The 72,089-nt window shown below is 39.4% G+C and overlaps 1 protein-coding gene and 1 long non-coding RNA gene across 2 annotated transcripts; one reads left to right on the forward strand and one right to left on the reverse strand.

The window, feature by feature from the left end:
• Positions 1-4,615: 4,615 nt before the first annotated feature.
• LOC103556103 (uncharacterized) lies at positions 4,616-21,345 on the reverse strand. The gene is made up of 3 exons (XR_011529637.1): positions 21,058-21,345; positions 14,230-14,374; positions 4,616-5,378 (listed from the first exon to the last, which is right to left on the reverse strand). It is a non-coding gene; the product is annotated as an uncharacterized lncRNA (long non-coding RNA).
• Positions 21,346-21,515: 170 nt separating this feature from the next.
• On the forward strand, positions 21,516-26,493 carry ID4 (inhibitor of DNA binding 4). Its single transcript, XM_008528045.2, has 3 exons — positions 21,516-22,462; positions 22,847-22,905; positions 23,482-26,493. Exons 1-2 carry the CDS (start codon positions 22,022-22,024, stop codon positions 22,889-22,891), a joined length of 486 nt encoding a protein of 161 aa, XP_008526267.2. The 5' UTR covers positions 21,516-22,021; the 3' UTR covers positions 22,892-22,905; positions 23,482-26,493.
• The last annotated feature ends 45,596 nt before the right edge of the window (positions 26,494-72,089 follow it).

A 72,089-nucleotide genomic window follows, 5' to 3' on the forward strand; every position in this document is an offset into this window, starting at 1 on the left:
ATAATCATGGGCCGTTATTCTCAGCCTATGATCAAGTCTTTTTGTCCTTTTTTTCCCTCAAGCAAAAACAAACTACTGCTCAAAACCCAAAGATCATTTAAAAAAAAAAAAAAGAAAGTCTGAGAAACTGTCCCAGTCAAGGGGAATCTTAAGGAGACACAGCAATTAAACGTAATGTGGTGGTATTCTAGATGGGCTCCTGGAACAGAAAAAGGACATTTGATGAAAACTAAAGAAATCTGAATAAATTGTAGACTTTAGCTAATAACAACATATCCGGATTGGTTCATTAATTATAATTATATATACCATAGCAAGGTAAGATATTAATAGGGGAAGCTGGATATGGAATCTCGCTGTACCGTCTTTTCAATGAATCTGTAAATCTAAAACTGATCTAAAAACTAAAGTTTATTAAAAAGAGGAAGGAGGAGGAGGAAGATGAAGAGGAGGTGAAGGAGAAGAAGAAAAACACAAATAAGCTCACCTGCAAGAATGTCTCCTCCAAAACCCTCAGGACGCGGGAAGTACGCTGGGTACCAGGACCCAGGAATGCCTCAAGTACAGGGGCCGATCACTGTTCATGCTGTTGATGTCCCCAGTGCCTGGTTTTTATAAATGGTCAATGAATAGGTGTTGAATTAAAATTTCTTTCCGATAAGGAAGTAGCAAGAGGTGGTAAAAAGAATGTGTTTCTTCTCATGATAAATAAAACTGCAAAATATATTTTGTTTAAGTTGATAAAAAATTTTGTAGAGCGATCTGCTTCAACTGAGTTTGCCCTGACATTTAGAAATAATATTGTAATAAAAACTATCATCTTAGTGCAGAAAATAATAAAACTCCATTCTTTAAGAATATTGCCATTTTTATGATGTTAACCTGAAGGAAAACCATCTTTATAATAATGAAATGTTAAAATTGAGGCAGAAAATCCATAAAGAGAGATCAGGTACAAAATGTCTAAATAGCTTTAAGTAAAGAACAAAGGTTCAATTTCTTTTTCATATAAAAGGAAGCAAACATATTAAAATTCTCCTAAGTACTAATATTTGAAGTACATAGACTGAAAATAGAAAGTGCTCATATAATGTATTTTTGATATAAAAATTGTTCTCTGCTATGTTTTTCAGCTTTGTGAAAGTCTCTTGGCAAATGATACTTAAATAGCATTTCATCCATGAGGGGTTTTTCAAAATAAAGTGGAATATAGACATTGCATTTTTAAATTTTCCATATCTCATAATATTTGTCTTTCAATATGGTAAGACACAGCAGAAATTTACACTTCAAAGAGAAACGTGTGGAAGAAAGGAGAAATGGCCAAAAAATAAAGGTTTCAGATAATGAATTCAAAAGCTTCTCGTCTGCCAGATTCTATACATTGACTGAAGCAGTTGGGGGTCGTGCTGATGAGTCAGAGCTCTGCTAAGCTGTCTTGCTTATCACAAGAGAGGCTCTCAGCCACACACATGCAAAGCTGCAACCCCTCTCCTTGGCAAGGAAGTAAAAACGCCTAATAAATTTTTAGTTTGAACAGACAACTCATACTGATACTTTCTTCTGTACATATTGTAAGAAAAGTAAAAAGGTCATTTTGGGGTACTTTCAGAATAGATTTAAGTCAATGATGTTTTAAAATGTCTTCACTTTCAGGTATATATTAAAATATATTCCAGGTAATATATTAAAATATATTAATTCCAGATGATGGTAATTAATTACATGAAATAGACTGTGTTTCTCTCTCAAAGTAAGAGGAATGAAGAAAAGGAGATAATGAAGAAATGCGTGGATGGGAAGCAACAGGTGGAAAGGACTCCAGGTGGTCTAGAGAGGAAAGAAGACTGGGTAGAGACCCTCTCTCTGCCAACAACTGCATGAGTGAACTCTCATGCCTACTCTATGGGTCTGTTGTGCTTGAGAATTTTATATGCATTTCCTAATTTTAACAACTTCAAAAAATTAATCATTATCCATATTTTAGAAATGAGGACTCTGACATTCAGAGAGTTTAGTTACCGGTCCAAGGTCACCCCCCCCCCCCCCCACCAGTGAGAAGTAGACCCAGGTGTGAAACCTAGATTTATTTGATTCCACAGACTCTGGAATCTACTATATTATCTCTCAGCATATCCCTCTCAAAACTTTTCAGGTATGGTTTTGGACTGGAGATTTTAATAGGTTAATTCATATTTGTAAGAGCTATTGAGGGGCCAAGTCATTGTTGAAGCCAATTGAACCTCATCAATTCTCTCAATTTTCTTTGTTATCTATAATCTTTGCTATCCTATGTGGTCCATAAAGAAAGATTTCCTTACTTCTGCCAAATGCTTTCTGCTGTACTACAAACCAAGGCAATCTTTAATTTATTGCACTGGTACCATTATGCTGCATCTGCCCTCAGAATGTTCAGAGCAGTGCTCAAAATCTGAGACCCTGTATTCATTTTTTGTGACTCAGATAGTGTTTTAATTCTGTACGTTTCTTTTGGTTCATTATTATTGTTTCTAGTACTCTGTAGACATTTTTCATCTAGTCTTTTAATTTCTTAAAATACCAGTGGTGGCTGTTTTAAAGTTTGTGTCTGAAAATTCCATTATCTGGATTGTCTGTGGGTCTGTTTCTCTTGTTTATTTTCCTTTTGGATTTTGGTCACATCCTGTCTCCTTGTTTGCCTGGTTATTATTGATCACCAAACATTGTATATGAAAATTGTCAAGAGACTCTGTATGATGCTATATTCCTCCAGAAGGACTGTACATATACTTTTGGCAGGCAGCTAATTTAGGGGCACTAGTAACCCCTGAAAACCTTAATCCAATCAGCAAATGGAGATCAGCTGAAGTTGGGTTTCAGTTCCTGTGAGAATTGGTCTATTTCCAGTTCACTGTTATTCCTGGGTATAGCCCTTCTGAGTCCAGACTGCCTGGCTGAGATATTTACCAAGATCCCTACTCTTTGACAAACACTGACCTCCAATTTTTGGTCCCCCACCTCCATGAGTCTGTCCAAAGCTCTCTCAGTTTTCATCCTCTCAGCCACAGCTTTCAGAATCAGCAATCACCTTTAGGAGTAAAGTGGACTTAAACAGCAGGTTCACCTCTGTGGACTTTCATCCTCTCCCAGATCTTGAACTCACAATTCTTCACTGCCTTGCTGACTCTGCAATGACTTTACGTTTTTTATTTTTTTAATATTTAATCCAGCTTCTCTAGCTGTTCTCAGTGGGAGAGTTGGTCCAAAACAAACTAGGCTGTCATTGTTGAAAGAGGATTCACCCATACAGTAGCAATTATTTTTTAAATTTATTGTCAATATAAAAATACAGTTTCCATAAAAAAAAATGAGATATTTGGCTTCTCATAAAAAATTGGAAATTACAGCAAACTTATCTCAAGTTCCTGCATGCCAGGAATCTATTGAAACAGAGTAGGGCTGTCATTTTGAGATGGTCAAGCACCATTCTAGTTTAGGAGTATTTCCAACATCCTAGTTCAACACAGCAGTCACCTTTGTTCATTTCCGCTATTTGCCTGTCCTCTCCCTATAGGCATTTGCTTTTGTGACCACTGGTTCAAGTGACTATTTATAAATTAGGCAACAGGGATCCAAATAGGCTAAATCGAGTTCTTTTCCCAGAAAATTAGCACCCAGCAGCAACAGAGATTTTGTTTACCCCCATTGCTATCTCTGAGAACTAAAGAAATTTCTGTTCACATAATATAGTTGAGGTAAATCATACCACATCATTTTTATAATATATTCTACAACAAGCTGGCATCTATAAACATTTCTCTTTTTTATTTGCTAACTTGCAAATTTTGATTATCTAATCATGACCAAGCAATTCTAATCTCTATCAACTGCTTAAAGACTTACAATTTCTTCTTTAATTGAGTCTCATTTCCTTGTTTCCTCAGTTGAGCTAATTAAATGATTGTGCATGGAATTTTGCAAAAATAATTTGAGTAATAGTGAATTTCAGTTTGGGGGGAAAGGTCAACTTTCTCATGCATTCTATCCACAATTGGCAAATATTCATTCTGTCTCTGACTCATAAAATATTTGAGTGACATCCTGTGCCAGGCACTGTCCTAAATGCTGAAGATGCCAAGATGAATAAAACACAGGCCCTGACCTAGAGAAGCTCACTGTAGTAGGGAGACAGACACGAAAAACAGTCCTTACAACACTGTGATTAATATTATAATTGAGTTATGAACAAAGAGCTATGGGAGTGAGTGACAAGGTATGTCTCAGGAGTAGGAAAAAACAAAAGGCTTCTCAGAGGAAGTAGCATTTCAACCCACTCTTCAAAGGATGATTGAGATCTTGGTCAAGTAAAGAAGAGGAAGGAGGTCTTTGTGGTTTCTTGCATAAGCCATACTACCCCAAAAGCGTCCTCTGGTTTGCCTGCATCAAATTCTTTCCTCCAGCAATCAGTTCTCTACACTGATCTTTCCAAAGCAAAATCTGATCATTGGTTTCCCATCCTTTTCATGATTACTTCAGCTCCCTCAGCTGGCATCTAAAGCCTTTGTCATTCTGAGCTCCCAGCCACACATCCAGTTCCAGTTCCTGCTTTGTCTCCCAGGCAGGGGATACGCTACAGCTACACTGGGACACTCAAAGGGCCATGCTACCTCATGCTTCCTTATCTTTTACATGAGTTTCCTCTGCCTCATGCATGTCTTCTATCCTTTCCGCAGCACTCTAGGAATGCCTCTGTTAGCACCAATCTATTGCACAGTAACGGCTGATAATTTTGTTTGGGTTCATTCAAAAACTGTTGTGTCCATATAGCTCAGCACAGTGCATAGCACATAAGCAGTTCTCAGTACCTGTTTTGGGTGAATGAATGAATTAAAGAAATGTTGTGATAATTATGGTGGCCATTATCCAAGGGTTAAGGGATAAACTGGAAGGAGATGAGATACATAAGGTAGTACCTATGTATGAAGATAACTATATCTCAGAATATTCTACACACACTTTCATTCAGATGCTGCTGCTAAGTCTCTCAGAGATATTGTCCTTCACTTCAGTCCAGAAGTGTATCATAGTTAACAGGTTTTTCAATATTTTGACTTAAAAGAAATTTTGTTAGATCCTGATAATAAAAGAAAACACCAGATGACCTGGCAGTAGCATCAGAAATTTATATATACATTTCTTGAAGTAAAACATAATGATGGCTACATCTTTAAAGCCAAGGTTTTTCCAAGGCTTCCTTCTGTGCTATTTCTATTTGCTCTTCCTGATTCCAAATCTCAGTTGTTATCCGTTAGGTCTGAGGTCTTTATAGCTCTAACTCTGGTCCTAATTTTCCTCAAAAGTTGGAGTTCCAGAAGCAATTTGGTATCCTGGATTGAATCCTGGAAAAGAAAGAGAACATTAATGTAAAAACTGGTGAAATCCAAATTAAGTCTGTAGCTTAGTTAATAGTAATATAATAAGGTTAAGTTCTTAATCATCACAAGTGTACCATAGTTATATAAGATGTTAACATCTGGGGACACTAAGTAAAGGATATACAGGAACTCTCTGTTCTGTCTTTGCAACTTTTCTGTAAACCAAAATTATTCCCCCCAAAAGTTTACTTTTAAAAACGTTGGAGTGTTATAAGAATTATGTTCAGGAGCTGGCCCAGTGGCTAGTGATTAGGTTCACGCACTCTGCTTCAGTGGCCCAGGATTCACAGGTTCAGATCCCAGGCACGGACGTACACACCACTCATCAAACTATGCTGTGAAGGCGTCCCACATAGAAAAGAGAGGAAGATTGGCACAGACGTTAGCTCAGGGACAATCTTCCTCAGCAAAAATAGGAGGATTGGCAACAGATATTAGCTCAGAGCTAATCTTCCTCACCAAAAAGAGAAAAAGGAAAGAAAAAGAATTAGGTTCAGTGCATATATATCACCTACAGAGAAATCAAATTCACACAAAGATTGCCCCATGATGTTTGACCACAACCTGATGTGTCTCAGGCACCCCAAAAGGCAGGGTATTGATGGCTTCCTTTATAAACATCCTCCTGGGCGGCTCTTCGCCTTCCAGAATGACTGGATTGTATATTTGTATTTGTATTCTAGGGAAAATTCACTTGTATCTTGTTTTTTATGCTTCTTTTCTTCACCCAGAACTGATATTCCCAAGATCCCTCATTAAACCAGAAAAGTCACTGGGAAGTAATCCGTATTTCTTTAATAATAACGCTAAAAAAAGAACAGCAAAAAATATAAACATTTACAGTACGAATACCTTTTTTAAAAAAAATTCTTTGTACCAGTAACTCACATTTGTTGTGGAAAATTTAGGAAGACAAAAAATTATTTTATTTTTATTGTTATAAATTAATATTTAATTGTGATAAATAAGAGGAAAGGAAACATTCAGCATACTGTCATTACATGGCATTTAAGGTGACTGTGGAAACAGAATGAAATGCTAAATTACGTTATGATAAGCAGATGTTTCTAGGTAATGTCAGGTAAACAATACACAACTTAACATAGCAGAAAGTATGTTTTACCGGGTTACTCCCAGGTATCGGTTGGCACCTATACAATCTGCATAATTGAGGACTAAAATTTTTAAATATCCATTGACTTAAAATATCAGATAATAGGAAAACTAGCTGCATAGTCTACACAGTAGAGAATCTGTTTAATAATAAAGTTGTTAGGTGACTCACTCTTCTCCAAGACCACAAGCTAGTGAAGGGTCACTTCTCCCCAAAGCCACCAAGAAGAGCATTCTCTCTGAGAACATGAAAAAAATATCACGTGCATAAATGTGATTCTGAAATCCACAGGCAAAAGGATCAAACAGAGGAGGGGCTAGTGGATATGACTGAAGTGGGAAGAATTTTGTTTGATGCCTGCAAAGCAAATGGGCAAGTGAGGAGATTAGACTCATAACCAGAGTTTTCAGGGAGCTGTGAGAGCTGCTTCCTGCCCACAGTCGAGGAAATACAAAAATACAGGTGACCTCAGAGACCACCTGGCAAACACCTAATCTAAGGTAGTCAGAGCTGAAAGGAGGGTAGCAGATAAGAGGCATTCTAAATGACAGATCTCAAGGTGTTCTGGCTGAAGAGAGTGCTCAGAATGCTGTGGGTATGCCACAAAGCACTGTGTGAATGTGAGCCTAGAATGTGATCCTTAATTGATAGACCTTCTGTTAGAGCTCATTCATTCATGTGTCCTATTTACAAGGAAATCCAGGAATACAGTCAAATGGTGAATAAGAAAAAGAGGGAAAATTTTTTTTTCACTCAGAGATTTTTGAAAAAATTCTTCTGTAATGCATTCTTCCAGTTGGAAAGTAGGTCATTTGGACAGCTACATCAACTCCATCAGGTCACTGAAAATACAGAAAAACAAAATTCCTTCTTGGAAGAAATTACTATACAGCGCCCTAGCAGACTGAATTTAGAAGCAGGTGATACTATTTTTTTACCCAAATTGATATGTTCATCTTCTGTGTATATTTTGAATATGTCAAATTAAAAAGTCTCCCTTCTTTCTTATTCTTGCTGTTCCAGTGGACAAAGGATAAACTGGAAGATGAAGTAGATATCTCCCGTTTCTAATAGGTTTTCCCTTGTATGTTAGGTTTCTTCCAGCCCGTACCATATGAATAGCATTTGACTTGACTAAGGCACTCTCTGCTCCTTGAAACAATTTCTTCCCTTGACTTCCTTTCTCACTGGTCACTCTTTTCACACTCTTTGGCTGATTCTTCCTCATCTCCCCAACCTCTGAACACTAAAGTGATTCTTGATCCTTGGACCCCTTCTCTATCTACACTCTCTCCCTAGAAGACATTATCCAGTCGTGTAGTTTTACATACCATCATTGCAGAGATGATCACTCCCAAATTTATATCTCCAGCCCAAACATCTCTGCTGGACTCTAGATTTAGATGCCCGATTACCTACTCAACATTGTGATTTGATGTTCAGCAGGCATCTCAACTAAATTGTCTTCCCTCAACCATGCTCCTCACACAGGATTCTCCATCAATAAATGTCAACTCTGTCCTTTCAGTTGTTAAGCCCCAAAACTAAGGGAATTTTTTGACTCCTCTTTCCCCTACAACCAACATTCGTTCCATAGGCAAAACCCACAGGCCATAGTTTCAAAATATAACCAATTACTTCTGACCACCTCTGCTGAATCAGCCTGGTCAAAGCCTAGATTATTAATAGGCAGGCTCCTACCTATTTCTGTTCATTGTGTGTTATCGAACAGACTCAACACAGCAGCCAGAGGCTCTCCCTCTATGTGTCTCAATATTCTGTTGACCATTGTTTAAAAACTGGCTTGAGGGCATTGCTATTATTCTTGGGGAAGGTAAATCATAAAATAGCTTGAAACCTAAAATCCTTTTGAAAACAAGACTTCAAATGAACTAATTAATTAATTAGAAGCATAGACTACAGGAGCTGAGCAGACCTTATAGATCAAGCAGTTCTGGCATCTCCTTGCATTGACTGACATGGAAGCTGAAGCAGAAACAATTACTCGGGCCTCACCCAGTCAGTGGTAGGGCTAGGACTGTGGCCAGATTAGGTCACAGGTCTCATCACTTCTCTGGAGCAGGGCTCCATGGGTTTTTCAGAATTTTGCAGATTATAAAATCACACTTTCCCCCAGATCAGCTTATTTTTTTCTTTGCTGTACATATTTAATGTATGCAACTCGGTGAGTTTGGTGATAAGTGTACATCCATGAAACCATCACCACAATCGACATAAACATATTCGTCACCTCCAAAAGTTTCCTCCCACCCTTGTATTTTTTATTATTATTATTTGTGTGTGTTATAAGAACACTTAACATAAGATCTACCCTCTTAGCACATTTTTAAGTATACAATACAGTATTGTTAATTATAGGCACCACGCTGTACGGTATCTGTAGATCTCTAGAATTTATTCATCATGCAAAACTGAAACTTTGTACCCTTTGACTTTATCTTCAGATAACTTATTAATTGCAAAAGTTACATAGTTCAGATTCATAGGATATGTCATATGTAACTTCAGTTTTAAAATAAAGTACTAGAGTTAATAATATGTTTTTCATAACTTAAATTCTGTTGAATTTAGAGATCTTTTAGGGAGTGAGCTCATGTTGTTTTCGCCAAACTCTGTGAAGAGTTTTCATTGTCAGTAAAAGAGCTCCACCCTCCCTTTTGCTGGCTATGATGAACAGCAATGCCAAAGCTGCTGCAGTGGTTACACTGTATATTGGGAGTTCTCCTCCAAAGGGAAACTTGGCTGAGTAAACTCTACTCCTCCTTTCACTCCTAAGAGTCTATATTTGGAGAACCAGTTTACCCTGCTCATCTAGGTTTTTTTGTATTCATTTTTTGACAATTTCTCCCTCTAACCATCTCTAGCTTGATCCTAAACTTGAAAATATAGCATGCACATGAATGCTAGTACTGAAATGATAGGTGATTAGACTTCTGAAAGTGGGTATATATGTATACTTATAGACATAGATATTGATATAGTTATAGATTATTAATCTCTTTGCCTCTGATTGATTTCTTTTGCTCTCTTAAAAATTTTAATCTACGTTTACTCTACTGATTGCAACTGTTAAACTAATCTCACTCAGTCCTTCATTTTGAGATGATACCTCTCAGGATTGTGAGAAGTAAGTGATATATGTATATGTGAAGCCATGTCATAGTGCCTAATGCATTGTCACAGTTCAATAAATGGCAGCTACTCTGTGCTGTCACATCAGCAGCAGCAGCATCCATCTCACTTTGTTTCCTCCCCAATTCATTCCCATTCATAGAGTATCAAATCCTGAAATTTCTGCACAAATAACTTTCAGAAAATTCTGTCTTAAATTATCTAGCTTTACCTATAGGTTTGATGAAATGCAAATGTATAGTGTTTGTTTTTTAAATATATTATTATACTTATTGTTGATTAGACCAGTATTTTTCAAAATGTGGTCCTTGAATCACTGCATTTGAATCACCTGAAGCAGAATAACCAGAGGTGGTTCCCAGATATCTGTATTTTAAGCAAGTACACAGGAGGTTGTTTTGCACACCAACATTTGGGAACCAGCATTAGCCTACTTTCAATTTCATCTTGTAGTCTACCTACAATTTCATCAATGCCATCACTTTTGCCATTGATTTTTATGATGGTGAAAGACAGATTTTAGTCGTTTGTTAGGTTGTGAGATCTTACTACAAACTTACAGTAACTCATATTTAGAGTATAATTCTCTAGAACCTATTGATCAAAGTAAAATATATATTATTATTATAAAGGTGTAAGTCTCCAGAGGGAATAGAAGGACCTAGTACAAATTAGTAGATAATGAATGAATGATAATGCAATGAATTCAAGCCTCCTCAGGATTTAAGTACCTTAGGTATTTAATATTATAGGGGAATTATAGAGAATTATACAGGGGAATTATATAGGAATTATAGGGGAACTGACCATTTATTTCCCCGCTTTAACAAGAAGATTGAGTTCGACAATGCTCTGTTGTACATGAGGTGAGTTGTTGCAAATCCTTTCTAGAACTATATATAGACTCTACTTCCTAGGGGGAAAAAAGGAAATAAAAATGGGCAAGATAACCAGAATTCATCTGTGCAATAGGGCTATCGACTAATGAGACTAGTTTTCTTGAATGACTTATGAAAATCAGAATTGATAATATAGAGCTATACTTTGAATTTCAAAAACACGGCCACTACATGAATATAAAAATCTTCCAAGTTGTAGATGAGACTCTTGTGCTAGATGGTAATGTGCAAGGCATGCACAAAGCAGAAGATATGCTTTAAAATAAGTGCTGAATCTCTTGCAAGATGAAATATTCATATTATTGACATAGACTAAGTACCTTCATCACCAAGGTGCCTGTTTATCTCTTTGCTGCCTGTGCTAAAGTGGTATTAGACATTAAGAAGTGAAGACCAGTGAAGCATTTTACTAAAATTATAATTGCAAAGCTAATTGGAGATTGCAAATTAAGAGGGAATAGCTTTCACAGTGGGGTAAGAATGCCATGAAATCATAGAAATTTACATTTGGAAGGGACCTAGATAATTTCCAGTCAAACCTCCCACTCATATCATTATATCCTGCTTTAAATATGTGAATACAGGGGAAATTCTATCTGTTTATCTAGTAAATATATTATGTTCTAGCAAATGTCATTAAAATACTTCTTTGATTCATAATACCATCTCTCATATTTTTTGTCTCCTTATATTTACTTTTCTAAATGTCAGATCTGGATTCTTGCCCCCACCCCTCATATTTTCTTCTGAAAAGTTTATTCAGAGGTATTTATTTGTTCTGTTAGTGCCCAGATACTTCCCAATCACTAATCCAAATTCTTCTTCTGGCTATAAAAATAGCCTTTATTCATGAGTATTACAATCATTGGTAGAATTATAAAAATTAAATGGCCAACTGGAGAAACCATATTGTTCTAGACGTGTGATTTTTATTCATGACAAGGGAACAAGAACTCACAGGGAGACCTTCAGCCAATTTCCCTCCTCTGCCATACACCATCCCACTAGCAAGTTGATGGACTATGGAGAAACGGTCTTTGGAACTGGCTACTGGACTTGCTCCACCGTTTACTCACCCCTAAAGTCTGGAGTTGTCTGCAAATTCAGTGACAACAACTGCAGAGATAGAACTGTGGCCACTACTTCTCCCCATTTTTTGAAAACAATTCTAAGTTTGATCAAGACATAGGACAGATAACACTTTTATTTTTATGGCTACCATATCAGAAAGAAGGTAGAGGGCCCCTTATAACACCTTCCATAAAGATCTTAGAACCACCATTTTAATAAAATGACAACCATTCTTCATCAGTTCAGCAGGACAGACACGAAGATACCTCAGGAGCCCGATGGCTCAGCAAACATGCAATGACAGGATGAAGGAAGAGAGCTCTGCCATTGCTTTTTCAGGTTGTTTCAGAAATAAATAATGGACTTTTGACCACATAGATTATAAGACTGCTTTCTCATCAACAACAAGTTAAAACATTAATCATATTCCAATAGAGAAAATAAAGAATTTTTGTATTAAGGACATTTCTGTTCCAACAAAAATTTTGCTAAAATAAACAAGTGGCCTTTTTATAATAGCCATTCGTAAACTCAAATCATTGAATAGGACACTTACACCTACTTAAGTTACATGTTTGCTTGTTCAAAAAAATGAATGAACACCTGAATATCCAAAAGGAAACGATAAAAGTTGCCTTTCTGTTTAATTACTCCTTGTTTACATTTTACTAATAGGACAAGCAGTTTAACTTTTGCTTTTGGATTACAGTATGGTGGTCACTACAGATTTCCAAAGAAAACCAGTTTGACCTATGGTAGTAAAAAGATTTGGGTCACTATGGGTGAATATAATGACTAGCTGGTGTGCAGAGGGGACATAAATCTCATAGTCAAAATTGTCTGTAACTGCATTTATATTCTCGTTGTAGGAGATGATTGAGTTAGAAAATAAAGAGCCGAAAGCAAGGAATGGGAAGTTCAGCCTAGAGATGAACCCTGTGAGAGAGAGCCAACAGGGGCACTGACACGAATCGACTCATCATGTATGTTAACAGTTCCTGTTCTCGCTCATGCAGGCCACATGCTCTGCTTTCTACCTCCATGACCTCTCCTTTCCTTCCCACCACTTCCCTCACTTGAGAAATTTTTGGCAAATTCATTATTTAAAGTTTTAGTAGCGTTCTTAAAGCTTTTTGCTAAGTAGGCTAGAACCTCTCCGGGATGTCAGCTGACCTGGAGGATCCACCAGGCCAGCCATTCTCTGAATATGTGCAAAATCTGCAGGTCACTTCTGAACAGCTCTTCATTAGGATGTGCCAACCCACCTGAGCAGCTGTTTGACCACTTACTATATGAATAATTCTCTTTACTGACCTCTAAAAAGTGGTAAAAGATAAGGAAGAACTGGCCTTACTTCTAAGAGGCTTTTGACTTAGTTGAAGATCTAAAACTCATAATTCTGACATAGCTTGAAGAGAATTGCACAGTAGCATGCCAACAAATGCAAACTGCCATGACATATTAAGATGAAATAAGTGCATCAGATGCAAAAAATTAGAAACAATAAAAATATTTACAATAGTTTGCTAAATAAATTATGGTACATCCATGTCATAGAATACTATGCAACTGTAAAAATTACCACAAAGACAAGTAACTACTGATATGGAAATATACCCATGCCCTATGAAATGAAAATTAGATTTCTAAGAAATGTGCATTGCACATTAAAAACTTTGTTCAAGAAATAATATCTATAGTCATGGGGAAATATGTATAATAAAATATTAACAATGGTTATTTCTACATGTGGGTTTGTACATGACCTTTATTTTCATCTTTATTTTTTTCTGTATTTTCTAATTTCTTTGCCATTTTTATATATTTTTATTATAAAATGGAAAATCAGTAAAGTTACTTTTAAATAATGATAGAGAAGGAATTAATGATAGAGGGCTTTCTGGATGACGAAGCCATGTTGCACTAAGTCCTATAATGATTTTTGAAAGAGTTGATGGCTGTGGATCGCAAGAAAGGAGAGTGACAATGGTTTAGATGGGAAGACTTTTACTAGTTGAATGAAAGGAAATGAAAGTTGAGTGTTTGAACTGAAGCAGAGAAAACAATGAGGGAGACCTTTGCAGTTTGACTCCTCCAAGCTTCAACACATGCTATTCCCACCACCTGGAAAGCCTTCTTCCACCGATGAAGTCAACTTTCAAGATGCAGCTCGAGTAACTTTTCCTCCTTGAAGTTTCCTGTGACTCAGGCTTTGGTTTTTGCCCCCACTGTGCCCCATACATGTCTGTACTATTGCACAGAACCCATTGTATTGCATTAATTATTTTTTAATTTGTTTAAACCATTTCCTAGACAGTAAGTTCCACGAGGGTAAGGGACTTATTTTTCTTGAACACAATCTTGTCATATAATAGACGTACAATCCATGTTTGTGTACAGTTGACTCGAATCAACTTGAATTGAAACTATTTTGGAGAAGGATCAGTTAACAGGGAGCTTTAAAATTAAGGCAGAAGAGTTAAATTTTATATAATTCATAATATAGAGGTTTTAAGCATGTACCTCTTTAGTATATTAGGATGCTTTTCCTATAAATTGGATAAAAAGAAAGCATTACCATTCCTCCAACCATGTGCACCAGAGATCAGAGTCGGCAGTTCTGGGAAGACTGTTGATGGACAATGCTGGGAGGTGCCAAACAGTTTCCATTTAATAATCTGCCAAAGGGCAAGATCATTTTATGTACTACAGGTTGTAGATTTCTGAAAAAGACAGAACAATGGGTTGATGACCAATGTTAGAGAATTTTCAACAAGTTACTTTGATATCACATAACTCCAACCTTATGCCCATGACAATATATGTAGCATTTTTACAATGTCACAGCAATTGTCTTATTTTTCCTGATAATATGTTACTCATTTTTAGAACATAATGCAAAGAAAATGAATCATACATTAATATTGACCTCATGAACAAGACGTTTTTAAAAATGGTAAACATGGTTCCATCAGACCAAGTATTATCTATGCTTTATCAAATTTTTAGATTATTCTGTCAAAGTTATATTTCAAGAAAAAATATTTCATTAAGGTTTTTAATCATTAAAGATTATAACTATCATTTAATTCAATTCAAGTGAACATAATTCTACCTCTAATCCCTCCTAAAAAGATGTTTTTGTTTAAACTGGACTATTTTCATATCAACTAATGTTGATAAAGTTCAAAGTTAACTCAGTCTTTTGTCCTTTAATTCTGCATCTTTAACTCCTTTGGTGCTTTCTTGCACATTTTGCTAATAGAAAAATGTATTCGTTTAATTATTTCACATACATGTGAGTTTTCCTGCTGTTCCTCTACTTTCCGCACAGTCATTTTCCACTGCAGGTATATAGTTTGCTGACATACTGAGCCATCCAACAACCAATGACAACTGTGTGAGATCTAAAAAAAGTTCTCAAAAATTTCTTTTCAGGGGAAAAAAAAAATGCAACTGTTTCTTGAACATTGTATCTGTTCTTAGGAACCATGACCTAGATATCAACAAAATGGAAACTTTTTTCTCTTAGCTAAGGCAGATTTACTGTGATAGATTCATATTCAGCATTCAGTTCCAAGATGTGAAGCAAATTACTGTTTATTTAGTATCTTTCCTCTAATTGGTTAAAATACATGTAACTGTACTTTTTTCTATATTTTGGGATTATTTTGTATTCACTCTATAAGAAAGGGCAATGTAACGAAAACCCCTGTATCAGTGTAAGTCTGCCAATAGTTTGTGCTATGAGTAGAACAGTTTTCCTTCACTTGTGGTACTACCTGCTCAAACAAAGAAAGCAGCAGACGATACATATCAATATTTTATTGGGATGAATTTTTAAATAATAAATAAATAACTCTTGTTTTGAATTTCTTTACTAAAGGATAATGATGAGCTAAAGCAAGAGTTTGGTCTCTTTGGCATCTTCATAACCATTTTACGTATTATACACCCCTTTCAATAGTGGCATAGACATCAGTGGACACTGAGTATCTATTATGCCCAAGTGTACTGCCCCATATTGTTTACTTATTGCCTTTCTCCTGCGGCTTTCAAAGCGGCTAATCCTCACTCCAACCCTGTAAATCCCTCCTTTTGCCAGATGGAGAAGCTGAGGCTACAGATTAAGCCATAGGATTTTAGAGGCAAAAATATGGTGCCTATTGGGAATTTCTGCTCCCTGCTTTGGAAGTGAATGCATTTAATCCTGTTAGATTGTTTATTTTCTTGAGGAGGAAAGGGTAGAGAGGAAAAAATGGTAGGCCATTCTGAATATAGGGTGATGAGGCTTCTTATCTTCTCCACCCAGTGTATGTTTGCCCTAAGCTGCTAATTTGTGGTAATTGAGGCAGCAGAGGCTACATTTGGGGTGAAGCACAGAGATGAAGAGTCCAGAACATAGCTTTAGTGTTTGCACAAGAGGAAAGTATTTCAAAAAGTCAGGTTGAGTCCTCCCCAGAGCCTCAAATCCACGTCACATGAGTACAATACAAAACAGGGAGGAGTGGAGGTGTTTGAGCACTGTCCATTTCCAGCAAGTGATTGAACATGTTAATGGATAACCGTGACAGCTGAGACATTAAATCAGTACATGCGTCCCACATCTGCTTTGGAGAGTATCCCACCAGCATTCAGTTAATGCTATGATAACTGACTGAGAGCAACATGACACAGAGTTTAAAAAAGAGAGAGAGAGAGAGACTATAAAATGGCTATTTATGGAAATTAAAGAACAAACCCTGGTAGATTCATGAAAGGAACTCTTCTGAGATCTAAATGTTAATTTTAAAAATTAATACTTTTTAACAGCTTTATGGAGATATAATTGGCATACAATAAACCACATACTATATATATATGTATACATAACATATATATTTCACAACTTGTTAAGTTTTGACATATTATATCCCTGTGAAAACATTACCACCATCAAGATAATGAACATATCCATCCTTCTCATGTCCCTTCATTTCTTCATGCCCCTTCATGGCCCTTGGACATATAATTTTATTTCTCTTACATAGATGCCTAGCAGTAGAATGGATGGGTCACAGGGTATGTGTATGTTTAACTTTTTGAGAAATTGCCAGACAGTTTTCCAAAGCGGTTTTTCTCATTGTACATCCCCACCAGCAGTGTAGAGAGTTCCAGTTGTTCCACATTCTCACCAAAATTTAGTATGGTCAGTATTTTTAATTTTAGCAGTTCTGACAGGTGTGTAGTGCTATCTCATTGTAGTTTTGAAGCATGTCCCAAAGGACTAGTGATATGGAGCATCTTTTCATGTACTCATTTGTCATTTGTATACCTTACTTAGTGAATAGTCTGGTTAAGTCTTTTGTCCACTTTTTAATTGGGTTGTTTGTTTTCTTATTGTTGAGTTGTGAGAGTTCTTTATATATTCTGGTATATGTTCTTTATATATTTTGGATACAGGTCCTTTTTTGAGAAATTCACAAAAGGATACTAACACTTATATGGAAAGGCCACATACCCAAAACAGCCAAACAACTTTGAAAAAAGGACAAAGCTGGAGGAACAATCAACACTACCCAATTTCAAGCGTTATTACAAAGCCACAGTAATCAAGACAGGGCGATCATGGTGTAAAAGCAGACAAACTGACCAAAGGAACATAATTCAGAGGCCAGAAGTAGACCTATACATATACACAACCAATTGTTGACAAAGGTGCAAAGACAATCCAATGGAAAAAGGATAGTCTTTTCAACAAAGAGTGCTGGAACAATTGGATATACATATATGAAAATATTAACTTCAATCCATATCTTCAACCAAACACAAAAATAACCTCAAAATGGATCATAGACCTAAACATAAAACATAAAACCAGCACTGGCTTCAAAATTTGTGGGCCTAGTGCAAAATGAAAATGCAGGCCTCCTTGTTCAAAAATTACTCAGAATTTCAAGAGGTAACAGCACAGCATTAAACCAAGCATGGGGCCCTCCTAAGCATGGGAGTCTTGTGACTGCATAAGTTGCATGCCAGTGAAAGCAGGCCTGCTTGAAAATTATAACATTTCTCAGAGACAACCTTTGTTACTGTGGGTTATACAAAGATTTCTTAGGTAGATACAATACCAAAAGCAAAATCCATAAAAGAAACAAATTGATAAATAGAACATCATCAAAATTAAAAACTTCTGCTCTCAAAAGATTGTTAAGTGAATGAAAAGACAAACCACCAACTGGGAGATAATAATTGCCAAAAATAACAATAAATTTTAACATTGTTTGCACACATTATGTGCCAGACACTGCTTAAGAACTTTATGTAAGTTCACATATCTATTACAAACACCTAATAAAGTATTTACAATCTTTATCGTTTTGTAAAAGGATTTCACTTCATATATGAAAAGCACAGGAATTTAAGAATCTAGCTTAATGATATAAAACTAGTAAACCAAGGAGCCAAAATTGGAGCCCAGGACGTCTGACTTTTGAGCCCATGCTCTTTACGTTTCCTAAGACAAAAATGAATGATACCTCTGTCTTCTCATTTTCTGTCCTTAATTTGAGAAGTGCTTTTAAAAAAATCACCTACTTTCTATTTCAACAGACTACTTTTAAAAACTCCTCAAGTAGGCATTTTTGACGGCCACATCTGCCAAGCTACGTTCGATATATAAAGTCCCCTTTCTATAAGTCTTTTCCAAGACCAGGCAAACCAAGAGGTTATCAGTGTTTCCGGGACTGATGTGTACAATGCAAGGGTAGCACAAGTAAGTTTGTAATGCTTAGTTTCAGATAAAGCAGCCTTGAGCTTGAATTGCCACATTGCCCAATTTACTTTTTCAGAGCGAGGGACATTCCTGCTGCAGAGTACATAGTGGTTTCCTATGCTCGGAAAGAATGCATGTGCCTCCTTCAGTGACCACTTACATCTAGAGAGGGACCAAGGCATGGGAACACTTATGTTTATCTGTGCCTAAGCCCACCCACTGTTTCACTGCAGGCCATGGAGAAAGAAGTATCAAGTCCTAAAAAGGCATTTGGGCTGAATAGTACAATATGCTTGGATACCCTTGCTTCATGTAAACACAGGGTGATTGTGAATTCTAAGAGCCTGGGTGTTGCAGTTCAGCAAGGGTCTGATTAGCATCTAGAAAGCATCCCAAGAAAGGGTTGCAGATCTCTTTGTCTGGAGGAGGGGTGTACACATGACTCTGGTCACCAGGGCTTCCTAGCAATTCTCCTATGAATGTTTCATCCAGGTTCCCACGGAGGTACATTTTGGGAGTCTCTAGAACTTTCACAACAAAGGGGTTTTGGCTAGCCCGCCTTATTTTTACTAGCGTGGGTGAAGCAGTTTGATGTAAAAGGAATAGTCATGGGAAACTAAATTTCCTTTTCTACATGGTAGAAATAACGTAGCTTGTAAGGTTTCTCCCAAAGCTGGTAACTGACAGTAAACTCTGTTTTGAACTATCAGTGCTGGGAGTCTTCCGGGATTTCAGCTTTGCCATCATGTAAGTGACTATGTCTAAGAATCAAAAACACACATTGCGTAGCTCCTAGTACTCCCTGGTTTCGTGGGCCTGAAAGCACAGAATCAGATTCCTTATTTCCATTGTATAACGGTTTACATAGCACTTTGATTTTTTAATGTCTTCATGCCTGCCAACCTTCAAAAACAGAAAAACAATAACTGTTTCTGCCTATTCCGCTGGCAGCATTGGGGAATCACATTTTTCCTGGGTATTCTTGATCATGTGGCCAGGGTACATTCCTTCAAGCTTACCCCCCACAGTAACTCAGCCTTTCTGACTTTAAGCCAGTCACACGGAGCAAGTCCAGCAAAACTTGAAACTTTGGCATTTGCCATATATTTAAAACTTAAATTTTAATCAAGTTAAGATATGCAAAGTTTTGAAATGTGAGTGTGCCCTGGGCATATTAGCATAGTTAAATTTTGCCAAACAGAGAAAAATCTTAAGTTTTAAATTTTGGAGCAGCTTTTAAACTCTAGGAAAGAGAAAAATCAATCGAACAAAACATCTGTACATATATCCATTTATTATTATCATTTGTGCTGACATGACTGACTCCAATATGAGTTTATGGCCACTAGTGTTCCCTCACCCAACTTTCTATCTAAAATGACACTGTTCTTTTTGTGTGTACTTATATTAATTTAAGAATATAGAAAACTATGCCTGAATTTAGAAGAAAGCCTTCTTTTGGGTTTTATAATTCTGCTTTCCTTGGTAAGTGTTCATGCAGACCCACTACGTATGCACATAAGAAAGTGAGAATGTCGCTTGTTTCCAAACAATTATTAGAGGCAGTAATGTATAAGGATTATGGGAGAGGAGGGTTGTTGCATCTACCTGTGAAACCAGCATTAAATAGTTACTCCTCATTTCATTAGGAAAAAGGAATGTGCTCTGGGGAATTAGTAGGACAATAGTCATAAAGTACCCATGTGGCTAAACAAAATTCCTGTCTGATGCAGGTATTTCAGTTCTGGGAAGGGAGGGAGGGTTTCCTCACAGAGGGCAGACAGGAAGAGATGAGATCCCTGTTTATTTCTTTCAATGATCTACAAAAAGGAAGGCACCAATCCGTATCACATACATAAACGAAGAAAATTCTTGAGTTAATGCATCTCCTGGCTTGTCTAAAGGTGGGAGGTTTGCAGGGTGAAGGCACACAAAATTTAAGTCCCCGTTGAGAGTTTTTATGCTCATTTCTATCTGAAAGGCTCAATTTTTTCTTGAAGAGTACACATAAGGCCCAACCAAAGTTCACCGTGCAATTCTGTTTTGAACTGTGGAAGGACAGCCTTTCCATCAGAAATGTAACACAGAAACGTCCTTAATTCACACTCTTTTCTGCAGGGTGGGGCCCAAGCAGAACTCCAGAGACTGGAAGTGTGGATTTTAATACTTTGTTTCAAAAGGAGGAGACTCGGGACCTTCTCAGCATCTTATTTAAAGCGGGGTACGCTGAGTAACACGTGAAGCGGTGCATTAATGGCCTACATTGTTACAGGTATGAATTTTACATAAAACGGATTAATATTATATGTCATGGTGTAGAATTTTAAATACTCCGTGCCCATGCATTTTTAATATTTACGTGCTCTAATTGAACGCTCAAGGCAACTGCATTTCTTGAGCCCACTTTTGCATCTAGATGAGTAAAAGAAAAATCCTACGATGTTTTGTTTTATTTATATGTCCCTTCACCAAAGATCTGTATTCGGCATTCTTTTTCTCTCTCTCTTTTTTTTTTTTTTTGCTAAGCTTTAACGTTTTTACAAAAGAAAACGGAAAGGCTACACATTCCATTCCATCATTATGGTTTCGGCAATTGTGAAAAGGCGAATAATGAAACGGAAGGGGAAAAAATACAGAACAGAACGAACATGCCTTCTTGAACAGCGTCCTTCTTAAGGCACTGGAATCCCAGGGATGGAGTGATGGGTGGCGGAGGGTCCCTGGGCGCCGCGCTATTGGGAGTGGCAGGAGATCCTCGAGCAGGGCCCAGAGCTCCCTTAGCAGCCTAAGCCGGGGGAGAGTGAATTCCAGCCGCACATTCCCGCAGTTCTTCGCAGGAACTTCTCCCTCTCTTTTCTCCTCCCTAGGGCACTCACCAGCCTGGCCCGACTCCCACCCAGTTCCCTTTCCGACCCACGGCGTTGACGGAATGGAGTGCCCTTCCCATTGGCCCGAGCGTCATTCCCTGAGGTGGCACCGTCCGCCTGATTGGCTGGCCACTCCCGACCCCCCGCCCACCCCTCCACTCGGGTTGCCCGGCTCCCCGCCCCCCAGCACCGCCCGGAGCCCCCGCCCTCGCCACCTCCCTCGGCGCACCCGCCCGCGCGCCCAGCCCGGCTCAGCTCTGCTAGCGCGGCGACCTGGCCAACGCGCTGGCCCCGCCCTCGGGGCGCGCGGCTTATAAATGCAGCTGCGCGGCGGGCTGGGCGAGAGCGTAGAGGAGGCGCGGTTGTGAGTCGCTATCGGGAGTGGGGAAACCTCGGGCTAGGGGAGCGCGGCGGCGGCGGCGGCGGCGGCGGCGGCCGGGCCATAGTCGGAGCTCCGAAGGGAGTGACTAGGGAACCCGGTGGGCTGCTTTCTTTCCGGTGCTTTTGATTTTTCTGGCCTTTTGGTCCCGGCCGAGTGTCGCCCACTGAGCAGAGATCCCCCCGCAAAACCCGGAGCGACCCTCCCGTCAATTGTTGGGCGCGGGATCGCCAGTGCCCCGAGCGCGGACCGAGCGCGCCGGCCGCGAAGGCAAAGAGAGCGGAGCCGGCCGCGGGCGGGGGCCCGGAGCTTGCCTGCCTCCCTCGCTCGCCCCAGCAGGTCCGCTCGCGCAGGGCGTAGGGCGCGCGCGATGAAGGCGGTGAGCCCGGTGCGCCCCTCGGGCCGCAAGGCGCCGTCGGGCTGCGGCGGCGGGGAGCTGGCGCTGCGCTGCCTGGCCGAGCACGGCCACAGCCTGGGCGGCTCGGCGGCTGCGGCGGCCGCGGCGGCGGCAGCGCGCTGCAAGGCGGCCGAGGCGGCGGCCGATGAGCCGGCGCTGTGCCTGCAGTGCGATATGAACGACTGCTACAGCCGCCTGCGGAGGCTAGTGCCCACCATCCCGCCCAACAAGAAAGTCAGCAAAGTGGAGATCCTGCAGCACGTTATCGACTACATCCTGGACCTGCAGCTGGCGCTGGAGACGCACCCGGCTCTGCTGAGGCAGCCGCCACCACCGGCACCGCCGCACCACCCGGCCGGGACCTGTCCCTCCGCGCCGCCGCGAACCCCGCTCACAGCGCTCAACACCGACCCGGTGAGAGGCCGGGTGCCGGGCCGGGGTGGATGCTGCCGGAGCCCGGGAGGGCGGTGGCGGGAGGGTGGGACGCGGGCGCTCCCTTTCTTTGGGGCAGGGACGGCCGAGAATGACAGTACCCCCCTCCTTCTCCTCTGGGCGCCCGGGGCCGTCAGCAGCTGGCTCCGCGCCGCGAGTACCGGTCCGGGTGAACGCGTGGGGCGGGACTGGGGCTGTGCGCATCCTGGGCTGTCAAGTCCAGGCTGTGACCGGGTTTGGGGTGAGGGTCCCCCAGAGCGGCAGGCTGGGGTGGGGGCTTCGGTTTCCGAGAACGAATCCAGGACAGCGACGATTGCGATGTTTGCGCCTGCTAACCTTTCCCCTGGTGTTCCGTTGCTGTTCCAGGCCGGCGCTGTGAACAAGCAGGGCGACAGCATTCTGTGCCGCTGAGCCGCGCTGTCCAGGTGAGCGCGCGTTTCCCTTCTCGAGCGGCTGGTCACCAGGGACGCTGTCCCCGGAGCCTTCCGATGCCAAACACTGCAGTGTTGTTTACCCCCCAGAATTTCTGAGGGCAAACTCCTAAGGAGGCGGACCCCTCCTGTCTCTCTCCCTGCCACCCAGTTAGCAAGTGAACCCGTACTTCGCTTTAGGAACTCGGGGTTCACTCTAAATGGAGAGGGATCTGCTTACGTCCCCGCCGCCCCCGTGCCTCCCCCAGTGACCGGCAGGCTCTTCCTGCTCCCCTCCCCGCCGAGGGAGGGCACCCTCGTGGGCGTGGAAACTGCCCGATGTCCCGCGCGCAGTCTGACACCCACGGAGGAGGACGCAGACAGCGCCTGGGAGTGGGTCCCCTCTCCAAGCTTCCCCGGGGCCCGTAGCTGCCTGTTCGGCGCCTGGCCGGGCCGCGGGCTGCGGGTGTTGTCTGACCTGGTGGTTTGTTTTGGGTTGTTGATCAAGCATGTCTTGAGTTTGGTCGGTGGCGCCAGTTAGTCTGCAGCGGGAAGGTTCACACACCCCCTCTATTCATTCCTCTTCCACAGGTGTGCGGCCGCCTGAGCCCGAGCCAGGAGCGCTAGAGAGGGAGGGGGAAGAGCAGAAGTTAGAGAGAGAGCCACCGGAGGAAAGGAAAAAACATCAGCAAATCCTAGAAACGTTTCATTCGTCATTCCAAGAGAGAGGGAGAGGAAAGAAAAAACTTTCATCCTTTTTTTTTTTTTTTGCACGTTCATAAACATTCTACATACGTATTCTCTTTTGTCTTTTCATTTATAACCGCTGTGAATTGTACATTTCTGTGTTTTTTGGAGGTGCAGTAAAACTTTTAAGCTTAAGTGTGACAGGACTGATAAATAGAAGATCGAGTAAATCCGACTTTAGAAGCCTACTTGGTGACCAAGGAGCTCAATTTTTGTTTTGAAGCTTTACTAATATACCAGAGCATTGTAGATATTTTTTTTTGACATCTATTGTTTAAAATAGATGATTATAATGGGGCAGGGAATTTTCTTTTCCCTGCAAGAATGTTACATATTGTATAGATAACTGAGTGACATTTCAGACCATGTATATATAGAGATGTTCTATAAGTGTGAGAAAGTATACGCTTTAATAGACTACTGTAATTATAAGATATTTTTAATTAAATATTTTTTTGTAAATATTATGTGTGTGTTTTTTTAATCTATGGGAATATTTCTTTTGGAAAATTATTTTTCAGCTCAATTGCAGAGCTCTTGATATCCTGAATGTCTTTTCTTTGGCCTGGCTTCGAATTTGTTTTTGTTTTGCTCAGTGTCGTGTAGACTGGGAAGTAACAGTTATGGCTAGTGGTCCTGCATGACTGCATGAGATGTTTAATCACAAAATAAACTTGTTCTGAGTCCATTCAAATGTGTTTTCTTTAACCTGGATTGAAATCTTTGTATTTGAAGTATACATGTTGAAAATAGACTTTATCAGTTTTTAAGCACAGGGTTTGATAGTGTAATATAAAAAGACTAAGTGTTTGTTTTTCGTTTTTTAACTGAGGTCTAAATGGATTCTGAATGATTTTGCATATGGGTCGGGGAAATGCTTGGACCCTTAAAGAGTTTATGAAATCTACTGTTTCATCAAAGTGAAAAAAAGATGCTTATCATTCTTCTTTCTACACTAAGGTTTAATGTCACTAAGTTTCATGTCTGTACAGATTATTTAAATCATAGAAATGAAAAATGTTCTCTGCTTGCTACCAAAGGACAAACTCTTGGAAATGAACACTTTCTGCTTTCCTTCCTCCAAAGAATATTAATAAGCAACAGTGGGAGAAAAAAATTAAAAGGCATAATGGCAAATCCTTCAAGCAGGGATAAAAGTCGATCTTCAAATGTTAACTTAAGTAGACCAAAAATTCTGATGACCGCATCTAGATTATTTTTTTATAAAAATGATTTTCACTATAGCTATCTTAGTTAATTGCTAAACTACTGTCCAATCTCTTGTGATGTGTAACTTTTACATGTGAATATTAAAGTAGATTTATCTGTCTTGTACTGTGATTTCTGGTCTCCTTTCTTCAAAACCTTAGACTTATTTTTTAAGGCGTTCTTTTCTCTTTAAGGAATGTAATATTTTCTAGGTTAGATAGGACTATCAGGGCTTGTGAATATTATGCATTTAATGTGATCAGTACTTTACACACCAGTTAGATGGAATTTTTAGAGTGAGGGAGAATTAAGTAGGATTTAATTGGGTACTTTGTAAATAGTTAGTCAACTGTGTGTGTAACGTGGTCTGTTTGATTTTTAAAAGGAAAGGATTTGTTTCAGATTATACAAGAATAAAAGTATTATAGACCCAAGGGACTTTTTATGAGGTCAAAGTCAAACATTTGTATGAATATGAAATATCATGGTCCCTAGTAGTCAGTCGAAGTAGCAATAACTCAACAGAAATGAACGAAGTTAATGCTAGTAGGTTCAAGTAAATTGAAAGGTTTTAAAACTCCATTCTATCCCCAGCGTGCTGTCCCCTCAACTTTGACATTTTACTGATCTTAGGTATTTTTAGAATTTGATGTATTTGATGTTGAGCCTTATAAAGTCAAAGGACTCCTTGTTTCGATGGGGTTTATTTTTATTTTTGATATATTCATTCTTGTCACACATCAAGAGGAAAACACAAGAACACTGCAGGAATTCCAAATCTGAAGAATTCTAACGATTGCGTTCTTTGTTATTAAAACGGGACAATTCCTCCTTTTTATTTAGCAGTTTAGTTTCAGTCGGAAGCAAGTCACATGTGTGCTGTTGGTTGGAGTCAGGCATTTATCTGTCAGGGCGGACTGCCGACCGCTACCTAAGCCTTTAGGCTCTGTTTAAACTTATGCAGAGAGATTGCAAACCTCAAAATAAATGGATAAATATTTTTGGGTTTTGAAGATAAATATTGCTCCTTACTTAATTTTACATTTTGGGCATGAAAAACCACTAAAAGGGAAGAAAAGTGTTATAGATATTGCATTTTACAGAGTTGACATTTTTTCCTTGGCCACTTGCATAGCATTGGAGGTCTCTAAAGAAAAAAAGTTGTTTATTTTTAAAAAATTATACACAGTTGTATAAAAATACTACATTCTATTAAAATGTGGACTGTGTCCTAACCAAGCAATCAGATAACAAAAACATCTGAGTCGTTTATAGATCTAATTATTCAGATATTTGGTTTAACAGAGGAAAATAACGTGACTTCTCTCATTTAGTTTGTCTACTTGTCATTGTATAGGCACAACCAAAGAATAAGAATCGTTTAAAACTTTCAGAGGAAAAAAGAGTCTCCCATGGTGGGATGTTGTTTCTAACGTGGTTTCAAAATCCTGAACATCTCAGATATCTCATGTTAAAGGAAGAAAAAAAAAGTCATTTCAAAGAACTAATATACTTTGATATTGTGTAAATCTTACTCAACTTTATTGTCAAGCTTTAACTGAATTTTTAGAACTTTTAAAAATTTTGACCCCCCCCAAATCTATTGTAATAAATGCCTTCTATAATAATAAATCCTCACTGAGCAAAGGGTTCTGAAGTTTGTGGTTTTTAATTGACTTCTACTGAGTTATGCAATTTTTCATTATCAAGAATGGGTCTCTTGATGGATCACCTCAATTATTTACAGTGTTTCTTACCATGTGATGAAAAATGTGGCTTAAAAATGGTGATATAAACGGAAAGAAAATCTAATTTAAATGCTAGGGAAAGCTTGTCTACTCTTTGGTGTCTGCTAGGATAGGAAGCAGTAATCCTTAAAGAAGGCAGCAGGATGCTGTCCAGGGAAGCTAGACACTCCCCCCAAACATGCACACACACAAAGGTAAGTAATGCAGACAGAAAGAAATTATTTCACAGTTGTATACAGTCAACTAAAACTGGCTCTGCCTTTCGAGCTGGCGCACTTTAATTATGTATATGTTAATCAGCCCAGATAGCCCTTGGGTCTCAACAGGGCCAAACACCAAACCCTCCAGGCTTATAAGGAAGGAAAAGCATCCCTTCACTGCTTTGCGAGTCTGGGAAATTAATTCACCCACCTCAGAATTAATCCTAATAGGGCGGCCCTCAGTAGGTATTCTTCAGACCCAGATGATTTCTTTCAATTACAACCCATGACATTTTGCTAAAGTATTAATTATATTAATAAGAACCGTTGCCCAAAAGGTTTTAGGATTGTAATTTTACTTAGGGGTCTACCTTGAACACTGATACAATCGATACTTTAAAAGATAAACTCTTACAAAAGGGAACTCATTTTTTTCAAGGGAGATGAACTGTAGTCATAGGCTTTCAAATTTTCAGCAGGTTTTTAAAAGTATGTTTTGTGTTCAAGTGCCTTCTTCCTATTGATTCATATCCTAGTTTGTTCCAAAAAGTTTTGCCTAAGAGCTAAAACTCAGGTCTGAGACACATTGCCAAAGGTTTTCTATACTCACCCAAGCCAAGCAATTCGGTAGGAAGGCTCCTGAAGTTAGTTCCGTTATTCCTAAGTCTCCACAGTAAATTCACACTTGGGATACAAAAAGAGAGTGGTAAAAATTGAAGTTAATTTGAAAAACCCCTCTGAGTCCATAACAGAATAAACATATCAGTTTCTGGGGAAAAAAAGAACAAAATGTGTTACCTGTTTTCCACTGGGTAAAATGCGACCAAAGAAGAATTGAACTTGGAACGTTTAAATAAAGAGACCCAAGACGAATTTTCCATGTGAATCCACTTGTATTTGAATTTTTTTCCAATAAGAAATCTCATATCTTAGAAAGGAATTTCCTGAGAGATTACATAAGTATTGGCAAAATATGCAAATTGCTGGTGAAACAAGACACCATTATGTGTTTTAAAGTACGGTTTCTCAACTCTTTATGATAGAAGTGCATATCAGTACTTTCAGCATGCATATTAAATTCAAATTTTAAAATTTTATCTTTTATTCCAAAGTATAATTTCCAAAGAAAAGTATTGGCTCCTACAGTACTTCATTATATTTCAGAGTGAAAATTCATATATTCAGAATGTTTCTTAAATATTTACTTAGATATTTTCTTAAATTTTTAAAACATTTTCTTACATTTTTAAAGCATTTTCTTAAATATTTGTCACTTCCTTCACAAGCTTTAGCAGTCAATTGAGAGACAGTAGCCGTGTGTGTGTGTGTGTGTGTGTGTGTGTATGTGTCTGTGTGCAAATATTTATGTAAAAATAGTTGGCCAACATAAAGGAAAAAATCCTTCAAAAAGGAGTTTCATTCTAAAAAAATAAGTCAACTATATTAACCTTCCTCCATTTTCTCTCCACTTTAATTCCTAAGATTGGAGATTTCCATAAAGATCCACCTTCCTGTTTTTTGGACTGCTTTTAAGTCAAGCATATTATGCGTAAGCATAAAGCAGGATAGGAAATAAAGAATAGGAAGGTCAATTGTCAGGTTAATCTTATCCTAGAATTTGGTTTAGCCCTCATAAGTAATCTAAAGAAAAAAGTAAAGAAAAAAAGTGACGCACTTATATGTCAAACCTCAGAGAAAACCAAGGAAAACAGACCTTAACTTGCAGACATAAATACACCTTGCTTCAACATTAACACTTTTCGTACGTGTTGAACCTGAATCCGTGGCCATAGTTAAAGCAAAGTAGGCTCCTTAAGGGAGAAGGCTGTGCATGATTCTTCTTTGCACGTGCTATGGTGCCTAACCAGGGTCTTGTAAAATATTTGTTGATCTGAATTAAGAATGTCCCCTTAATAGAGTCTCTTCCCAGTGCCCTCAGTTACTCTTTCTTTGCCCTTGTATCTACATTAAATCACAATTGAGTTTCAGACCAGTATATCTAACTGCCTTTTGGTCCTCTGCCTCTGAAGTGCAGTGGATTTAAAACAGGATTTTATGATCTCCCCCATACATGCCACTCTTTCTGGATTCTTTATTGTCTTAGTCAGTTTGGGCTGCTATGACAAAGTACCATAGGCTGGGTGGATTAAACAACAAACATTTCTCACAGTTCTGGAGGCTGGAAGTCCAAGATCAAGGTGCTAGCTGATTGGTTCCTAGAAGTCACTGCCATTGCAGGATGAACAGAGCCATCTGCATGCTTCCTTCAGATCCCCACAGTCACACCTGGCACTTGCACTCCTCCTTAGAGCTGCACCAAGTGATGCGAAAAGAACCCAGGTCTTAGCACGGTCCTCTTCCTGGCCCATAGCCCGGACATAAGGATCCTTCAAGTGTCATTTCACCACCAGTCCTTTCTCTGCCCAACTTCTGGCTGCCTTCAAGCACAGATTCTATGCTTCAGCCAACCTAGGTCTTGTCCTGTACGTGCTAGACAGCAAAGGATGCTTATCCTTCTAGTTTTGACGGTGTATGATTAATTTCCTGAGAGTTAAGAAGAGAGCAGTCTCAGGAAGGACGTACGTGGAACAAAGAACATGGAGGTAGGGAAGGGCGGGCACCTGCCCAACCAGTCAAATCAGCTAAGTCAATTTGCCCATCTGTAGGTAAGGGCTAGCTTCTTCACATTCAAAATGGCGTGCTCTTTCATGCTCCCCTTCCTTTGCACGTGGTGTTATCCCTGCCTGGATCCCCTTACACCACCCCTCTCGCCCAGTTGAGGCTGTTGTTAAACCCTTCACCATCCTTCAAGACTCAACCATCATTTCTTCTGAAAAAATTATATGATGCCTTCCCTCCTCACCCTCAAAATAGCCACCTCCTGATGCTATATTATAATTATTTTCACATGCCCGTGTTCCCCGTAGATCCCTGATCCTCTGGGATTCCAGACCACAAAGTACTAGAAGAACGTTCCTGCAACCCTCTGTGCCAGCAAAACTAGCGAATTCTTTGCAACTCAAAATTGCAGTCGAGAGATTTTCATTATCTTTAAAAACCTTTGGCTGCCTTAAACATGGAAAATAGATAAGCTGTGAGTTCTTGAGAATGAGGGAGTGTGGTTAGCCTTGGGCAAACAGAGTTGGAAGGAGAGACTGAGGAGAGAAGTACAGCAGATCCTGTATCCCGAAGGAAGGAAGAAACATACTCACCCAAGCTGGGATAAGCAAAAAAGACACCTCAGTGCCAGAGACAAAAATGCGGGATGAGGAGGGACGACTGCACTGGCATAGGAGGTGATGGGTCTGGGGTGGAAGCAACAGGCAGGAGGGACTCATGAAGCTTGCACAATCCGTCTGTGTGTGTGTGTCTTAAGCCTCTGTTCTCATCGATTGGTGAAGTGACATGGGCTAGATCAGCCACAATCAATGCAGTGAATCCTCACAAGTCAGTTCTGAATGGATGAGCTTGCTGCATGAACGGGAAAAGCTTTTGCAGAAGAAAGTTCCATTGCCCCTACTACGATATGAGGTGCTAGAAGTAGAATCACATGATTAGAAACCTGGAAGATGTCTTGTAACATTCCTCTTATTTTCCAGCGAAGGAGACAGAAGCCCATAAGGTGAAGTGGTGGAGTCAGGTCTAGAACCTGGTTTCTCTGTCTCTAATCCAGGACCACAAAACTTAGTGTGGATGGATTCTCTTCCAGTTTACTCTTATGTGGTTTATCTCGGTCTGTATTCTAATCTACAAGTGGACTCATGTTCTTTCCTAAGAAGGTGAGGTTTAAATCTTAAGCAAAAATGTCGTTAAACGCAGGACTGATCTGGCAGACAGAACAGAGGCAAAGTACTTTTCTAATAAGGATGAAGTATTTCAAAGCTCTTTGACAAAGAAGCAAAGGCAATTCAATGGAGAAAGGATAGTCTTTTCAACAAATGATGTTCGAACAACTGAATGTTCACATGCAAAAAAAGGAACTTAGAGGGGGTTGGCCTGGTGACATAGTGGTTAAGTTTGCGCGCTCTGCTTTGGCAGCCCAGGGTTTGCGGGTTCGGATCCTGGGCGTGGACCTACACACCACTCATCAAGCCACGCTGTGATGGTGTCCCACATACAACATAGAGGAAGTTTGGCACAGATGGTCAGGGACAATCTTCCTCACACACACACACAAAATTATCTAGAGAGATTTTAAAATTTGAGATTCCTGAGTTCCACCTATCCCCTCCCACCCCAATCCTGAGATTCTGATTCATCAGGTCGAGGGTAGGACCCAGGAATTTGCATTTTAGCTTTTCCCTGGTGTATCTGGGACAAGTCTCCCAGGAACCCCATTTTAAGAAACAGTATTGTAAGCTATAAAATGTTATATAGGTTTAGGCTATTCTTGTTATGCCACATGTGACATATTTCTCGTACTGTTTGATGTCTCCACTTTCCAATTTTCTAGGAGCTCCCATCAAGTAAAGAGGAGAGGTCAATGTCATATCAGCAGAAGGTCATGGCAATAATATCTAGCGGGAGAAGGGAAGCTGGTACTAGCGGGGCATGCCTAGGTGGGAACTGCTTCAAAAGTGAGACTGTGGAGTGGGGTCCCGGGAGCAGGTCTATGGTCAAGATGCTGAGTCCTCCGTACCTTTGGTTCTCATTCCAATATTGTTATGAGTCAAAATATTCACAATAACCTATTTTGCTTTACCTATTTCATTAAATATTAAATTTTCTAAGAAAAAAATCTAAAAGAAAGAGGACACTTTTTACCCTCTTGTATGTCATTTCAAATCATTACATCCTGTCATTGCACAGGCAGCAATAAGCGATATTGCTTTAATGGTAAAGTGATTCCTCTGGAAAAAGAAATTTAGAAAAAATATTTCATTTTCTCTAGTATATTGTACCATCCTAAGAGATTGCCTATAACATGATGTAGAAAAATAGTGTAACCGGTCTTGCTGCAACTGTTGTGTTTGCCTTAGAACTGTCCTAATTCATGGCCATCAAATGCTAAAATACTGTATGCATGTAAAATTGGGATATGGTACAATTGTACTTGAATTTCATATAATGGATTTTTTCTTGGTAAAATTGTACATAATTTTTATAAATTTAAAAGCAGTGGAGAGAAAAATAGCTTCAATTCTTCAACTTTAAATAAGAACTTTATAAAAGGAAACATTAGTAAGTCTGTGGAATTAGATTCTGAGCTCTGCCACTTACTGTGTGGCCTCAGGCAAGATGCTTAACCTCTCTGAGCCTTATTTAAACTTTCTCTTATAATGAGGACACAGTACATAGCAATGAGTCTTTATGAGGATCACGTGTGCAAAGCCCCTAACACGAGCTATTTAGCATATGTTAGTTCCTTTCCTCTAATCATTCCTGCACCTATTCATCTTACAAGACCTAAAAATGTGCTTGCCTTCTTCCAGTATGAAAATGGGGTTAACAAGAATCAAGGATCAAGGGATATGTGTGCAATCGGGTTCTCAATATGGAGAATAAAGATTTCAGAAATGCACAAGGGCCAGCCCCACTGCCGAGAGGTTAAGTTCGCGTGCTCCGGTTCAGTGGTCCAGGGTTTCACTGGTTCGGATCCTGGGCACGGACATGGCACGGCTTCTCAGGCCACGCTGAGGTGGCGTCCCACATGTCACAACTAGAAGGACCCACAACTAAAATATATGCAGCTATGTATTGGGGGGATTTGAGGAGAAAAAGCAGAAAAAAAAAAAAGAAGATTGGCAAGAGTTGTTGGCTCACGTGCCACTCATTAAAAAAAAAAAAAAGAAATGCACAAACATTCCAGGGAGACCAAGATTTTAAACTTTCTAAGTGCAGAAACCATTTTCTGTGTCATTTCTTTCTCTCCAGAATAACCCAGAGGTACTCTGCACACAGAAGACATAAATGACATGAATGTTGATGGAAAAAGAAGGATTTGAGGAAAGATGGGAGTCTGAGGAGCAAGAAAGAACTCTGCAGGGGTGAGAAGGCAGAGGAAAACAGAGGATGGCTTACAGGCTATTAAAAGGATGATTTTGAAGGAGATTTTTTTTGTTGATTTTGCTGTTAACGTGGTCGGGCAGAAGGCTTATTTCTTTTTGATTTATTTTAGAGATGTATTTTATTGTCTATTTATGTATTTTATAGATCTTATCTATTTTATAAGTGCTACAGGACTGAGATAGATGCTGAGGACAGGGACAGGGGGAGGAAAAAACACATAAACTCTCATATTCATGGCTAAGGAATCTAGCATCCTAATGATATTCTCCTGGTAGAGAAATAGTTTTGAAAACCAAACACGTAACACTGGAGTAGTACACAGTATACCAAGTGGCATTTAAGACATGGGTTAAGGTTGAAAACAGCATAAAATTTGTATATTTCTTCACGGGCTTAGACAAGCATACCTTTTTAATGGATGTTTAACGTAATTTCTGGTCGCTATGCTTTGCCATAAACTAAAACCAAGATTAATTCAACAGAGTAAAGAGATCAAGGTTTGGGAGTTCGTTGCGCCAACTGCAGTATTTTGGTGAATCATAAAATAAGATTTTTGAAGCAAAGTCAAATTCTCTGATTGTACTGATAAGGAAACTGAGGCTCTGAAATGTGAAAATGGGCCTTTTGTAAGACGACTTAAGGTAGAGGCAGAGCGGCCAGCAAAACTCAGGCCTTCCAACTTGCAGTCAAGGAGACTTTGTTAAGTTCAATGGATAGTATAGTTAGAGCACATCAAGTTCCTATTTGTTCTGATGCGCATATTTTTTTCTTGCCAATCATTTTCCTCTTATAAAAATTCTGTAAACACAGCCATCCTTTTTTTTTTTTGCATTTGTAATCTGAGGACAGACTGGGGTCATTCCTGAGACAGCTTTGTTCCTAAGAGAACAAAACTATTTTTTTGAAACTCTAGAGATGACTGCTCTGGAAGAGAGAAATGCATGTTTTCGTCTAGAGTTATTCTGAGGTGACAGATCTCATGATCACTCTGGATTATATTCTTCTACTAGTGGACTCTAAGGATACATACAAAAGCCCCATAAGTCCTTAATGATCCTACAGGGCACTAGAGACCCTATCAATTTGTTTATCAATTTGCAGCTCTCATTTCGTGACAAGTGAAACACCAGTAAAAAATAATTTCCTGCCTCAATATTTTAGAGAATACAAAGAAATACACAATCACTGTAGATCTGCGAGCTCCTGCCAAGTCTGGTTTTTATTATTATCCATATGAAGAGAATCTTCTGTTTGCCAACATCTATAAAGGGGCTGATTTCCTCAGATCCGTAGTAATTGTTTAATATTAAATCAGTTCAAAATTTCAGGGCTTATTTCTCAGAAGCCCTTTGTCTAGCATCAGGTGTGTATCTAGACAGGACAGCACCTGTTAATTTTTAGGTTACAAAAAACAAAAAGATAACGTGCATTTTCCCAAGTCTTAATGGAAACTCTTTACAGTTTAAATAGTGTAACTTGTTGACAGAGTAAATAAGATCTTCAATTCTTTCTGGAGATCAAAAATGTGCTCAAAATAAATAGAAGCTTCAGCTTTCAAGAGGCAACATCGTCTGGATTCCTTATGTAATTTGATGCTTTCTTGGTAGATTGACACCATTTTAAAATGATTTTAATAAAAAAATCAAGAGTGAATATAATTACTTAAAACCAGGTCAAATAAAAAAGACTATTAAAGATCGCATAAGCCTTGTAATCTATTTCAGGGTTTATTCTAAAAGAGAGATTTCCTTTGTGTTCTCTGTTCTTCCCTGCCAAAAGACACAGAGCTTCTCTGTGAAGCTGTGTTTGGGGTCGACACCTGATTACCACTCTTTTTAGCAAACAGGGTGATAAAGAGGTCCACCGGGTGACCCTAAGGATGAAATCAGAACAGTCTGCAGGATTGGATTGTGGACTGTGGTTTCAACCCAAGAGCTTCAGGCCTCTTCCCCTTCACCAGTTGTTTTCTCTTCTCCCCCAGCCATCCCCCAAACCTCCCTTGATTCCCAATCTCCAGGGCCCTGGGGGCCTGTCCTTCCTACACAAACTTTCTCCTGGAAGCACTGGAAAATCTCAGAAAGAATCTTCTTCCCCCCGTCCTGTGAATCTCATACCCTGTGGAAACTACCAGGTAGGAAGAGACTGCACACCCTTCGTGGGGAGGGTCCTGCTCATTTCAGAGAATCTGCAAAAGCACTTACAAGACAGCAAAAGCATACATGCAGCCTGTCCACCCCACACAGCGTGGCTGTTTCTCTAGTACTCAGGCCCTGACTTGGCTGACACTGCCGTCACAGGTTTTCCATCACTGAATAACGTGGCATGGGGCTGCTGCGTTGGGCAATAGGCCTACACTTGCCCTCAACATCACCAAAGCTCGTTAGATCCCATTAATCAAATATTTGCTTTTTCATTAAACACACAGTTCTAGAAACACAAATTTCTGGCAGAGCTGACCCTTGCATGATGTGAGTCTCGATAAACCAGCAAATTTTCCTGCTGACAATCCTCAGGTTACATGCTTTCCTGGTCCTACAGGCAGTGTCAGTTATCTGCTGCCCTCTTTTGAATTTTAGGGCATACTGCACTCATAAGTAGGATCTGTTGCCTGAAGGAGCCTCTTCTGCCCAAGGGTAGGTTCAACCTTCTGGCTTAGTTTTCCAATGACCAGCAAGGGCTATTCAAGTGCTGCTAGAATACTAGCACATTAGAATACCTTTTTTTGTTTTTGGAGGAAGATTAGCCCTGAGCTAACATCTGCTGCCAATCCTCCTCTTTTTGCTCAGGAAGACTGGCCCTGAGCTAACATCCGTGCCCATCTTCCTCTACTTTATATGTGGGACACCTGCCACAGCATGGCTTGACAAACAGTACGAAGGTCCACACCCAGGATCCAAACCAGTGAATCCCGAGCCCCTGAAGCGGAACGTGCAAGCTTAACCACTTCGCCACTGGGCTGGCCCCTAGAATACCCTTTGAATACTACTTTTTCTGCTGATGTTCTTCTGTGGTGAAAGCAAAACCCGTTTTCTACAACAGAGCAGCAAATGAATTATAAGACATGCTATCGTGGTTTTTGTCTTTTCTTATCTTAATCAAATTTATCACCCAGACCACCACCCACTCTGGGCTGATCTATTAATTCTCCTGACGGGCACACATACAATTCCAGTGATAAGGATACTTAAAGGAAGGCGTATGCCCGAATACAGTCCATGGGGCTGTCCAGCTGAACACATCTGTCCTTCTAGGACGGTAGCCTGTGGTCCTCACAGAGATGACAGAATCACAAAGAAATCAGAGGGCCTTGCAGAAAGTTAGACCTGCTGGGCTGGGTACAGCTCATCAGTATTGCTTTCTTCCTGTCCTCCTGCCCACCTCTCCACCAGCTGCTCTCTGCTCTGGTTACGTCATCCCCCTGACCATTTGTATGGGGACTCCTTCTCCAACGCTTCCCTGGTAGCATCTCACCACTCTGTCCTCCTGTCCCCTGCTCATCTCTCCTGCTTCCTTATATCAAACTAATATATGGAGGAATAGGTGAGAATATGCTCATTTAAAATAAAACAAAAGAAACTATTGTCATCTTTCTCTCAAAACCATAGGATTTCTTTGAAGAACAAGAAGACAGCAACAATGTAGTACTCAGGAAAATCATGAGAGACTTTGTCTAAGAATGTCAGTTCTACTGGAAAGTCAATTTCTGTCTATTCCTCTATGGCAGTCTCTGTCTGTCTGCCTCTCTCGTGCTTCCTTGAGCTCCACTTCGCCCCCATAGCCTTTTCTTACTTGATCATAAAGCATCATTCCCCTTTGGCCCTTCTCTTTGCCACAGACGTCTCATGTTGAGAATGGTTGCTCTCTGACCATGGAGATGGGAGAAGTGATCCCCTGTAGCTCCTAGTGGGAAAAAGAATGGATGGCACTATCTTCCTCTGGGCAGAAGAAATGCTGAAATTGTCTGATGGCCCAATCAGGTGGCTAGAAGATTAAAATGTGCCAAAAATACAGACGCCCTCACAAAACCCCTGGGCAAATGTTCTTCTGCACTGGGGCCGGCTTCCTCGGCATGCAACCTGTGCAGTTGTACAGGGCCCTACACTTGGAAGGTCCTGCACTTAGTTTGATGCTCTGATACCATTGCCTTGAAATTCTTCATAGTTTTTGAACAAGGGGCCTACATTTTCTTTTTGTGCTGGGCCCCACAAATTACATATGTAGCCCTGCACAGCATTCAGGGGCAGCCCAGTTCCAAGGCTTCCTATTTCTTCCCAAAATGGTGGGTTTATAAATGTTCATTTATTCTGGGGGTGGAATGATGTGTGGTTTGCCTCGTACCTGTTTTGGTTCTCTTGGCTTGAATGCCGGCTTGTAAGGATAACGCTGTGTGGCTGACTGGCAGTTACATTCCCAGGGATTGCAGGCTTGGTCAATTATGGAAAGAGAAAGTTTCCATGGAGAACTGTGCAATGTGCCTGAAAGGAATCATCATGGCAGGTAGAAAGATGCTGAGGAATTCTGCACACGGGAGATAGCTCAGTAAAAAGAGAGGTTCACAAGCAAGTCCCAGGGGTAGTCCTGTTGTGTCTAGAAAGAAGAGACAAGAAAAACCTTTTCTTCCAGATTCTTCCTTTTCAGCTGAAGCTGCAAGGCCCCTGGTGCATACTCAGCCGATTTTTTTTTCTATCTCCTCCTGTTTACTCTGAATTCTTCCTGAGCTATTGCAGAGAAGCACTACATCAATGCAATTTATTTTATTACGATGCCATGTCATATCATATATCTCCTGCTCACATTAGGTTGACGTGGCACTGTGTTTGTGTATGAGCATATATGGATACATATTATTACAATCACCGTGGAATAACGTTTATTGAGTGCCCACGACCATATTAGATGCTACAAACAGAACTGTGAGGGCACATATAACAATTGAATAACGGAAAAAAAGGACACTTTTTCTATTTAATTCAACTTACAGAAAACAAAAACAAAAAAATGACTTGGTATTTCCTCTCTGTGCCTGCTGTATGGTGGCAAGAAAGACCTCTAAAACACAAGAAGCTCTTATCTTTGTTCATTCCCCAAAGAATAATAGATCAGTCAGAGCTCTGATGCTGTTTTAATAATGTACAATTTACAATTCATTGGTTACCAAGCACTCACAGTATAATTAATTTTACAGACCTGTTCAGCAAATCCACATGGTTTTGTACAATATGGGGGGAGGCAGCTATTAGTACCAGGAGGAGGAGTCTGAGAGCGGAGGGCGAAGGGAGAAAGCCATGTTCTCTCCTCTTTCACATCAAAGTGGCCGAGCCCTGCACCATCTGGGCAGGCTGGCAGGCAGCTGTCATGGCTGTAGAAGAGACTGAGTTTGACATACAGATAACTCCCCACCAAAAAGTTTTGGGCCAGCAAAAAGTGCAATCCTTATGGGTACCATATTCAGTCTTCTGGGAGGATCTTACAAAGGAAGCATGGTGACTAAACCACAGAGCAATGGGGCCGGCCCATAGGGTGGCAGTTAAGTTCCTGTGCTCTGCTTGGGCCAGCGTTCTCCATTTCGGAGCCCTGGCAGGGACCTATGCATCGCTTATCAAGCCATGCTGTGGCAGGCGTCCCACATATAAAATAGAGGAAGATGGGGACTGATGGTAGCTCAGGGCTAATCTTCCTCAAAAACATAAAATAAAAATAAAACCAGAGAGCAATGTCAAGAATCACTGTTTTAGAAAAGAAGCTATCTCCCTCTCCTTCTTAACTATATGCTTTCGAAAATAAAATTTAAGCTCCATATGACCACTTTCCCCCTCCCAAAAGTGTGTAATAAGAGCAAGAGTACTATCTGGAGCAGGGGTGGGGGGAGGTGAGACAAAGATTGTCTGACTGCTTCATGACCCTCCAGAGGGCCATTATTTACTTGAAGAGGCCTCTGGAAATTCACATAGAATTCTCAAAGCCAAATAAAATTCACATTAAACGTGTCTAAGTGTATTTCTGATCAATGACTTGCTTTTTAAATCTCTTTTATGAACCTTTTGGATTTCCCAAATATATACATAATGTTTTAGCTTAGAACAAGTTTGTCCAAAGAGGAGAATCTGCTCAATTGTCTATTGCTGTCCTTAAAAACAGAATATAAAAAAGCTGCAAATGGGCTCAACAAACTTCTATTATTCCTAAAGTCTGTTTTCTCTTTCTTGCGGTTTCTAAGGCCCCCAGAATGGGACTCTCATACATGCAGGCTGGAGATGCTATACAACCACCATGTTGTAACCATTTGGGGTACCACATCCCATGCAGTATGCAGGTGAAAAGCTTGGGCTTTGCAGGCAGACTGGGTTTAGATCTTGGCTTTGTTGCTTGCTAGCTATTTAACTTGGGAAAGTCATTTAACCTCTTGAGGCCTTAGTTTTGTCATCAATAAAAATAAAGTTGAAACCATTTACTTGTTGAAAGACTGAAGGAGATAATTTGTATAAAGCAGTCTGCATAATGCCTTGTTTTTGGTGGGTGTACATGGTAAATGGTCATTATTATTTTGCTGGTGTTATTCAGTCATGATTAGTCATTTTGTTATGTCTAGCTTTTTGCTCTTTTTAGCAGCCCAGATAATAACTGAAGGATACGTGGATCAACATTGCTTCATTCTGAGCTAGGATGTTGACACAGCAGCCATGCTTTCTAATCTCCCGTTAGGTTAAATGGAGGAGATGATGGCCTATGGTCATTTCAAAGATATAATTGCCTAACATAATCCCACTCTGAGTAGCCTGGATTTCCCTTCATTGGAATTCCAAATGAGTTGGTTAACAAAGGTGGAATATTATTCTCACAAAGTTAAAGATAAAATGGACTCCTCTCCATTAGCACATTAAGTGTCTTCCAGACATGAGATGTAATACAAGGCAAGTTCAGCAATGGAAGGAGAAAGTACTCAGCACAGTGAATGAGTTAGGTCAAAGAATTAGGCCAATCATAAAGCGACACCTTCACCTTTAATGAGCATTAAAGTTAGAAGGGGGGAGAATGCATTTATAAACAGATTGAAAGTCCCTGAGAATAGAGGGGGACATGGGACACAATTGCTTACGTATACTAAGGGTTTAATATTCTCTGGATATTCTTCCAAATGCTTTGCATGTGTTAATTCATTTAATTTCTCATACTTATAGTTATGATCCCCATTTTACATATAAGGAACATGACGCACAGAGAGGGTGAGTCCAAGATGACATGAACTTCTTTTTTCCGATAAACCCAAGAGTCAGCTCTGCAGGTACTTGAGTTACTGTTCAAGACCGTCTGGATTGAGGTTCTACTTGAGATTGGGGCTGAAATTAGCAATGGTTTAAAATATTATTCTGAGATTATAAGTTATAACAACCTATAGTTGGAAGCCTGGGGAGAGTTGACAGAACATTCACAAGCTGGAAGGATGGTGGGAGGGGACAGTCTGAAGAATGAGAGAAAAACACCTGGAGAAGGTGCCCTGAGGCAGGCTATAGCGCTCTGGAGCTGTCGTTACCGTGACCCATTAATGGTGTTGAGAAGAGGTTTACTAGTAGCTCTCCCCACTGGGAACCACACACTGTTTGATGCCCTTCTGTTTCAGTTGGACACTTGTGGATAGGGCAACAGAGATCCATTCAGAATATGAGGAAAGGGGATAGAGTGTGGTTGTAAGGACACTCACAGACTAGAACTAGAACACAAACTGCACAACTCTAGGAATCAACACAGCTCCAGGGATCAGCTGCTCTTCCTTTCAAAGGTGGCACTATCTCTTCCTTTCCATGTCTCCTCATTTCTTAGCCTATATCTGCCATTTTCTTTTCTTTCTATCATTAGCTGCCTTCGCTTCGTCAAGGTTTCCAAACCCCTCAACACGATCCACCATGGCCTCTCCTGCCTCAGCTCCGGCCCAAGCAGCCCTCCTTCCTTCCATTTGAACGTATTTGTTACAATACCTTAGCTCATATTTCCAAGAAAGAAAATCTGATGGACCCAGCTTATCTTTTTCTTATTGAAGTATAATTGACATATAACGTCATAATAGTTTCAGGTGTACAACAAAATGATTAGATATTTGTATCCATTGCAAAGTGATTGCCACAATAAGGCTAGTTACCAGTCATCATCATACAAAGTTATAAAATTTTTATTTTCTTGTGATGAGAACTTTCAAGATCAATCTCTTAGCAATTTTCAAATATGCAATACGGTATTATTGACTATAGTCATGATGCTGTACATTATATCCCTATGACTTATTTTTTTTATACTGGAAGTTGGTACCTCTTAATCCCCTTCACCAGTTTTTCTCTCTCCTTCCCTCTGGTAACAGTAAATCTGTTCTCTGTATCTATGAATTTTGTTTTGTTTGTTTGTGTCTTAGACTTCAGATAGGTGAAATCATGTGGTGTTTGTCTTTCTCTACCTGACTTATTTCACTTAGCATAATACCCTCAAGGTCCATCCATATTGTTGTAAGTGGCAAGATTTCATTCTTATTTTTTTCTTCTTTTTTTTGGTGAGGAAGATTGGCCCTTACCTAACATCTGCTGCCAGTCTTCCACTTTTTGCCTGAGGAAGATTGTCCCTGAGCTAATGTCTGTGCCAACTTCCTTTATTTTTTGTATGTGGGTCACTGCCACAGCATGGCCTGATGAACTGTGTAGGTCTGCACCCAGGATCCAAACCCTCAAACCCTGGGCTGCTGAAGTGGAGCACGCAAACTCAACCACTGCATCCCTGGACTGGCCTCAAGATTTCATTATTTTTTATGGCTGAGTAGTATATATATATACACAACATCTTTATTCTTTCATCCATTGATGAAAATTTTGGTTGTTTCCATATCTTGGCTATTATAAATAATGCTGCAGTGAACACAGGGGTGCATATATAGTTTCAAATTAGTGTTTTGGTTTTCTTCAGATAAATATCTAAAAGTGGAATTGCTGGATCATGTGGTAGTTCTATTTTCAGTTTTTTGAGGAACCTCCACACTGTTTTCCACAATGACGGCACCAATTTGCATTCCCACCAACAGCGCACTAGGGTTCCCTTTTCTCCATATCCTTGTCAACTAATTCTTGCCATTTTGATAATAGCCATTCTGACAGGTGTGAGATGATATCTCATTGTGGCTTTGATTTGCATTTGCCTGGTAATTAGTGATGCTGAGCATTTTTTTATGTCCCTGTTGGCCATCTGTGTATCTTCTTTGGAAAAATATCTATTCAAATTCTCTGCCCATTTTTTAATTGGATTGCTTTTTTGTTGTTGTCACTGAGTTGTATGAGTTCTGTATATGTTTTGGATGTTAACCCCTTATCAGATATACGATTTGAAAATACCTTCTGCCATTCATTAGGTTGCCTTTTTATTTTGTTGATAATTTCCTTCACTGTGCAGAAGTGTTTTAGTTTGATGTAGACCTACTTGATTATTTCCGCTCCTGTTGCCTTTGCCTTTGGTGTCAGATCCAAAGAAACATTGCCAAGAGTGATGTCAAGGAGCTTACCACTTATGTTTTCCTCCAGGAGTTTTATGGTTTCTGATCTTGCTTTCAAGTCTTTAATCTATTTTTAGGTAATTTGTGTGTATGGTATAAAATAGTGTAATATCATTATTTTGCATGTGTCTGTCCAGTTTTCCCAAACCCATTTATCGAAGAGATTGTCCTTTCCCTATTGTATATTCTTAGTTCCTTTGTCATAAATTGATTGGCCATATATGCATGGGCTTATTTCTGGGCTCTCTATTCTGTTCCATTGATCTATGCATCTGTTTTTATGCCAGTACCATACTGTTTTTATTACTACAGCTTTGTAACATAGTTTGAATTCAGGGAGCATGATGCCTCTGGCTTTGCTCTTCTTTTTCAAGATTGCTTTGCCTATTTGGGATCTTTTGTGATTCCACACAAGTTTTAGGAAAGTTTGCTTTATTTCTGTGAAAAATACCGTTGGGATTTTGATAGGGATTGCGTTGAATCTGTAGATTGCTTTGGGTAGTATGGACATTTTAACAATATTGATTCTTCCAATCCATGAGCACAAGTATCTTTTCATTTATTTGTATCTTCTTCAATTTTTTTCATCAATGTCTGATAGTTTTCAGTATACAAGTCTTTCACCTCCTTCGTTAGATTCATTCCTAGATATTTTATTCTTTTGGATGCAGTTGTAAATGTGGTTGTTTTCTTAATTTCTCTTTCTGCTAGTTTGTTGTTAGTATATAAAAATGCAACAGATTTTTACATACTGATTTTATACCCTGTGACATTACTGAATTCCTTTTTTAGTCCTAACAGTTTTTGGTAGTCTTTAGGGTTTTCTATATATAAAATTATGTCATCTGCAAATAATGACAGTTTTCCTTCTTTCTCTCCAATTTGGTTGTCTTTTGTTTCTTTTTCCCGCCTAATTGCTTTGGCTGGGACTCTCATATTATGTTGAATAAAACTGGTGAGAATGGGCATCCTTGTCTTGTTCCTGATTTTAAAGGCAAAGCTTTCAGATTTTCACCGTTGAATATAATGTTAGTTTGCTTGTCATATATGGCCTTTGTTATGTTAAGGTATCTTCTGTCTATACCTACTCTGTTGAGAGTTTTTATCATAAATGGATGTTGAATTTTGCCAAATGCTTTTCCTGCATTTACTGAGATGATCATACAATTTTTAGACTTCATTTTGTTAATGTGGTGTATCACGTTGATTGATTTGTGGATGTTGAACCATCCTTGCATCCCTGAAATAAATTCCACTTGATCATGGTGTATAATCCTTTTAATGTTTTGTTGAATTCAGCTTGCTGATATTTTGTTGAGGACATTTGCATTTATGTTCAACAGAGATATTGGCCTATAATTTTCTTCTGTTGTGATGTCCTTATCTGGTTTTGGCATCAGGATAGTGCTGGCCTCATAAAACAACTTTGGAAGCATTCCCATCTTTCCAAATTTTTGGAACAGTTTGAGAAGGATAGGCATTAAATCTTTGAATGTTTAGCAGAATTCACCAGTAAAGCTGTCTTGGCCTGGACCTTTGTTTGTTGGGAGGTTTTTGATTATTGATTCAATCTCTCTTTAGACATGTTAATCTTTGCATTATATACTTATGTTGGGTGCATAAGTATTTAAAAATGTTATATCTTCTTGTTGAATTGATCCCTTTATCATTATGTAATACCTATCTTTGTCTTTTGTTACAGTCGTTGTTTTAAAACCTATTTTGTCTGATAAAAGTGTAGCTACTTCAACTTTCTTTTGGTTTTCAAGTGCATGAAACATCTTTTTCCATCCCTTCACTTTCAGTCTGTGTGTATCCTTACATCTGAAGTGAATTTCTTGTAGACAGCATATAGATGGGTCTTGTTTTTTTTCATCCATTCAGCCTCTCTATGTCTTTTGATTGGTGTGTTTAGTCCATTTACATTTAGAGTAGTTACTGATAGGTATGTGCTTACTGCCATTTTGTTTATTGCTTCTGGCTGTGCTGTACTTCCTCTCTGTTCCTTTCTTTTTCTCTTGCTTTCTTCCTTTGTGGTTTGATGACTCTGCAGTGTTAGATTTCTTCTAATTATCTTTGTGTATCTACTATAGGTTTTTGGCTTGTGGTTACCATGAGGCTCATATATGAGGACATATATATAGGGCAGTCTATGTTAAGCTAATCGAAAATTAAATTTGAATGCATTCTAAAACTCTGCATTTTTACTCCCCCCTCCCCCATGTTTTATGTTTTTGATGTCACATTTTACATCTTTTTATTTTGTGTATCTCTTAACTAATTATTGAAGTTATAGTTATTTTTACTACTTTTATTTTTAACCTTTATACTTACTTTATAAGTGATTAATCCACTGCCTTTATGATATATTTACCTTTGCCAGCGAGATTTTTCCTTTTATATGTTTTCTTGTTACTAATTAATGTCCTTTTTTTTCAGCTTAGAGAAACCTTTTTAACATTTCTTGTAATACCAGTTTAGTAGTGATGAACTTCTCATGCTTTGCTTGTCTGGAAAACTCTTTATCTCTTCTTCAATTCTGAAGATAACTTTGCTAAGTAGAGTATTCTTGATTGGAAATTTTTTGTTCAGCACTTTGAATGTATCATGCCGCTGCCTTCTGGCCTGCAAAGTTTCTGCTGAGAAATCTGCTCATAGTCTTATGGGGGTTCCCTTGTATGTAACAAGTTGTTTCATTCTTGCTGCTTTCAAGATTCTCTCTTTAACTTTTGACATTTAATTAAAATGTATCTTGGCATGGGTCTCTTTGGATTCATCTTATTTGAGACTTTCTGTGCTTACTTGACTTGGATGTCTGTTTCTTTTGCCAGCTTGGGGAAGTTTTCAGCCATTATTTCTTTAAATAAGTTTTGTGCCCCTTTCTCTCTCTCTTCTCCTTCTGAGATCCCTATAATATGAATGTTTTCCCACTTGATGATGCCCCATAGGTTTCCTAAGCTACCTTTACTTTTTAAAATTCTTTTTCTTTTTGCTGGTCCGATTAGGTGAATTCTTCTGCTCTGTCTTCAAGTTCACTGATCTTTTCTTCTGCTACATCTAGTCTGCTGTTGAACCCCTCCAGTGTATTTTTCAGTTCAGTTATTGTACTCTTCAGCTCTGTGACTTCTGTTTGGTACTTTCTTGTATTTTCTATTTCTTTGTTGAAGTTCTCAGTGTGTTCATCCATTCTTCTCCCAAGTTGAGTGAGCATCTTTATTAATTACTATTACTTTGAACTCTTTATCAAGTCATTTGTTTATCTCTGTTTCATTAAGGTTTTTTTCCTGAGATTTTATCTTGTTCTTTCATTTGGGACATATTTCTGTGTCTCTTCATTTTGCTTGACACTATGTTTGTGTCTGTATATTAGGCAAAACAGCTCTCTCCCAGTCTTGAAGGAGTCACATTATATAGGAGATGAACCTTGTTGTTTAACTTTGCCCTAGCTCTTGGTCATCTCTGGACTATCTCTTCAATTGTTTCAGACACATGGGGCCCAAGAACACAATCCTGCTTGGACACCAGAGCCACGTGCTCAAGGAGTGTCCCCTGTGTGGGCTGTGCTTGCCTGTCAGCTTTGGCAGGGCTGCAGGAGCAGCACAGGGGACAAGGCACTTGTCTACTGGTACTAGCAGGTTACAGTGAGAGTACAAAAATGGTGTCTGCTTGTGCTGTTGCTAGCAAGGTAGAGGGATAATCCAAAAATCACACCCACCAGTGCCTCCATTCCTGGAGAGAGTCCCAAAAGTTTCTTGCCCCTCCAGCAGATGCTTTCAGAATAGCAAATGAATCTCTTTTATTTATAGTGTAGGCACATTTCAAACTTCTGCTTTTCTGCTGGATCCCAGAGCAAGCGAGTCTGTGTGTAAGCCCTTTAAAAGTAGAATCTTTGTTCCCTACAGCCCTGTGGTTCTCCTGGACATAGACAACATTGGTTTTTCAAAGCCAGGTGTTTTGGGGACTAATCCATGTGATGCAAGTCCCAAGAGTTAGGGTACCTGATGTGGCGCAGAAATGCCAAGCTCCTTAGGGAGAAGCTCTGTATCCATGAGATTCCTCCAGAATGTGGGTTGCCATGCTGGGGATGGGGTTTTTGGCAAGACTGCATCTCTCCCTCTTTTACCTGTCTCAATGTGGCCCTTTTATCCTTTGTTGTGAAGGACCTGTTCATCTAGTTTTCAGAGTTTTTTTGAAGAGGGAATTTTTCCATATGTAGCTGTAGATTTGCTGTGTCCATGGCAGGAGGTGAGTTCAAGATCTTCTTACACTGTCATCTTGAACTGCCTCTCCTCAGTTTACTTTTTCTGAGCAGAGCTGTGGGTGCTGTCCATCCTGAGGGTTTTCTGCACTCTCGTAGGGTACCCACTCCTATCCCAATTAGTTGTGAGGCAGGCAGTGTGGGCTCACATGGTATAAAACATAGGCCTGGGGGCTGCTCCTTTTGCAGTGGGTCTACGCAGGGCAGCCTCCTTCCAAAGAGACTCTGTCCTAGGTTGGCACTGTAAACTGGCCTTATGCACCTCCAGATCCAAGTCTGGATCTGGCAGTAGGACGATACTCTCAGAGGAGGGTCACCAGGGCCTGGAAGGAGGCTCTGACTTAGCAGAAAGCTGTCCAGCAACTTCTTCTGGAATTTTAGCATATATTTCCAAGATTTTCTTGTTTTACCTACTCCTCAACTTCTGCTGACCCTGAGCTGGGACCATCCTTAACGTACACACACAGAGACACACGAATATGCACACACACAAAGAAATGGGCACACAATGGGGCTTAGCATCTCCTATTCTCCATCAGTCCCTGACCTTACCCGTGAGCTCCAAATCTGCCCACATTCTTCTTCCTGTGGGGCTTTGGTACCTGCTCTATGTCCTATCCACACAGCTAACCTCAGCCAGAACTCTTTTTAGCTTAGTTTTTCTCTTGTTGGGGCTAGTACCTTGAAGGAATTCCCATTTTCTGAACCGAACAATCTATGACAGATGGACAAATACGTTTGCTGTAAGGGCACAATGGGTCACAAATGATATGGAGCTGATGTCTATCAACTGTCCAGTGTCAGTTTACTCAACAGCATTTGTCAGTATGATTTCAGCCAACTGTGCTCAGAGTTACTAGTCCCTCCCAGTTGCTGCTTGTCACTCACGCACATCAAATCCTTAAGGCTTGTTTTGGTTCGTGGCAAAAAAAAAAAAGGGAAAGCAAAAAGAAAATATCTCCTACCAAGCTAAGCTTGATTTGGGTTCATTGGATCTTTCCTAATATTTTCATCCCCATCTCACTCTTTTTGTGGAATTTTTTTTTCCCTTGACTGTTTTTCTCCTGTCCAACCTCTTTCCCTCTTTGGTCTTCTAGATCTCCTGATAATCATTTATTCCATGGCAACTCCCTGATCCACCTATCTGACCCAGCAAGATACAGTTTATTCTCTTCTTTAAAAAAAAAATATGGCCTTTGATACTGCACAGTCACATCTGATTTTTTTCCCCAAGGCAACTGTTAGGGGCATCCTAAGTGTCCCTGAAATATAGGACCCTGACAGACATTGGGCAGCAGATAAATTCAATCCCATGGGGGAAAATGGGATCTTTTTGCATGGAAACCAAGCAACACAAATAGCTTTATATGTGGGCACGTTATGAGCCTGATGTGATTTATTGAGTGCTAGGATGGCCCATTGCTCCTCAAAAGACCCTTTTTCATATCTTCCAATTCAGTAGTTCTTTATCACCTGGGGAAGTTTAAAAATTATTGATGTCACACTTCCACCCAGACCGATTAAGTCAGAACCTCTGGGGTTGGGGCCCAGACATGAGAATGCTCTTTAATTCTCTAGGTAGTTCTAATGTGCAGCCATGGTTGAGAACCCTTCCTTAGTTCAGTGGTTTATAAACTTGGCTGCACTTTGGAATCTCTAGGGAGCTTTAAACAATACTGATGCCTGGGTTCCGCCCTCAGAGATTTTGATTTAATTAGCCTGGGTTTTCGCTTGGCCATTGAGATTTTAAAAGCTCCCCAAGTGATTGTAATATTGAGAACCAGTACTGTAATGGATGCCTGAAATTTCAACACCTGAGTTTCTGACTGACACAAAAATACACGTCCTTGGGAGAAAGATGCTACTTTTCTTAATTCCTTATACCTTAGTGTGAATGTGTTCCAGAAGAAGCGTTACCATATTGAACACAGGACACCAGTTAAATTTGAATTTCAGATAAACAACAAATAATTTTTAGCATAGATATATATCCCATGTAACATTTGTACATACTTACTATATTAATAAATTATACACTACTTATCTGAAATTCAAATTTAACTGGGCATCTTATCTTTTTATTTGCTAAATTTGGTCAATCCTATCCAGAAGGCTTTTTGAGAGCAGCATGTGGGAGTGCGGCATGGAAAAAGCAGAGAGAGAGAAACAGAGAGACCCTGAGGGGAGGACAAGAGGAATACTGTAGAAAGACCACAAAACAAAGAAGGACTATGCCAAACACAAAATTATTTGACTTAACAAACCCATCCAAGTAAATTCTGCCACATCTTTGTAAAAATCCACAGAATCTCCCCTCCCTTACTAGCTTAGATGGTAGAAGTGCCTGAGCGTACATTATCCCTCGAGACTTGACTGTGAGCACCCACAGGAGCAGACACTTTCAGTCTGGAATCCCATTTCTGCTCAGGCAAGAGCAAGGTAGAAGTGTAATCCATGGCTAATTTATTCACTAATGTTCTACATTTTTAAATTAGAATTTGCTATATTTGGAATTACAAATTTATGAAAATTCTAAATATAGAATTTAATTAAATCTCAATGTAAAATTTAATTACACTCAAAGGTTTCAAAATGGCTGGCTTTGATTTATGATCATTGTAACCTACTTCCAGAAAGTGAGGCAAAAAAATGCTTCCAAAATTAGAGAAAGAATGTGGATATGTCAATAAATATGGTAAAGCCTTCCTAAACTAAATTCCCAATAAATCTCCTACAAGGTCTTGTATTCCTGTATTCCCTAATCCCATAAATTCACCTGTCATTCTTTTCAAGGACATTTTTTATTGCATTTTCCTTTTGAACTCTTCCCTTTACATCTGTAGATACTCAGGGGGTTTTCCTCTCACTGGTTTCTAAGTCTTCCAAACAGAATGTATTTACATCTGATAACATGAAATGTTGGTACCCTTAGGAGAACTGGATCTACATCCAGAAATCCCTCTTTAGATTCCTGAGATTCAACATATTTCAACCTATTAGGTTACCAGGCTCTAGAAAAACAAGTTTATTTATTTATGAGCATCCTTTCATTTCCCAGTTAAGACGGTATCTAGTTTGTTAAATCTGACTGAGCATGAAGTCAATACCCCAGAAGAAAATGAGAGACATTTCCTTGGCCAAATAAGTTCCACAGAATACCTGGGTACTAGTTAAATTCTTCTTAGTCCATCCTCCCACTCCTCCACCCCCTCATCCTCTCACTGTTTATGTTCTTCAGTTTTCTCTTACCATCACCTCTTTATCTTATCCAGTAACTCCATGGAATGACACTATCCAGGTGTCCTTGAGGTCATCCTATCCTGGGTCTGACTGCTGCCTCAGGCACACAGTGCCCTGTGTCCCCTCCATAGCTCTTCTCTTAAAATGGAAACGGTATTTCCTTTCCAAAGATCATCCAAGCAAGAATATCAGGAAAATACTCTTTGCTTTCCAGCAAAACTAAAGAGAATGGTACTCTACTCTGTGGCAGAGCAACACAAATTAAGTGTTTAAAATAAGAGACATTTCTACTTCCTTTTGCACTAAGCATGCCAAATCTCCCACTGAGATTGTCCCATCCCAAGGATATGGCTAAGTAGACAGGAGCAGTTGGTTTGCAATGAGAACATCAGGTAACACTGCTGTTCGTCTTATGGATACTTCCCAAATCAACTTCTTGTAGGATCTCTTCCCATCTCTCCTTCTGCATAAAGTTTAAACGACTGGAACACAGAGGAGCTGAGCTAACCACCAGAAAGTGCACATTTGGTCAAGTAGGGAGCTGCCAATCATTTTAAGACCTGTTGGGCAAGCTTATCAGGTTCCTGATTTCTCCAGTATAAAATGCCTGGCAGTTTCTGTGATCGCGATAAGCACAGCTGTAATCTACCATGATCCAGAGCTTATTCACAGATCACAGCTGTGTAATTTCAGGTAACATGCTTCCCTTGTTTGGATTTGTTTAACATTGTTAAATATATAGTCAGACCATCTGCACGGTATTTTTTTTAAATTGGAAATTACAACCATAACTTCCTTTTTATATATCAATAAACTAAACAGCAAAATTTCAAAGGGATCCTTCTGCACCAAGCACTGAAGCAGAATGTCTGTCCCACGCCACACCACTGCCTAATTGCACACTAATTGGACAAACGTGATTAAATATTTCAAGATCTTTACTAATTGCCTCTATTTTAGCTTTAAAATTTGCTTGCCACCAACAAATTTAATGACACTGGTGTCTAGTCATCAGCAAAAAGCCCAAGAGTTGCTCTTTAAAATGTACCTAGTCAGAGTATTTACTGATTGTGCATTGTTTCCAATGTAGCTTAATTAGAAATCCAATCAGTTCGCTAAGTCTAATTATACTTGATTTGTAGATTCAGACTATGATACATAATGAAGCCAAGCAGCTAACAGTAAACGTGCCTGAAATGTAACAATAAGAGGAATATTTTTTAATGTACGTCTTGTCACTTCACAAAATCAAGTAATACACACGATCTTTCATGATGGGGATTTTGGAGGTTTGAGCTTTTCAAAGTTTCCATGAGTCAGGTTCCAAGTCTATTGGTAAAACCTGCTTTGAAAGATGATGGTCAGAAAATATTTCTATGTCTCCATATTAAAGATTAAAAAGAAAAGAAAAACAATTGCTTCCTTCACATTGACTCTGTGAGAAACTTTTGTGGCATTATTTCACAGAAGTTGCCTTGATGAAACTGAAAATGGACACATTCGTGTAATTCTGATTAAAAAAAAATTGCCTTCCCAGAAATTTAACTATCTCAGCAAATGCCTTATCCAGCTCCTAAGAACCACAGTGTTTATATAAGCATATATTCAAATACGTGAAGGTGTAATTTTGTCTATACACAAAATTTTACTAGAGGGAAATATTTCCAAACATATTATTTCATATCTGCAATAATTTGCAACTAATTATTGGTCTGTGAAAACAGGCTAGGTGAAGTAGAGAAAAGAAAAGAAGCTTTTTAAAGAAAAAAATTAATGTAGACTAAGATGACAATTACCCATTGCCTCAATCATCCAAACAGTTTGACACAGTGGAATTTAGGGGACCCTAAATACCCACCACTCTACATCCCCAAATCCAAGCTTTGCCACATTGGCGTGCACGATGCAGACATGTCGCAATCACAAAATGGGCCTGATGCTGAGAACTGTCCATCTCACCTTGCAATTGTCATTGACCAAAAATAGCACTGTTTTGAAACTGTAAGGATGCTAATGATAATGTTGGCTGACAAAGACCTCAAGAGTCATGGTCATTTCACTTTCATTTGAACACAGTGGGAGAAATCAAGCGGTGAATCAGAGTGGAGGGGAATGGGTAGAAAAGAAACATAATTTTTAAGTTTTGGGGATAATATTATAAACACAATGGAGGATGATTCAAAACATCTTCAAACCCTAAATTAATTACTGTTGACAATAGATTATTACTTTAGCACAGTTATCTTTCCTTGAATGTAAAACTTATCTTTTTACAACAACCTAGCCTAAAAGAAACATTGAAATATTCTTGGCTGAAAGGCTCTGCAGAGGTGCAAAATGTGAGCGGTTTTAATTTTTGCATTAAAAACCAATCATTTGCATTTATTCTGGTGTTGCTTTTTTAAAAAGCTGTGCGATAACATTGCTCCATTGTGAGTGTGTATATATATATGTATGTGTGCATATGTATGTGTGTATACATATATATAAATATATAAAGTTTTTAAAGAATCCATGACAAATATTTTTTCTTTCTCTTTTTTTAAAAAGCATCTCATAGCATGTGTTGAGCCTGGAGGGTTTTCCTGTTTTCAGTTCTTTGCGTTTTGATACAGTTCCAAATCAACACAGCCTCTGGCCAAGACCCTTGTTTTTACTCTTTTGTGCGTAGGTCTTATTTCCCCTGTAGTCTAGCATCAGGCTTTATTGATTGATTTCTCAAAATTTAGGCAAAATGCTAATCATGGAGTTGTTTTTCTCCAATCAGAATTCATCATGCTGTCGTTTGGGTTAACAGAGGAAGTCCTCATTCACCTTGCTTGGATATAAGACTATGGAAAGCCTTTTCTTTACCTTCCTTTCCAAGGAAGGATTGCTTTTTGAATAATTGCCACCCAGAATTTCGAACACAGTTAGGTGTGGAACCTGGGAGAAGACACAGATCCTCTTATTTCTGTAGGCTGAGGTGGGTTATTTCCCACCTTCATTAACTGATTGTCATGGGAGAAAGAAGAGAAGATATAAATACAAAACCTGAACTCAACTCCAGAACAGCTATTCAAAAGCAAAAGTGGACAACCGTTATCACCCACTTAAAATAACGTTGCGTGTATCTGCCATTAATTGAAACAGAATATTTTTTTTTACATATTGCAAAAAAATAAATAAATAAAGGACCCATCTTCACAAATGTCTAGAAAATCGGGAAGGAAAAGAATCACCCAGTGCAATTGTCTCACTTTTAAATGCCGGAGAATTTTTAAAGGAGGGTTTTGTTCCTTTTTTTCCTCGCAGTTTAGTTTTATCTTTTCCTCTTCTTATTAATAAGGCCTGGCCCCTCGTTAACATGCAGCCAGAGCCTAATGAGCCTTGCAGACTCCTGTAATTTCTTCACTGTTGAAAATGCCTGACACTAATCTATGCCATTTATACTAATAAGAGGTGGATCAGCTGATATTTGGTGCAGTGAAAATATGCTAAATATACTTTATTGAATTGCACGTAGTTAGTTCATCCCATTTCACTGTATTACGGCAACAGATGCACAATCAGTACCTCTGTGCTCGACGTGGAGCGAAACCTTTGGCTTGGATAAATGAGAGAAGGAGTCAGACATCTGATATGTTAGCTTCCTTTTTTTTAAACACTGACAATATTGACTTTCAAACTCCCACCTCAGAAAAGCCATATTTTTCTTGATTTTCAAAGCACAAATACAGTGCTTCCCATTGAAATGACAATGAAATAAAGATCTGACCTAAAAGATGACATTTTATATTAAGTGGACTTTAATGAGTGCTAAATTCGAATGGATTTTGCATAGAGCTTATTAATTACATCCATAAAGATTCCCAAAGAGCTCTTGGTGATTAGTCATTTTCTAATGAATACCAAAGAAATTTTTACCAATTTTAATATATGGCTAACGTGTTATTTTTATATTAGGCAAAAGCAAACTTTTTTCATTTTTGCATTACCAGTCTAATCTTTTTTTTTGATGACTGTTGTATTTGCGTTTCTCGTCTTCCTTGCCGAGAGACACATGGCTGAGGAGACTGACTGCAGGTGTTAGTAAATGTTTCCAACACTTGTGTCAATACCTGTTTTTGGCACAGACATCGCAAACCAGAGAGTGCTTTTAAAAACCTTGTTTAAAAGCTACAGATTTATTCAAAACACTCAGCTCTCACTGCATCCTCTGAGATGCGCTGAGAAGAAAGTGGTGGATTAAGGGTCCTGAAGCAAACTTTTATACCTGTGGACCCCTGATGCATGATAGACTAAGGTCCCCTACAAGTGAGTTCAACAGGGGAAGATCAGTCTTTGGAGGGAAGTTGATTACACCAGTGAAATTTCTCATTAGCTTTGCTCCTATTTGACCAGAGATTTAGGAAGAGAATAGCAGAGAGGTTTGGAAGGCAGAGATGAGGTGAAAATGTCCAATATCATCCAGAGCCTTGGTTCCCCGATCTCACCTAGTTATTTTTCTCCTAGTGGGACTCACATTTGATAATATGCCCAAACTACTCAGTGATGAAGGGAGAAGGATGTAATAAGTAGTGTTGCTTAAATATATTTCATGTGCATTTGACTATCTCTCATCTGTTAGCAAGCACTCTTGGCTGTCTCCTGACCAATATTTCCTTGAAACATGTTTTGTGTTTGTTTGGGTGGTATATCTCCCACTTATCTACAAGCATATTTTTCAGATTTTGAAATGTCTTTTTATTTATCCCCTAAGAGAATTATGGGTCCTTTCTATCTCTACCCCTTTCCCTGGACAATTGCTGTATCTGTACCTTCTAGAATCTCTCGCCCCTTAACCTTTGCCAGCACAGGTGCAGTAACTCCCCAAAGATTAACAGTCTGGTTGTAGGTGTGATTGAAATTAGCTTGGCTTCCCTTCAGAATCCAGTGCCCTAGCCTACTAAATCACCTCCTATAATCTTGTGCACTTAGGCAAAGCAAACAAAATAATCTGCCAGGAAATACTAACGGGGCAGTGTCAACACAGACATCATTTGTATTAACTGTTCCATTATTATTACCCTGCTCCTGAACCCAATCAAACTTCACTTCCCACTCTGCAGGGGTTGGATGTTAATTAGAAAGGATGTGTGTTTGTATGTACCTATGTGTACACACACATGCCCCTTCACCCACGCACATACCCCTCATGCATGCACATGTGTGCCCATGCAGACACAGCTCCTATTACTAATTGATTTAACTTGCAAGTGCTTCCCCATGTTTCCGGTTTGTTGTTCCAATTCACGAAAGCATCCATTCTGCGTGCATGTCTTCTGCCCTGCATCTCGACATTTTCCAACAGATGTTAGCTAATGTGGTTGTAGAAGGTTCATAGTGGATGCTGTGAGCCCAATAAATCTTCCTCTTAAATGCAGGCACTCCACCATCCCGGCATCTTATACCTATAATACATTTTAATTACTTGGCTATTCAAATTATACTAAATTAGATTTGCACAGAACAGCACCACGGATTTCTCAATTTACATTTAATCCACTGCAAACAACATAAAATCGGCAAGCACACTTTTATTAGGACTTGCAGGAGCCACTGAAGTCTGATACCTTTAAAATTATTAAGTGACAAAGATTACTAGCACTAAGGTTCTACTTTGCTTCCCCATTAGCCATTTAGGTGACAGCTGCTGTATTACACATAAAGATGAACCATTCCTTGAGGGATGATAGTGGTTCCGCTGTGACACTGCTGGCATAAAGCATTATCAGACCATGGCTGTGCTTGGAGCCATCACAGTCTCCTAGGCACCTATCAGTACTCTCATTATCTGCATCAGAGTGCCGAGAACGAACACTGCCAGGCCTCACAGCTTCGCAGCTCATTTGAGAAGCGGAAATTAAATGTCCCGGGAGAGAAAACAGGCACACTGTAACAGCACTGGCTCTATACACCAATAACATGTCGACCACTGTAGCACGGACTTCTATCTCATTAATTTAATAGGCTCCTGGAATGAGGATGGGAAGGTAGAGCGGCAGGCTTGACAAGGAGATTACTGAGTGGTGCTGGCATTGTGTGTCTTGCGAGCTCATAACAGAACAAGGACTTTCTGTAGGTCTTAGAGCTCTTCAGATATTTGTTGGGGCTATTAGAAGCACTGAACAGCAAAAAGAAATGAAGGGTGGGAGGGAAAGAAAGAAAGTGAGATCACTGAACAGGGACAAAATTAGCTGATCATAAACATGATCTATGTTTCTATTATGCAGCATTCCTCCATGAGGTGAAGGAAGACTTAGAAGGCTAAGATAAAATAAAGGTGCTCTTTCCACACAGCAAAAGCATCCTTAATTGTGTGTGTGCGTGTGTGTGTGTGTGTGTGCGCGTGTTTGAGAAGCCTATTGAATAGAAGCCCTTGCCCTGCTGAAAATTGTTTTTTATAGTGCTATTTCCGTAAAATTCGTAAGTGGTTTTGCTGCAAAAATATCAGCTCCTTTACGATCAGAGTGACATCAAGCAAAACAAAGCTGAGAACGAGGGGATTATCCAGATAAGCCAGGCCAAAGAAACCTTCTCTTAAGAAAAACAAAATGCCTGAAGTCTCCAGGTAATAGAAGCAATCGTGTTTTTTTCACCTTGAATAATCTGATTATGGCCTCAATTCTCGGCTGGGTAGACCTGCTCATTTGGATCTCTGCAAGCCCAAAGAGATATAAAACAGTCAAACTCTGAGATTGTCCATACTCATTTTTGGGCACTGAATTTTTTCTTCTTAAAGATTTTTTAATTTTTTTTCCTTTTTCTTCCCAAAGCCCCCCAGTGCATAGTTGTATATTCTTCGTTGTGGGTCCTTCTAGTTGTGGCATGTGGGACGCTGCCTCAGCGTGGTTTGATGAGCAGTGCCATGTCCATGCCCAGGATTCGAACCAATGAAACACTGGGCCACCTGCAGCGGAGCGCGTGAACTTAACCACACGGCCACGGCGCCAGCCCCTGGACACTGAATTTTTACTTTTAATAACTATTCTCCATCATTGTCATTTACTTAAAGTCCTTGGGAGAAACAAAGATGGAGAAATCCAGTCTCCTGCCCTTTTTGATGTTGCTGACAAAGGCTCTTCTTGGCCTCGGTTTCTATATTGGTTAAAAGCAACTATGCTGAAAGATGCGGGACTTTTGTGTTATGTGGAATTATCCATGGTATAGAAAAGACCCCGGTAAATCTCTGATCATTGTGATCTTTGGCTTCATGCTCCAGCCTGGCAGGATTTTACGGTACTGGAAAGACTGCTTGCTGTTCCCACCATCAGAGAAAAAGATTGTGTCTCTCAGCGCAATATTTCCTTGCTGTGTGTCTTTGGGCAAGTGGCTTTACCTCTCTGAGCCTCAGTTTCTCTGTCAGTAAAAAGAGAGGAATAACACCTAGCTCTTAGTATAGTTGACAGAATGAAGATAAAGTAAATGAAAATCATTGGTATGGCATGCGGGTGGCTCAAAGTTGTTTCAATCGAATCAGACTCTATGTTATTGATATATATTCCTCTCTCCTAAAATGAATTTGCTAGAGAATGCCCACTATAAGGGAGAAAAGAGGCAAGGGAGCTTTTCAAAAGGGAGGAAACTGAAGAAAAGAAGGGGGTGATATGAATGGAAAGCTCTCCCTCTGTCACACATCAGGCTCCCAGGATACCGTTTCTCTCTGCACGGCTGTTTTCAAGCTACATGGGTCCCAGACGGGGTTAAGGATCTGAAGAAAGCTTAGGACTTCCTTGCTAAGAAAGAAATTGACCAGTGCTTCAATTTCAGAGTTACAGACTTCCTGAAGCCCAGCCATGGACTCCAGGCCAAGAACACTCAGCCCAGAGAACGGAGACTTTATGTGGTATCAAAAAGAAATCAAGGACCGGCCCGTGGCCGAGTGGTTGAGTTTGCACGCTCTGCTTGGATGGCCCAGGGTTTCGCCGGTTCGGATCCTGGGCACAGACACGGCACCACTCATCAAGCCATGCTGAGGCGGCATCCCACATGCCACAACTAGAAGGACCCACAACTAAAAATATACAACTATGTACCAAGGGGCTTTGCGGAGAAAGAGGAAAAATTTTAAAAATCTTTAAAAAAAGAAAAGAAAAGAAAAGAAATCACCCCAGTCCTTCCTTCACACACACACACGCACACTCTCTCTCTCACACACACACACACACTCACATACGACAATCCAAGCATCGTGTTATATAAGGACACAGTTAAACTAGAAAGCAGAGTTCTGAGAATCACAAGCCATCATCTTTCTCCTTTCTCTTTCTTATTTTGTCCAATGCCACTTCCCTCATCTACCTTTAGGACAAAGATATACTTGGATCCTAGACGCTTAAAGACTTGAAGCCAGTCCTGCTCCTGGACCACCGGAATGTCGGGAGCAGAGGCCAGGAGCTGAGACAGCTCAGTATCAGTTAGCCTTAACTTGACTAGTGAGCAGTAGCTGAAACAGCAGAGGCTTTTACAAAGCTCTGATCAGCGTGTCCCTGCCCTCAGCCAGGATCTGGGGTCTTGGCCAGCTGGGGACTGGCCCCATCCAGTCCTGGTCACTGGGCTCTGGTGTATTCTTCTCAGTCTCTTTATGAGTAAGTTGCTAGAACCCCAGATTTTTCAGGAATAGTCCCTGTCAGGCCCTTTTTGCAGTAGGGGACTATATTCCTGACTCTAATTCAGGCTGGTAAACTGAGAGGGCTTCTGCCCATCTCCAGTTGCCAACCTCCTCTGCACATCCCACCTGCCACTCCTGGACTCCTCTCCCTCCTGCTGCTGCCATTTGTCCAGGTGGCCTGACCCACCTGGTGGCCTGAGAGCAGCACAGAGTCTCTAGGTCCTGGCTGTCCTTTGTCTGACAGGCTCTGCACGTAATGGACACTCAATAATTACCTCTTGAATAAATAAGGTGACAATATATAAAGAAAAGGGACAGGGAGGGAGGAAGAAGAAAGGAATAAAAGGTGGACGGAAGTCAATGGGAGACGGGAAGGGGTGCCACACAGTTATTACCTGCTGAGAATTAGAACAAATTGAAAATTCTTCCCCAAATCTCAAAATGTCATGCCGCTTTTTCATACTCCACTTCAAAGACAGGTCTTCTAAATATTGATGTGAGTGGAGGAAGGTGAGAACAATACCTTGCAAGAGAAAACCCACAGAGGGACACTGTGGCCATTCCTCCCCTTTTGACGTCCCATCCTGTCCCCCATGTAGGAGGGAGCTCATCATTTATGAAGGCATCACGATCACACTACCAATATTAATGATGAATATTTCCCTAAAATGTATCAGTCACCCAATACAAATCTGCTTATTAATTGCAAATGTGAGTGTTTTCCTCCTGGACTTAAAATATTTCATTTTGTGCCTTCAGGTCCTCCTAGAAGACAGAGAGAATACTTTCCGGGAAACTCCTCATGCCATAAGTAAACATCTGCTTTGCCAGGACTTGTCTGCGATCCTTTTCACATAGAGCTCTACTACACCCACAAAGCACCCAGAAGCTGCCACTTCTGATGAAAAAAATAACGAGAGGTGCTGTGCAGCTACTTCCCATTAGTGGAAAAGTTGCAGCCTCCTAATGAACGACCACACTGCTCTCTATCGATCGATTCTACCTAGAAAAACAAGAGCATGATTAGTCAACCAAGAGTATGATTTAAACTGCTAGGGCAAGGGACACACCCGCCTGAGCAGGATGTTCTGTCAGAAATTAACTCCATGTTACCCATAAAACAAACTGACAAACATCCACAGTGACTACAGCCTGACCCCCTTGAACCCAGTGCTTCTCAACCAAGGGTAGTTTTACCTGCAGAGGATGTTTGGCGGTATCTGGAGACATTTCTAGCTGTCACAAGTAGGAGGTGTTACTGGCATCTAATAGATAGAGGCCAAGGATGTTGCTGAGCATCCTTGGATGTACAGGGCAGCCCCCGCCACAGAGAATTATCCAGCTCAAAATGTCAACAGTGCCGAGGTTGAGGAAGCCTCCTCTAGATGAACTACATCCGCTAACGTTTAATGTTTCCAGGAACTTTCAACCCCTCCTCTCTTCTTTGCTCTCTGGCTTCTCCTGTCATTAACCATATCGCTTTTCCATTCTCCAATCCAGGCTCCAGCCAACTACATATATACAAATTAGGTCCCTGCCCCAAATTATTTTTTTGGCCATACCACAATGACTAAAATTTCTACTTCAACCGCTCTTTGAGGTAAAGAAACAAACAAAAAAATAAGTGCTCTCTGGGGAGGAAAGCAGAGTAAACCACTCTCAGGCATTTACAATGAAGGTTAGCTTCTAAAGTTTAGCAAAGCCCCCAGGAACGGGACACCTGGCTGATAACTGAAATAAATGGCCAGAGATCTGGGAAGGCTGTAAGTGTGGAGTGGCTTTTGAGAGCAGGCGTATATAACATCCCACAGGGCGTGGTCCTCAGCAGCTGGGAGGTGGCATGAGGGGTCTTCAAGCTCAGGGGAGAGAGAAAGGCCAAACTAAGAGGAAGTATGAGAGCCCTTCTAAAAGGAGAGAAGAACACTGAGATTCCCCTGAACTTTTTACAATTTTGCCCGTAGTTGGCCCAAACCGCTAAGCTCTCTTGCTTCAGAAACAACTCACCATCCTCTGATGTAATCTTCCTCCACGCCTGCACCAATACTTCCCTCTTGTTTTCTGTCCTAATCTCATCTTCTCCAGGAAGTCTTTGAATTATTCTACTTTTCACTGCATATCCTCAACATTGCAGTTGGTTTTCTACCCATTTTCACTTTTTAAATTTTATTATTTTTTTATTGAGGTATAACTGACACAGAATATTATATTAATTTCAGGTGTACAAGATAATGATGCAATATTTGTATCCACTGCAAAAGGATCGCCACAATAAGTCTAGTTTTCCCTGTCACCATACAAATTTGCAAAATATGCAGCACGAGATTATTGACTATAGTCACCATGCTGTATACTACATGTACATCCATGTATTAGTTATGCCCCATGGCTTATTTATTTTATGACTGGAATTCTGTACATCTTGACCCCCTTCGCCCATTTCACCCTAGCCCAAATCCTTCTCCCCTCTGGCAACCACCAATCTGTTTTCTGTGACTATGAATTTTGTTTTGTTTGTTCATTCATATTGTGTTTTAGATTCCACATATAAGAGAAGTCATGTGGTATTTATCTTTCTCTGTCTGCCTTATTAACCTCAGCATAATACTCTCAAGGTCCATCCATTTTGTCATGAATGACAAGATTTCATTCTCTTTTGTGGCTGAGTAGTATTCTACTGTGTATGTGTGTGTGTGTGTGTGTGTGTGTGTGTGTGTGTATCAAATCTTCTTTATCTGTTCATCCAACAATAGACACTTACGTTGTTTCCACATCTTGGCTATTGTGAATAACGCTGCAATGAACATAGGGATATATATATCTTTTCGAATTAGTGTTTTCATTTTCTTTAGATAAATACCCAGAAGTGGAATTGCTGGATCACGTGGTGGTTCTATTTTTAGTTTTTCAAGGAACCTCCATACTGTTTTCCATGTGGTTATACCAATTTAAATTCCCACCAGCAGTGTACAAGTGTTCCCTTTTCTTCATATTCTTGCCAACACATCTCTTGTCTTGTTTGATAATAGCCATTCTGGCAGGTGTGAGGTGATATCTGATTGTGGTTTTGACTTCCCTGATGATTAGTGATGTTGAGCATATTTTCATTCCCCTATTGTCTATCTGTATGTCTTTGGAAAAATGTCTATTCAGATTCTCTGCTTATTTTTTTAATTGAATTCTTCTTTTTGTTGTTATTTTGTTGTATGAGTTCTTTATATATTTTGGATATTAACCCCTTATCAGATATATATTTTCAAATGTCTTCTCCCATTTAGTAGGTTCTCTTTTCATTTTGTTGATGATTTCCTCTGCTGTGCAGAAGCTTTTTAGTTTGATGTTGGCCCACTTGTTTATTTTTTGCCTTTGCCTTTGGAGTCAGATCCAAAAAGTCATCTCTAAGACCTATGTTAAGGAGCTCACTGCCTATGTTTTCTTCTAGGAATTTTGTAGGTTTAGCTCTTACATTAAGTCTCTAATCCATTTTGAGTTAATTTTTGTGTATGGTGTAAGATAGAAGTCTAATTTCATTCTTTTGCACGTCTGTCCAGTTTTCCCAACTCCATTTATCAAAGACTTTCCCTACTGAAAATCCTTGCCTTCTTCGTTGTAAATCAATTGACAGTATATACCTGGGTTTGTTTCTTGGCTCTCTATTCTTTTCCATTAATCTATGTGTCTGTTTTTATGCCAATACCATACTGTTTTGATTACTATAATTTTGTAATATTGTTTGAAATCAGGAAGAGTGATACCTCCAGCCTTGTTCTTCTTTTTCAAGACTGCTTTCGCTATTCAGGATCTTTTTTAGTTCCATACAAACTTTAGGATTGTTTGCTCTATTTCTGTGAAAAATGCCATTGGAATTTTGATAGAGATTGCCATTTATTTTTTAGATTTTTTAATTTTTTCCTTTTTCTCCCAAGTCCCCTGGTACATAGTTGTATGTTCTTAGTTGTGGGTCCTTCTAGTTGTGGCATGTGGGATGCCACCTCGCCTCAGCATGGCTTAATGAGCGGTGCTATGTCCGTTCCCAGGATCCGAACTGGTGAAACCCTGGGCTGCTGAAGTGGAGCTCGCGAACTTAACCACTCAGCCACAGGGCCGGCCCCAATCTTTTAAATGAAACCTTAAATGAAACATCCAGTTTGTCTTACTAAAACAGTTCTTTCAAGAACTAAACCTCTTTTTCTTCTCTCTCCTTACAGTTAAAATATTCTTTTATAAAAATCACCATTTTGAGGTTAGTTTCATGATACAAAAAACATAACACCCTGTTTCATAGTGATAGCATAAGATAGGTATTATGAAAAAAAGGAAAGCATTGTTTATTAAGTGTCTACTGTGTGCCCGGCACTGTGCTTGGCATTTTATTACTTTATCTCATTTAATTCACTTAATAATCCTGTAAAGTAGATGGTTGTATCCCAGCTTTTAAAGATGTAGAAATTGAAGTTAGAGAAAGGGAGCATAAATTGTGCAAGATCATACAGTTGTTAAGTGATGGAGCGGGTTGATTTCAACCCTTGACAAACATCCCAAAGATAAAAGATTTGCATCAAATATCTCTGGCTTCCTGTAATGTCATATCATGCATCTATCATTTATTATCCTAATTAAATACTTCTAGAATCTATTTATATATTTCAAATGCACTTTTTATTTTAGAGTAATTTTAGATTTATGGAAAAGTTGTAAAGATAGTATAGAGTGTTTCCATGTAACTGTCACTCAACTTCCCTTAATTTTAACATCTTATATAACCAAAGCACATACATCTAACTAAGAAATTAACATTGCTACAAAATTATTATCTAAACTCCAGACTGTATTTGAATTTCACCAATTTTCCTACTAATACCCTTACTCTGATCCAGGATCCCATTTGAGATACCACATCGCATTTAGTTGTTATGTCACCTTAGTCTCCTCTGGTCCATGAGTTTCTCACAGACTTACATTGTGTTTCACGACTTCGACAGTTTGAAGAGTATTGGTCAGGTATTTTGGAGAATAACACTCAATTTGGATTTATCCGATGTTTTTCTCATGATTAGACCAGGGCTGTGATTTTTTTTGAAAAGAATACCAAAGTGTAAGGTGCTCTTCCCATCACATCATAATGGAGGTATATGATGTCAACATGACTTATCACTGGTGATGTTGACCTTGGTCACATAGCTAAGATTGTGTCCGCCAGGTTTCTCCAATGGTGTTATTTTTCATTTTGCAAAGGTGCTATTTTTTGTTCTCCAAGTTCTGTTCTTTGGAAGTGAGTCACTAAGTCCATGCCACACTTCAGAGGAAGGAAATTAAGCCCCTCTTTCTGAAGGAGAAGGTATCAACATATAATATTTGGAATTCTTCTGTAAGAAAGATTTCTTTCTTCTTCCCCATTTATTTATCTAGTCCATCATTTACTATTATTATTGTGGACTCATGGATATTCATTTTATTATTTGGGCTATAATCCAATACTATAATTATTTATTTTATGCTATTTATATTTTCAACCTGCACAATTTTTTGAGAAATTTGACCAAGGATTTTCTCATCAGCTATGTTAGATAGAAATTATTTTATTTATCTTAAATTTGTGTTTTCCTAGCTTCAATGGTTGCCCCATAGTTCTAGGATTCTGAGATTTTCTATACACATGTGTGCCCTCTCCAGGGCCACCACAGTGCAGGGCCCCAGGGGTTACTGATCACAATGTAACCGATGCATAGCACACTTGGAGCTGTGCAACATGGGAGGACAGGCAAACTCTGTTTTTCATGATTTTTATAAAATTTAATCAAATCCTCTCCTTTAAATCTTCATTTTAAGTGATTCAGAGTAAGAACAGTCCAAATTTCTTTTTACTCTATCACATCATAAGACGTAAGGTATGTTTATATAGACATAAACTCTCAACCTGTAAATTCAGATTTTAGACTCTATTCACCACCTACATCAACGTTAGACTTGCCACTAAGATCCTGATCTGTGGATGTCTTCTTCTAGAATGTTGCATAAACAAAGTTGCAGCTAGCCAATCTTTATCCATCAGTAATTAAAGCAGCAAAAGCAATGGCAACAACTGGTGATTGAGGTGGAGGACGGAAGAAAGTGGTGAGGAGGGGTCAAATATCAATAGATGTATCCATGAGATTGACTCATACATTGACAAATGTAGTGTCCCCAAATGGAAATTAACCTCTTTTTTATTTGAATTACTCTTCTCTGAAACATCTACAACTTTTCTATACAGTCACGTGCCACGTAAGGAGGTTTGAGTCAACGACAGACCACATATATGATGGCAGTCCCATAAGATTAGTAGCATATAGCCTAAGTGTGCTATACCATCTAGGTTTGTAAGTACACTCTGTGATGTTTGCACAAGGATGAAATCGCATAACGATGCATTTATCAGAACATATCCCCTTCGTTAAGCCATAAGTGAGTGTGTCTTTCTTGAACTGACTAAAATTGCACACAAGGAACATAGAAGTACTCGCTGGTTTTGAGGAATTTTCTGCTTTCTGATCCACTGTGTACAAAGTCACCACAGCCTCTGTTCTGGTGTTTTGAGAGAACAGTCTGCAATTGCTCCCAGATCCTTCTCTTGTGCCAAGACCCACATCAGGTGCCATCATCTCCAACAGGCCTCTCAAGACCTCTCTCCTAGCTTAGTTCAGGGCCCCCATGAGCTCTCATGACACCCTGTCTTGTCATAGCACATGTTATACTCTATTGCTGTTATCGGTCTGCTTATTGACGTCTCCCAAACGCTACGAGCTCTTGGGGGCAGAAATCCAAGCTTTCTGGAATAATTGACACGTACTGTGTATTTTTACATACTTAATGAATGAATGAAGAGTTACTGGTTCATACACCATCAAAATTTGCCCATAGTGAAATACGCCTGCTACATTTTCCCCACCAGCTTTTAAAAACTGGTCTTAAAGTTTCTTGACATTTCACTCCTTATAAGACCTTGGTATCATGTGCATATTCCACTTTCTCTTCTAGGTAATTTAAAACCATGTTAAATCACTACAAAACAAGCAAAAGTGTGGGGATTCTGTAACCAATAATTCATACAGAGATGTCTCAACCTATCCCAATCTTTTGTTTGCTGCTCTGAATAATGAGTATTAGTAAGTAATTCAATAGTAAAATATTTCTTATTTTAAAAGATATCTGTTTAGTTCTAATAGGTCAGCCCTCCTAAAAGAGAAAAGGATTGATTATAATATTCTCTTATTATTTCCCTCTCCCCATCACCCTTCACATACTTTTGTACAGCATGTCCTAGGTGTCTGGGAGATGGGGAACAGTCATTTCTATTTAAGATAAAAAAGAAAGTCTCTTGTTTGAAAGTAAAACTTAAGTGTTAATTTAATGATTTTTTTTAAAAAAATAGGTTTTATATTTGAAGCAATTTTAGATTCACAGCAAACTTGAAAAGGAAATATAGAGATTTCTCATATATCCCCTGGCCACACACACACACAATCCCCCCATTATCAATATCTGCCACCAGAGTGGTACTTATATTATGATAGATGAACCTACAATGACACATCATTATCACCTAAAGTCCATAGTTTACATTAGGGTTCACCCTTGGTGTTGTACATTCTACAGGTTTTGACAAACGTGTAATGACACGTATCCACAATTGTGGTATCATACAGAATAGTTTCACTGCCTTAAAAATCTTCTATGTTTCACTTGTTCATCCCTCCCCAGCCCCCAACTCCTGGCAACGACTGATTTTTTTATGATCGCCATAAGATTTTTTGCCTTGTCCAGAATGTCATATAGTTAGAATCATACAGTACGTAGCCTTTTCCTGATCGGCTTCTTTCACTTAGTAATATGCATTTAAGTTTCCTCCATGTCTTTTCATGGTCTGGTAGCTCTTTCCTTTTTAGCGCTGAATAATATTCAACTGTCTAGATGTCCCACAAAAGTAAACCTTTTAATAAAGCGTAAGATACTTACAGTAAAGCACACAAATAATTATTGCACAGCTTGATGAATTTTCATAAAATGAACATGCCTGTGTAGGCAGCCCCCACATGCAGAAACAAACCATTTTAGCAAAGAAGACCCCTGGTGTCCTGTTCCAGTTGATGTCCATGAAAAGCTAACCACTATCCTGACTTGTAATATATATTAGTTTTGCCTGATTAAGCTAGTTTGGAAGCAGATTTTGGAAACACTTCTTTCAATCTGTAACCTGAAGGCAACTAGCAATCCCCTTAGAATCTGGTGTAAGTCTGGAAAGAGAAAACCTTGAGGATAGTGAGTGGAATAGTATTTCTTCTTCGTTTTCAAAAAGGCCACCCACTAGTGCCCTCCTAGAAGTGAAGAATGGATTCAAAGTGCTTGTTTCCTCTCGAGACTGTCTGGCTGAGCTTGTACAATACCGAAATGAGCTGTTGATAAGTGGCAAGTTCAAGCATATAATTTATTTGACATCATCTAGGCCAGCGAGGAGTTGCTTCTTTGAATCTAATGCTTTAAAGTAAAATGCTTTCAGATGAAATGTGGATTGGACAGCTACTCCGTGCATTAGTTTGCTCTCAGGATTTAAGACATATTTAACGTGTGTAAGAGCTGGCCTAAGCAAACCTACCTGATGACCCTGCAGATCTCTCAGACCAAAGCGCTCAAAATGATTGTCTAGAAAACACTCACTCTTCACTAGTCCTTGGACAATTACGGCTATTGAAGAATGGGCTGAATTTTTAAGCCTAGTCACATGATATTTTGAAGGATGTAAATTAACTCATTGTGAAGGTTCGGCTCAAATTTTCTGCACAAAATTTAAGTTTGATGTTTGACTTATTGGAAAAATCAAGGCTCGCCTTTGGCTGTGCTCAGCAAGGAGAGGCAGAGGATGCCAGAGAGTCCACCAGGAGACCCAGAGCCTCCACCTCACCTGCCTAGGAGGGAGTGAGAACTGCCCCCCAACATCTGCTTAGGAAGCACACAGGGCAGGAACCTGGAGGATGGAACTTTTGACACAGTCTGTTATATAATGCAGACCCCTAAAATGGAAAAAAAATTTAACCTTAATAATAACAGCTATGACTGTCAGTTCTTATTGAGTATTTACCGTGTACTAAATATTGTTCTAAGCACTTATAAACATTCTATGAGAATTCTATTGAACAACAATTCTATGATGGATAGGTATTATTATTATTATTTTTTTACAGGTAGAAAATCTGGGGATTTAAAAAGGGAAGTAACTTGCCCAAGGTCACATACCTTGCAAGTTGCAAAGCCTGTTTTGTCTGTCTTCTTAGACATCATGCAACGTGGTCTCTCGGTACTGTGACACCAGGAATGCTGGATGATTAAGAGACTTGCTCAAGCAAAGAGGACACTCATGGTAGAGCTAAAATAAGGATAATTTGCTCTTTAAAATTAAAGTGATCTTTTGTCTTAACCACCTGCTCCTAATGAAAAATAACTGATAATTTAATACAGACTAAAAACCTACACCTGAATTGATTAGTTTCCTTGGACAAGCCTAGAATTGCCTGCAAATATCCCCACAGCAATGAAGAGGGTTAGCCCTACCTAAGAAATGAAATATGCATGAAGGCTGCAAATGGCAGGCCACTCCTCTTGTGGAGTATACCTGTTTTCTGTGGACATTGGCTACTCCACTTCACCTCCCACTGAGGCCCAGGGTTTTCATATTCTTTCCCTTCCCTCCCATTAACCTCTGGTCTCTATGAAATAAAACAATTCATCAAAGAAAACATAAGTAGTGATTATTATCCCAAGTACAACCAAGAGGATGCTATTCAATGCAAACTGATGAATACAAAATTATTTGGAACTTGGCTAATCTTTTGGTGTTTGTCTGCTAATTTTAAAAGTCTAAGAAAACATTTCATTCTGCATAATTTTTGTTCTGTGTGTGTTAAAAACATATTGACACACCCAGCATCCATTTCTTGGTTTCTAAACACCAGCCTCCAATAAAAGGAACCAGGGCTCCTTCATAAAATGGCTGATTCCAGAGCTGGGTCAAGGAAAATACAAGATGAGCTTGGAGCATGGTCTCATGTCAGAAAATAAGGAAGTGCTCAAGAAAACCAAAATGGTGGAAGCACATTGAAGAGAGATATGAGCCAACCTGAAAGAGCTTCCAATGGCCAAAGCTAGAAGAATTTGAGCCACAAAATAAGTAGCATCATATTAGATTATAATCCAAAGTATAAAATAAATATACATGGCTTCATATTGGTATAAATAGGTGATCTAATAAATACACAAATAGGGAGAAGCGACAAATCTTCCCTACAGAAATTCCCAAATAATTTCCAAATAATATATGTACATACATCCTTTTTAGGAGGCAGTAGGCTGGATTTAGTACTTGCTTCCAAAGAATAGAGTTTGGAAAGGGGAAAATAGTAACTTTATAATGGAGAAAACTGAGAAACACTGCCTTAACTAATTGACCAATTTTAACCTCCCCAGTGATGAGTCATGTAGATATCATATACTCACTGATATAACATAATGAGAAGGGCTTCTCATCCTACAGTATTCTTTCCAACACTCACAATCCAAGTTTAATCACGAGACTAACATCAAACAAACCCAAACTGATGCACATTCTATAAAACATGTGACCAGTCAAGATCATGAAAACAAGGACAGATTAAGAAATTGTCACAGGCCAGAGGAGACGTGATGTGTAAGTGCAATGTGGTAGCCTAGATGGGATCTTGGAACAGAAAAGGGTTTTAATGGAAAAACTTGTAAAATCCAAATAAAGGTGGGAGTTTAGTTAATAGCAACATAACCATTTAGTTGAAAAATATACCGTGGTTGTGTAAGATGACAACATTAGGAGAAATTGAAGCTGGATGATATTGATAACAGTGAAAAATCATATGGTCAAAATAATAACATAGGAAAAATAGTACAGATGAGAAATATGACTCATATCACTTTGGTTCAGAATGAGGACTTGTTCCAGGTATTAAAGATGTGTCCTAGAAGCAAAATATGTTCTCTTTTGAATGCTCAAGGAAGCCCTTGTCACCTGAGACATTCATGAAGATTTAAAAGGAACACTTAACAAAGCTGTTAAAATTGTTAATCAGTTAAGGGCAAGCTACTGACCTCTTGAATTTTTTTCTCAGCTAAGTGAAGAGATGAGCAATGTCTATAGAAACGTACTGTCTCATATCGATCCCATTGGCAAAGAAAATTTCTTCTTTACCTTACTGAGTCACAACGAAAATTTCAAGCATTTCTGGATAAAACCTTCAATTTGAGGATTATATGCATAACTGAAAAGGGCTTTGCAAATTAGCATCTTTTGCCTATCCTTACGAAACAAGCTCACTTCACCATTCCAGGTGTAAGTTAAAGTAAACACAGTAATTCTAACCTGGAGCTGTAGGGTATACACCCTAGGGAGGTGAGTTGGACTTTTTCCGGGTCTGAACTACCTAGTTATATACTCATCAGTCACATTTGCTGAAAATGTGTTCAATCTTATTAAGAAACCTTTGAAAGACCTAATGAAAGATCTTCACAGGTATTTTCCAATCCAATGGCAGAGAAAATTAGATCAGCGACACTTTTCCCACGACTTCATAGACATTACCAAATAATTTGATACATTCTGTAGAAGAATAGATGTTGAAGATCACTTTGAATAGCTTTCTGAAACAAAAGTCACCTGGAAAAATTTGATTAGTGGTGTAAACATTTGTCAGTTTTGGCTGCCAATATTTTTGAGCACCTTTCTCATATTTTGCTAATTTTCTACACAGGTGGAAGCTATGTAGAATTCATATTCCCAGAATGCCTTATAGCTAGGATATGAATGATTAACCTGGCCTCAGCCAATTAGAACATCTGCCAGAGACTTAAGTTCAGATGTAACCATCGTGAAGAAGTGGCTGGGCAGGAGTATCAACTCCGGGCAAAGGATGTCTCTTCTGAAGCAACAGCGCCCAGGGCTAAGTCATGTTTGCTCAGCAGGAGTGCTCATATTTCTCAAGAGATGCCTCAGTGGGGTTGGGCATTATTCACAGCTGTGTAACCTCAAAATCTGGCTTTCTGGCCCAAATGAATGTTCTGTGAGTTACTTGAAACCCTTTAATAAATTCTTTGCCTGCTTAAAATAGCCACAGTGAATTCTGTTTGCAACTTAGAACCCCCACCTACACAATTGGAAGTAATTAAATATTTTTCTCCTTTCTAGGGTTACATACACATGGGAGTTGGAATATGCTTAACATAAAACTAAAGCCTAGAGTTACCTTACATACTAAGAATCCTATCTTCACCTTAAATGAAGTCATAGGGAGTGAAATATTCTTTATTGCTGACTAACAGAAAGAAGTTTACTCTTCTTAATGATTAGCTTATTTTGGTACATATTTTTAAAGATCAATTTTATCATAGGTTATATTTCATTTTTATTCATTCCAATTATTAAATGTAACAACTTTATTTTGTTCTCATGGAATTCAATTAAAAGTGAATCATCTTGGAAAAAATAATGGGTGTAATAGCATATGGGGTATATGATATGGAGAAAAATCATGAAGGTGACAAAATCATTCCATTTGCAATAACATGGATGGACCTTGAGAGAATTATGTTAAGCGAAATAAGCCAGCGAGAGAAGGATAATCTGTGTATGACTCCACTCATATGAGGAATTTAAAATTATGGACTAAGAACAGTTTAGTGGATACCAGGGCAAAGGTGGGGTGGGGAGTGGGCACAAAGGGTGAAGTGGTGCACCTACAACATGACTGACAAACATTAATGTACAACTGAAATTTCACAAGATTGTAACCTATCAATAACTCACTAAAAAAAAAAGAAAAAAAGAAAAAAAAATCATGAAGGTGATACACAAAGGACAGAAGTAGAGAACGAAGTTCCTAAATCTCCCTGAAGGAGTCAGGGAAAGAATCAGAGAGAAGACAACACAAGACAACCGCTGAGGCAGGAGTTTTCAGGAGAGGCAAAGAGGAATGAGGGAACTTCAGGAAGAGTGACCAGCAAGTGAGAAAGCAGGCTGGAAAAGCATGGTGCATTCAGGAAAATTCTTGTAGTGCAAAATGTCTGGAGAATGAGGTATTAAACAGAAAGGTAGGTCTGGTAAATAAAGGTAAAGACTCAGGCATGGGCCCTGATCAGAGAGAGCATCACTGGTCTTGTATAAGATTTTGGACTTTTTGGAGGATAGGGAGCAACTGAAGAACTTTAAGTGCTGGAATATAGAGTCAGGTTTGCTTTTAGAAATAGAATATTTAAAGAGATACCCTTTCCTGGGACATTTGAATTTTAATGGAGACAAAAGCCTTATAGAAAAGACACAGTGTTCGAATGGTGGAATCTCAGGAATCACTCAGAAATGAGAAGACTGTTCCTACACCCTAAGTTGTACCTTGTATTCTGCTTATCTGTAAGACTGGTGCTGTTGGAAATGAAAACTTAATATTAGATTAGTGTGATCCCGAAGTAGCTTGAAACAGTGGATACACTTCTTGAAAATTAGCCCCTGTCAGGAGAACACTGGCCCAATACTGAAAAGTCCTACTTACCTGCTAAAATGAGTGGTAAGTCTACATCTGGGACCATG

Source organism: Equus przewalskii, chromosome 19 (assembly GCF_037783145.1).
Source record: "Equus przewalskii isolate Varuska chromosome 19, EquPr2, whole genome shotgun sequence".
In the NCBI taxonomy this organism is placed as follows: Eukaryota; Metazoa; Chordata; class Mammalia; order Perissodactyla; family Equidae; genus Equus; species Equus przewalskii.

Coding starts and splice junctions, on each gene's coding strand:
- ID4 (XM_008528045.2), top strand. CDS start 22,022: ATGAAGGCGGTGAGCCCGGTGCGCCCCTCGGGCCGCAAGGCGCCGTCG. Junction 22,463..22,846: donor CAGCGCTCAACACCGACCCG/GTGAGAGGCCGG, acceptor TTGCTGTTCCAG/GCCGGCGCTGTGAACAAGCA.